Source organism: Orbicella franksi, chromosome 9 (genome assembly GCF_964199315.1).
Source record: "Orbicella franksi chromosome 9, jaOrbFran1.1, whole genome shotgun sequence".
NCBI classification, from domain to species: domain Eukaryota; kingdom Metazoa; phylum Cnidaria; class Anthozoa; order Scleractinia; family Merulinidae; genus Orbicella; species Orbicella franksi.
This window is the reverse complement of record NC_138153.1, coordinates 5284476-5356564: the sequence shown is the minus strand read 5'-3', so window position 1 is coordinate 5356564 and position 72089 is coordinate 5284476. Positions and strand designations below refer to the sequence as shown.

General features: G+C 37.7%; 5 protein-coding genes and 3 pseudogenes across 10 annotated transcripts in view; 3 read left to right on the top strand and 5 right to left on the bottom strand.

The window, feature by feature from the left end:
* LOC145497656 (serine/threonine-protein kinase DCLK1-like) overlaps positions 1-22825 on the bottom strand; it is a 36296-nt gene extending 13471 nt beyond the window's left edge. For 3 of the 6 annotated variants that reach the window (XM_081477482.1, XM_081477481.1, XM_081477477.1), the window contains exons 1-12: positions 22624-22825; positions 21789-22483; positions 17658-17757; positions 11822-11929; positions 11174-11221; positions 10589-10641; positions 10223-10244; positions 9871-9911; positions 9715-9752; positions 8910-8950; positions 1295-1406; positions 944-1001 (exon numbers count right to left, since the gene is read on the bottom strand). In XM_081477482.1, the coding sequence (XP_081333608.1) occupies positions 944-1001; positions 1295-1406; positions 8910-8950; positions 9715-9752; positions 9871-9911; positions 10223-10244; positions 10589-10641; positions 11174-11221; positions 11822-11929; positions 17658-17757; positions 21789-22463 (1296 nt within the window). In that variant the 5' untranslated portion in view covers positions 22464-22483; positions 22624-22825. The remainder of the gene's footprint in view (positions 1-943; positions 1002-1294; positions 1407-8909; positions 8951-9714; positions 9753-9870; positions 9912-10222; positions 10245-10588; positions 10642-11173; positions 11222-11821; positions 11930-17657; positions 17758-21788; positions 22484-22623) is intronic. The other 3 variants (XM_081477478.1, XM_081477479.1, XM_081477480.1) reach the window with 3 other exon arrangements.
* Positions 22826-28649: 5824 nt separating this feature from the next.
* LOC145497644 (beta-galactosidase pseudogene) lies at positions 28650-34190 on the top strand (annotated as a pseudogene).
* A 1754-nt stretch (positions 34191-35944) lies between these two features.
* LOC145497619 (beta-2 adrenergic receptor-like) lies at positions 35945-37699 on the top strand. Its single transcript, XM_081477439.1, has one exon. The coding sequence runs from the start codon at positions 36261-36263 to the stop codon at positions 37200-37202; it is 942 nt and encodes a 313-aa protein (XP_081333565.1). The 5' UTR covers positions 35945-36260; the 3' UTR covers positions 37203-37699.
* A 225-nt stretch (positions 37700-37924) lies between these two features.
* Positions 37925-41853, top strand: LOC145496968 (beta-2 adrenergic receptor-like; annotated as a pseudogene).
* Positions 41854-45357: 3504 nt separating this feature from the next.
* On the bottom strand, positions 45358-47614 carry LOC145497643 (trace amine-associated receptor 9-like). Its single transcript, XM_081477466.1, has one exon. The coding sequence runs from the start codon at positions 46396-46398 to the stop codon at positions 45358-45360; it is 1041 nt and encodes a 346-aa protein (XP_081333592.1). The 5' UTR covers positions 46399-47614.
* Positions 47615-48767: 1153 nt separating this feature from the next.
* On the bottom strand, positions 48768-50003 carry LOC145498096 (beta-2 adrenergic receptor-like; annotated as a pseudogene).
* A 1747-nt stretch (positions 50004-51750) lies between these two features.
* On the bottom strand, positions 51751-53496 carry LOC145497847 (beta-2 adrenergic receptor-like). Its single transcript, XM_081477706.1, has one exon. The coding sequence runs from the start codon at positions 52995-52997 to the stop codon at positions 52032-52034; it is 966 nt and encodes a 321-aa protein (XP_081333832.1). The 5' UTR covers positions 52998-53496; the 3' UTR covers positions 51751-52031.
* Positions 53497-55591: 2095 nt separating this feature from the next.
* Positions 55592-56752, bottom strand: LOC145498262 (beta-1 adrenergic receptor-like). The gene has a single exon (XM_081478161.1). The coding sequence runs from the start codon at positions 56750-56752 to the stop codon at positions 55802-55804; it is 951 nt and encodes a 316-aa protein (XP_081334287.1). The 3' UTR covers positions 55592-55801.
* Between the last annotated feature and the right edge of the window lie 15337 nt (positions 56753-72089).

Sequence of the window (72089 nt, the reverse complement as noted above, 5' to 3'; positions counted from 1 at the left end):
TATACAGAATATGAGTCTAACTTTAACTAAATTAACAATCAGATTGCAAGAGAAGATGAAACAACAGAAGTATCTTGCTCTTATTTCTTTTTGTCGAGTCTGAATATGATTTTCATCAGATTCAATAAGAGTTTACACTCATTTGACAACCAAAGAAAGTCAGCCAGCCCTAACATCTGGTCTTCACACATCATATCACAAGCAAGTATGAACAAAGGACAAATTAAACATGTTCATAGCCATCAGTTCTACATTGTACATGTGTATAATCCTGTGGAACGTGGGAGGCACAGTAGAAAATATAAGAGACCTTCCTGCATTATCTGTGTTTAGGCAGTGTATTAGAAAGTTTGATTTAAATTCCTTACTGGCTGATGCTCATTGTTCTGATTGTATTTTATGTCATACATGATAGACACTAGTATTTTATTAAGTCTATATGTATTTGTAAATAGTTCTAAGCCACACTCAACAATCATGCACATGTAAATAATCTCATTAATTTCATACTCGTTTTATCAATTGTAAATAGTTTGATTAATTTTAATTTATTTATAGTGTCCCCATTTAGTGGTTATTTACTGCTATTTTAGTTTGACACTTAAATAAAGGTATTCATTCATTCATTCATTCATTCAAGGTTAGTGTCCTCAACTTCAGTTGACGCAGTCTGGGTTTTTGAAACCCTAGCCAGGGACAATGCGTTGTGTTCTTGGGTAAGACTCTTTACTCTAACAGTGCCTCTCTCCACCCAGGTGTATCAATAGGTACTGGCAAATTTACTGCCGAGGGGGTTACCATGCAATGGACCAGCATCCCATCCAGAGGGGAATAGAAATAGTCCTAGTCGCTTCATGTTACAGAAATTGGAGGTAAGTGCTGGCCTGATGGGCCACTTGGCTCGTATACAGAATTTACCTATGTAACATACGTTTGATCTCACCTTTCCCTTCACTTTAGCTTTGCTAATAATCTTTAGGGCATACTCTCTATTAGTTTTCCTACAAAAAAAAAACATGCAAAAATGAGGCCAAAGTAAATAAACTAAAACTAATATTATTACTTTTTAAACAACTAATTTAACTGGGGGTGGAGGGGGGTGGGGGGTGGGGCAATGTTAGCACTTAGAGCAAGAGACATTGTATTGACAAGTCACTGCATATTAATCTACTTGCTTAGACAGATAAATGTCAAGCCAGGATGTTTGGGAAAATTTATTCCATTAGCATATTGAAATAATGCTGTACATATATAATCATCTCTATTCACATTTTCTATGAAGAGGAAGACATACCTATTTTTACACTCCCTAACAACAGCAAAGTTTCCATCTCCTATAACTTTTCCTATTCTATAAAATCCATGAACTGATATTCTTTCTCTCTTGATCTTCTTTGGATCTTTAGCTGTGGATAAATAAAAAAAAATGCACATCTCAAAATACAGCAGGTGTAAAATTATAATTATTTACTTGTGATAGCACAATAAATAAAGCCAAAGCAACACAGCATAGATTATAGGGATACCTTAAGAAAGCATATTAGATTTATGCTCTATGATCAGACAAGATGCCAATTTCTCCGACAAACGTGGTAATTACAGAAAATCAAAACACAACTGCACCACAGAGTTTTTATTATTGTAACGTTGCACATCCTTTGAAAAGGATATCGACAGGGATGTTATTTCAAGCTACAAGCCATTTAAGCCATAAACCTTATTAAATTATGAATCAACAAAGCAGAAGTCAAAATTTTTAACTGTAGAAAACAGTTATAATATTATCACAAACAACAGTTTTACTGCTTATGAAAATTAACTTCAAATATACCATCAGAAAAAATAAGAGGCTTAAAAATGTACACTGCATTAACTACAAAATCAACAGATAAGCTTTACATTTTTGAATAAAGCAATCAGAAAAAAAATTTAACTGGAGGTTACAAAAAAAATGACTGTCAAAATCTGATATAAAGCCTATTTCATTTTACATTGTAACTGCATAAAACAATATCAACATTTTTATATTGACTGGGACAGAATTCAATGGATTTATCTCCTCTCTTCTTAGCTTTACTTTATCTCTGGCTTACAACAATCATTGATAATTTTATAGCTCAGATTGGAATATCATGGAATACATGGAGAAAAAAATTCAAAAGACAGAACAAATTCAAGAGAACAATAACTTTTACAAGCTTGACAAATTTTATGCAAAAGACGGTTGTTTCTATTTTTGTTCTCTAAGTAAAAGACAAAATTATGTTAAAGACACAGGAAGCCATTAAAAATCAAAGGAGGAAGCATGCCACAGCCAATGAGAAGGCAAGGAGGGAGGTGGTTTTGAAAACACCTGCTGACAGAGGAAGCTGGCAAAGCTTCTTCACATTAACATATACACTTCCATTCACACATCTATGCTCTTAACACTTACTAAATGATTTTACATTGTCAGGAAACCTGTCAAAAATGTAAAGTGTTGGTGAAGCCTATATTCATTTCCTAACCTTAATTAAATGAAAGCCATTTGGAAGATGACATTTAGCAACATCATGTTACATGCGATAGGGTTAGCCTCCTTATGATGCATTTAAATTTTTTATTTGAATTTCAATTTAAGCACACAAAAGCCATCTGTCTTACTTTACTTCAATTAAATATTTGATTTCAGCAGTTGATATACTGTCGTGTCAGATATAACTCATCCAATAAGAGTTTAGTTTCATAATTTAAGTTCTTTTAACAGATGCATAAATTCGACGATTAAGTTAAAAGTTCTTGGAGAGAAACAATAATAGCAGATGTGTTAAATGAGTTACAGCAACAGGGAAGAAAGAACAAAAAGATAAATAATTCATGAACTCATATCAGTAAAAAACAAGCAACAGAAAAGACTGGTAACCAACTACTTTTTTTGTGTGAGGAGGTGTTTTGTTTCTATTCCACCCAAACATCTACAGGTCACTTCTTGCATTTGTCTTGAGCTACTATGAAATAACATATTTATAAAACAGGAGTAAAATCAAATAACATATCTAACCCTTCAAGTTTTGTATTTATTTTTCAAGAAAAATTCCAAATGAAATAGTCTCGGTGAAACTTAATGAGGGGAAATGACTGTGAAAGACAGAATTTTTTGCTATTACTATTGTTTTATTTTTGGCTTGTAGCATGTTTAAATCACCCTAGATTTTCTTTATTTTATTGCAACGAAGGACTAAAATTGTTAATGATTATTTCCTGTTTTTGACAGGAAGAAAAGCACTGTGAGTATGTTCAAAATAATTTAACCCGAGTCTAAAAAATTAGCTCTTCACCAGTTTATGTTCACCGCACCCAACACCACAATAAGGCACTCTCAGATTTATTTGATATTATTTTTTTCTCCACTACTAGTAGTAAAAATTAATAGCTCAAAAGGTTTAGATGAGAGTTAGGTTAACCTGAGCAAGGCAAAGAGAAGAGACAGATGGCGGAGTCATGATCTCCATTTATTTGACTACTGGCTAAAAAGCACTGACAATACAGTATTATAATGCAGGGTCAAAAGTTTGAAATAAAAGACAATGGGTAAATATTATTACTATGCTAATAAGTGATTAAAGCTTTAAAGCACAATCAATTTTTAACTCATTGAAGCTGGCAAATAATTTCTAACTGACTACAACCAATCTTTGCCTGGTGTTTAAATGGATGTTTACAATGAATTATCATTTATTTAGCTTTAATAAGTCAAAATGTGGCTACAGTATTTCAATCTACCAGGTGTTAAAAAAGGTCAAAACAAATAGAGACCAATGAAATTTGTAAAATTTACACTGCTATAAATTACAAGTTAAACTTGGCAAATAAATGCTTCACCAAAATCAAGAAACCATGAAAAGCATCTTGACAATTATTGGCCACAATAAATAAATCTTGCTTGCTTGAAATAAAATTGACAATGATAGTCAAAGAAAGACCTGCAGCCTTTCAAATTCATTTACGTATTACTTTAATTTATTAAGATTAAGTCTTGAAACCCTCTTTTCTCTTTGTTCCTTTGGTTATTGGTCTGTATACTGAGTTCTACAATAATCTATGGCTGTTGTGGCATCTGATCAAGTCATTTATTCAGTCACTCATTCCAACTAATTTGCACAAACAAACCGACAGGTTTTGCTTGCTTTCAACTTTCAACCTAACTCTACAATTTTCAGTGACCTCTGAACTCTTTATTTTAAATGCTTGCTTTTGTTTATGCAATGCAATTTAATTCTTATACCTAACTTAAAAACAGTTTATACTGGTTCATATTCAACTGGACACACATTTCAATAACAGTATCGGCATGCGACAAAGCAATACATTGCAAGGGAGTTTTCCCCAAGTTGTTTCAATAATTAACGTTTAACATCGTTTATTTTAAAGTTTTGTGAATTTAACATTTAGTTCAAGCTCCTGATTCCATGAGAGTTAAGGAATAAGCAAGGAGCTCCATTGTATCTACTCAAATGATGTATCCACGCCGGACTCAATTCTCTCTGCAGAGGAAGCATATGACATCAATGTTTAGTTCTCCAGTTTTGAAGATTCCAATTTTGACTCAGTAAGAGTGTTCCGGTGTTTTGAAGACAAAAACACATTGTTTTCTTTCACAATAGTGGAATTATTGGACCAGTTTCACCTTAAATATGTGACATACATTATTAAAAATTACCAAACAGGTCAATGAAAGTTGACACAGGGAAAAGGAAAACTGCTTTGTACACTTTTATAGCTTCGAGTTTCATTCTGGTTTTGAATTTCAATGTGTTTTTGTCTTCATGATATGTAAGACAGTAAGATTTGTGTTATACAGTTACTAATGTCCAATAATCGATAAAAAGAAACATTCATAACCAGGGAACCACCAACAAGCTTTGTGACTGGCTGCAGGTACCTGCATGACACCTGGTCCAGAAAGGAAACACCCCTGAAGCCTTTCATGCATGGTATTCACAAGTTAACCAAAAATTCATATTCTGCCAAAACCCCAGGGCCTCCCACATCCCATGCGCATAACTTGTTTTGTGATTTTCTCTAGCCTTGAACCCCTCCCAGTAACTAAAAGATCAATTTTCAGTGCAATAAAGTTTAACAATTTTTTTGTTCTCTTCAGATCAGTTCATTAGACAACTGATCAAATAAACAGTGTTCCATGAACCCCTTATACATTAAACAAAGAAAGAGATATAAAACTGGCCCAATAATAATTCACTATTGTTTCATTCATCTTTGAGGGGAGGGGAGCTCCTTGCAAATTTGGATAAGAAGTCATTTAACAGGTGACTGCACATATTGAAAATTTCACCTCAAAGTGAAACCAAAGCTGATACTTGTTTCATAATCATTGAAAGAAGGTAAAGATGGTGACATTTAAGGATGAAATACAGAACAAACAGTTTGAAGTCTATTTTGAGGAAGAGGTTTGAGAGCAGAGAGGAGTTTGAAGATGAGACAACACCCCACAAAAGAAGAATACTGCTTTTTGTTAAAGCAACATGTGCTATCCAGAGAGCCATGTGGTCAAAAAATAAATTTCACCTTCAAAGAACTTTGTCATGCAACCAGCCTCATGTTTTTACTGTGTGACAGCCACAAAATTTGTTTGATTTATCATTATTTTCAGATGTGAGCAAGCATGGAATTCCAGACAGATTTATGACCAAGTTGAACATAATGTGCATTGGAAAATTGATTCTAACACAGCTGTACCACAACAACATTGCAGAGAATAACTCAATTAAACATATGTGATTTACTAATTACATCAAAACATAATCAGTTCTTCATTTAAGTTTAGGAATTTCGAAAGGTCAGATAAGAATGTTTAAAATAACTGAAATTAAGTGTGCTAATTTGTTATTAAAATACAAGTTCTTATAATTATCATGATTAAAACTATTTAACAGAATCTTAAAGTACTCTGTTGCATTACCATTCAAAAGATTAAGGTGGCCTGTCACACAGAAAAAACATTTGACTTAGAAATTATTGCACAAATTATGGAAGCTGCTTCAGGGTGAAAAACTCCCCCAAAAATGAAATAAAATGAAATAAAACTAATAAACAAAATCAACAGCTTGGGATATATTTTATTGGTAAAATAAAACTGATATTTACAGCTTGAATATACAGGAAGGTGGGAATTTTACAATGTAAGGAAGTCTTAATTTTCAGTTATGGTTTTAGTTTATTTTAGGGAGGTTTATAGTTTACAGTTTAGTGTGATTTTGAGTCTCTCTTAAAGCTTATCTTACAAATTGAGACGTTACTTCATATTTAAAGTTGAGACTCTCCATGTGTATTGTTTAAAAGTGTAACCAAAATCATTGCTTATCTCGATCAGAAATTTATTTGAAGCGTTTTGTCCTAGGTATTTGTGGTATTCATTTCTTTTCAGTTGGAGGAACGTGAAATTCACTTAAATACTCATAGAGGGCCTCGAATAGGATAATACAATACAATTTTAGTAAGATTTTCACTTACAAAACAATACTTCTGTAGACATATATATATTCTCTCTCAAGGCTAAGCCTTACATTGACTGATCTTTTAATTGATAGGCTTACAAATCAATTTAAAATTTATTTTTTGGAATTAAATGTTGATGAATTTATTGATAGCTTTAAATTTTTGTTTAATGAATTAAAACTAGTATCATTGGTTTAATAGTTTTTATCACATTAATGACAAATTTTGACAATAATGCCAGAGAAAAATGCTGACTGATCCTGTTGTTTAACTAAAAATATTTTTCCACTCGTCAAAGTCATCACAAGACATCATCCAAAATCATGCCAATCATTAATTTCAAAAATATATAATATTTATATTAAGCTTTAAAATCAAATTTGTGCAAAGTATTGATTCTCCTCTCTGAAATTGATCATTAAATCCTTACTTTCGCATTTAACCCCACTGGGCTTTCTTTAAATTTATTCCAAGATTAAATCTCAAGTTTAAATTGAAATATCATAAGAAATTAACTCAGGGAGTTCAAAACTGAGACATGTAGATGTTTCATCTGACAATCTTACTGTCGTCAAGAAGGAAAACAAACAGATTAAGCTGTTTAATGGATTTGAGTGCCAGAAAGGAATTCCTTGAATAGCTTCCATTCACTTTGATCTCCATGCTTGTTGTCAAACAATACACAGCAATGTGGAATTGATGGGTGCTCAGGAGATAACAGTTTCATAATTCGTTCAGCTGTGAGGTATTGTAGTAAAAGTAGTCAGTTGTTTGCCTAATAAACTTGTTTATAGAAAATGTGACGTGATTCACATTTGCAAAAGGTTTGGTAAAATTTTTGTAAGTTTGGAATCTCTTTTCAAAATGCTGGCACTGCCAATAATACCTCTATATTATCTACATTTTTCTTGCATAAGATAAAAATACTTTTCTACACAAAAATATAAATTCTGGTTAGAGGTTACAAACAGTAAAATGGTTCTCCTCTTTTTCACTAGCTAACACAGCAGGTGTTGCTATCTTTTTGTTTATTTTTTCTCCTGGCAAGTAAGTCAACATCGCTTTTGGACCTTTTTCTAAGTGTTTGTGGTAAGCTGTTAGACTGTGAAAAATCATGATGATAATCTCGAGAATCTGAATGCCTTTCATTCCTAAGTGGATGCATCACGGAATAAGAGGGAACCTCCTCTAAGCTGTCATTTTCAACAACCTGTAAACAATTTACTCTCTCCTCTAGTTTTTCTAAAGCCACTTGCAATTCAACAGTTAGTTTTTTCAGTTCCCTATTTTCTTGTTCCAATTGCAGTGCTGTAAATCGGTCTTGCAGATCCTGTGCACGGAGCTGATTTAGCTCAGCATCTGGTAAACTTAATGTTCTATGGAGTTTTTTGCGAGGTCCAATCATCTCCTCGTATGATTTATCAATTTCTGAATGTAAGCCTGAATCTTCATCTTCAAACTTTGAAAACAGTGAAGGGGTAGTTGGTCGACTACTAAATGAAGATGAAGCCTGACTGCCAAATGGTGAAGTGGGTCGACTACTATAGGGTGTGGTTGCCTGGCTACTATAAGGAATGGTTCCTCTACTTCCCGTTAATTCTAATTTTTTATCTGGTTCACGTTCAGACTCATAATCACTAAGCCACACAGTTGCGTAAAACTTGTTGCTTGATGAAGGGCTAGCCTTTGGTTTATGTTTCCTAATGACTCTCTTCGGAGCTCCCTTCCTCCAAGCTGTGTAATGTATGAAAATTTGTCTAAGTATAACTCTGGCACATCTCTTCATGACATGATCAGTTCCAAGTTTGTAGTCCGACATTTTCAATTCTTGCTGTGTTTATATTATTGACTTATTTAGTATCACCACAGCATTTTTTTTTTTTTTTTTTGATCTCTTAATCGTTTTCAAAACATTTGTATTTCTATGGTGTATTTGTATTTCTTCCTATGGTGAAGCAAAACAATCTTGAAACATTGATTTAATTTTTTATTTAAAATTACCGGTCAGCGGCTTCATTGGATTAATTCTGTAACTGATTATTAGCACTTGCTATTGGACGCGTTAAGTTTGTGTGACAGGTCAACCTTATTCTTTTAAATGGATTGATTCTGAGAGTTTTTAATGTTGTTTATCACATTGAGTATCTATCTTTTTATCTTTAGATTTAACAGTTTCATCTAAAAGATATACAGACACAGAGAAAGAATATGAGGCAAATTATATTATTTTTAGCACACACGTTATTGTACAAAAACTGCTCTTGCTGTCAGCATTTGCATGAACACTAACCAGTTTAAAATACCAGAAACCGAAAGACAAGCCCTTCAAAATTTCAATCCTCTCTTTGCGTCTGTATTTCACATAAACCAGGCATGATCTTGGATAAATTTCAATGAGTCACGAAAAGTCTCACCTGAATCTGGAGATTCCTTCTCAAAGACATTGGCTGGGTACCTGTTATAAATAAATTCAATGTTTATTATCACAGGGCTGCACAAATGTTATATGCCTGTAGTCAATAGTCAGTACTAATGGTCAATATACACAGTCGCTGGAATTATTGCTATTTGTGAGAATTTTCTTTATTTTAATTTAAACCCATCATCTCAAAATCCTCTTTCAGTGTACTACTCAGTCATGTTGAGCACTTTTTTAGTACCAAGTGCAAAAGAAGTCATCTTGTAATAAATATTCTTAGATTCATCCCACAGTCAAGTTAGCCTCCTTAACGCAGATATTCTTACAGCTTGTTGTGCACTCCACCACAATGAACACAGAAGATTCTGTGACAAATCATAGGAATGCATTTGAATAAGAGACTACATGCTAGTCAGAGTGTGACTCATAACGATTAGCATCTTCATGTGTACAGAACTGGTTTTCCCTTCATCTCTTTTAATACTATTTTTACACCATCCTGATACATCCTGACAAACACTTTCAGCGTCTGTCAAAATCAGATGCCATCCGAATTTCCAACATTTCACTGTGAATATAGCAACTACTCATTGTTTCTTGATCAGAAGTACACAATTTATACCATCCCCTTATAAACTAGGAAGTCTAGGAATTCTTATAATGATGTCTACTACTATAAACTGATAACCAATATCCTAAAAACAGTAATGAACACAATTATTTTTTTGTCCACAAAGAAGCCCATGTGTTGCCATCCAATATCAATATTGCAATGTGTTGAGATCTTCTAATGAACTTACAACTCTTCATTTGGGTGTACATGACCAGTGTTTGGAGTCTGTAAAACAAAGTAGAGCAACATTGTTATGCTGTTGGCTTCACTTCACATGTACAATGTACCAGGTAAATGAACAGAAAAAAGTTGCTCCTTGTAATTATTACAACTTGCAACTAACCCTTCTTCCAGAGGATCCACTTGGTGACTTGGCACCAGCTGCTGTTCAAAAAAAATCTGCGTCAGTGAAAAGTATGCAATAATACATGAATGTGTGCACAAATCTAGGACAAATTATATCATGACAAACAGATTGTCCCCTACTTATCTCAAAACATCAATTCCCCTCAGAGATAAGAACACATTTCTTTTGACGTTAGGTACGAGAATTTGGTGTTTGACCAAGAAAATATCCTCAGTGGATGATCTACTGTTTTCTCACTTCCTGTCTGCTTTACAATGCATTGATAATGTGAGGAGAAATACTAAAGTGATTACTTTTGGGAGTCATAAAGTTAAACATCCACACTTACATCTTGGGCTGTGTCCATTCACCTAAAAAAATTGAAATAAGAACATTAGCATATAATTAAGGAGGCAAGTTCACGAAAAGACAATCCAGGTTTGCATGGAGTTCATTACAAATTTAATATTGAAATCTAGTTTTACTTTTTTTTTGTAACATGTGTCTCATTAAGGGCCAGGCACCAAACAAACTGACCAGAAGTGCGGATGATTTTGCCCGGCTGGTTTGACAGTCTAGAGGAAAATTTTTCATTCAAAACATTTTGTCCACACGTGAAAACCAGTTGTCATCCTGCTGAAACTGTTAATGAAAACCCTCTTGTATTTCTTGCTTTACTGATAACAACAGAAAAATTTCAAGAGGCATGCCATACCCTGTTAGCTGGAGGACCAGGGCTCATTCCTCGATCCTTGCCAGTGCTCCTAACTAAAAAGACAATGTGCACACAATACAATTTTAATTAAAACAACAAACACCAGCCTGGGACAATTTATAATGTCCACAGGTGATTTAATTTGATTTTGCAAAAGAGATTTAAAAAAAGCATCATTTAACAATGATAACAAAGCAGGATTAATTTAAGAATTCACGGCTTATTGTAGAGAGGAAAAACTAATAAATAATTTATGTGGGACTTCTCAAACTATGAGGCACTCTGGAATTGAAATTTAAACCTAAACAAGATGAAATATGATTGCACTGTACTTGGTAGTTTTAAGCTCAAATAACCTAGGTCTTGCTTTTGTAAATTTGGTTTTATCCCTGAAAATCTTTAAAATTTATGGCATCCTTAGATCTTTTGAGAAACATTTTCTAAATCATGTTAACGCTTGATTTAAAAAGATAATACAATCACAAATTATATTTTATCTCTAATAATAAATAATATTCATCAGATTCTGAAAATTTGAGATACTTAAATAGTTTTATTATTTATCTTCACAAGTATCCATATTACCTGAGGCAGATCGTCGCACTTGGCGATCACGAGATGGTGTGTGGCCTCCTGAAATTAATTGATGTTTACATACAATTCTCATCACTTATCTCTGTACATTTATGTTTAGCACCAGAGAGAAAAATTGTTAAAATATTTATCATATTTTCTCTACAGCAATCATTTCAAAAAAAAGGTTTAAAGGCCACAAAAGTGTTTCCATTGTTATCATCAACATTATCAATTTAAAATTATTGACTTTAGGATCATACATGTACCTATAATGTCATATAATTTTATCTCAAACCTGATTAAGAGGTCTTTTCAAGAAATTTAGAATTGCCCAAATTTTAAAGATTTATGTTTATGCCACACAAATAGTTTTAAGTAACAGATCTTTCACTAACTATCAGGAAATTTATAATTATCTGAAATTGGAATTTTTAGATGAAGGATTTGTTGTAGACCCAATAATGAATTATGTCTTGTACAACATTTTAGTTAGCCAGAAAGGGATTTTTAAATCAAGGGTTTAGGTTTAAACAGGTTTCCAAAAGAAGCTGAGCTCCTTTATGATGTCCTCAAGGAAGCAAAGAGGCAATATTTTCAAAGAACAGTTTTACAAAACCACATAACATAGTGCAACTGCTGGCTTATAACACTACATACCAGTGTCATTAGAACCACTGTCTCGTCGACCCCGTGGGGTTCTTAATGACGATGATCTTTTCAAGCCCGCTGGCCTCTTCAGATCTCTATATGGAGTTATCTTATAGCCTAAAAATTAAATGGAACATACAAATCAACCTTTGTGAATACAAAAATTATGCGTCAGCAAAAAGACCAAACAGCAGATCAGCCAGATCCAGCCTCCATAAAAGAATAACAAAATTGTGACAATGACAATTAACTAATGGTGAAAGGAATGACAGAAATGCTGGGCTATAGTCTTCTGATTGAAAGAGGTAATTAACGAAAGCCAAGAATAAAACTTACAAGTAAATGAAACATTTATTTTATTAGCAAATATTTCTTGTACAATGTAACAATGCAGCATTTTACAATGTACTTTTTATGATCCTTCTTTGGTCAAATTCTTAAACTTTCATTTTCTTCTCATCTGTTACAAACATCCTTTACCAATTCTTTCATGCCTTTCTGGCTCCAAAAATAACTCTGAATTCAATTAATTTAATATAAAAACTTCCTCTATCCTGTAAAACTTTCCTAACCTTTCTGCTAAAAATACAGTAACTTCACTACATTATTTGCAATTCAAGCAAATTCCGTACTCCCATTTACAGCTTTTCTTGATACTTCCACACTATTCCTTTATTTATTACCAAATTCAATTTTATATTCAATGCACAATAATTATTAATGGCAAGTAACGTACTTGAAGTTCTTAAAAGCCTCTTAATACTACTATGTCCTTTAATTTATAAATACCCTTAACTGGAATGTCTAATTTTAAAATATAACAACCCAACTTCTACAATTTACCCTTAAAATACCACATTGGTATAGAAATGAATGTGCCCACCACCATCTTATATTTTCCTTAACCCTGGTTGCTGAATAAGATACATGTATATATTTACGTAGACTCCCCTTACTTTAGCTTAATATATATGATGCATTATGTTACTCGAGATTGCATTGCCATTAATGATAACTTTAATAATATTTAAGCACACAGCTATATTCAGTAGCCATTTATATTTCTTTTAAGTATGTTACAAGCGTTGACCACCTACAGCTTGTAATAAAAGATAGATCAAACAGTAATTCGGATTAGCACAAGTTCATTTGTACTGCATAATCCCCATTAAACGCACTCAGTTCCAGAAAGTTAGTTCTTCACATTTTTTATTACAAATCGTAGTTAATGTCTTCACTGGTGAAATAGTCCGCTCCATAAGGTTTGGTTCTCTTATCCAGAGCTCCAAAACTGAGTTTGTTTCACCAGGATTGCACAGAAATAAAATCTGCTTGTAATGGAGGATATGTATGATCATAACAAAAATACTACTATCAAAAATACCAATTTATCACAGACCATGAGATAATTTGAATCAGAATCAATTTCTACAAGAAAATAAGTATTTTAATCTCAATAGATATGCTTTGATGATTAAATATGGCCAAAAATAGAACCGTGTTGTCTTGACTGACTGAAATAAATTTTTCTTTTTGTCATGAATGAGCGACAGAATTTTCAAAATATAAATTTAATCCTATAGGATACCTTTTGCAATAATTGCATAGGCATGCAATATACTTGCATTAAAATGCAAACAACACATAATATGGTGTCGAATGGCTCTTTCAGATGCCACACATCTCTTCAGAGCCTGTAATTTCATCCATTCTCTGTTTCCCACACCTCTATTGTTTTCAGGGCTAGACTCATTGTTTCTGTTGTTTGTTCTATTGTTATCTCAGCCGATCCTGTTAAGCCCTCAGAGAGGTGTATGGCGCCTCAGCTCTTTGATAAAAATACATCAACAAGTTAACATATGAACAAAAAGTGATATACATATATGCTTGTTGGAATCAAAGTAAAAAAGCTGCCCATTTTCTGATAATGATGAAAATTGCATCAAAAAGTAATGATTGTCTTGAAGGCTTCAACTTGGAACAAGCAGTTCTACGCAGGCAACAACTGTGCACTGTACATGTATTTGTCAACCCTTACAACTAACTCAAAAACATACACTGTGCTCTCATCCAAAAAAGGAAAAGTTTATCTTTTAGTTCACAAAAGAACCAAAACTAATCAATCAAAGTGTTGTACAACATTTCTCTACTTGCATGTAGCCAGTAAAACTTCCTTGCTTATTTCAATTCTTGTTGGTTTGTTCATATGTTTCTAAAATGTTGAGTTGTACTCAACTTTCAAGCAGAAATAAATATATGTTGCTCTGTATATATTTGCGTTTTTAAATCTTTAGCACAAAGCTGATGTAGAGCGAAGAGTAAAAGTTTATAAAAATCTGTTAAAATGCACACAAGTAAATAAAACTAACCGAAACTGAATAAAATAAATAGTGTCACTAATAACGCTAATATGGATTTGATAAAATTAATAACTGGCTTTGTGGTCTATATAAAAAGGAACATCTACTATGCAATACATATATCAGTTAATTTTATAACAGATATATGTATATAGGTCTATATATATGCTGGTTAGTATAATAGATATAAAATTAATTTGTATAACTATATGATTATTAATAACATATTTAATATTGATTAGTGTTTATTTGGTGAGTAAAATAGATTGAACATTAACACATTTATGGATTTTACATTATTGTTATTAAATATTATAGTTAATATTCATAATGTCTAGCCATTTCTATATCTTGCAAACGCAAACGTTTTTCTTGCTATATAACTATAAAAACCTAACAACAAAATTGTTAAGCAGTAACATAAAGCTACATGTACTTAAAATCTTGTCATATTAATCTCTATTACATAGGAAATATTTTAGGTAGTGATCCAATTGCATAACTAATGCACACTCTGTAACTACACCTCAACTTTCAAGTACAGTTAAATTTTACACTGTCATCAGTTATCCTAACGGACAAACTGCAGGTCTGTGGATGTTCATGGTGAATTCTGACCCATTTTGTTTGGGTTTTTTTCCAGAGTCCATTGATTGTCGTGGTCATTATGACAGATGCTCAGTGTAAAGCACAATTTAGTTGGGTTTGAACTTGAAACAGAGAAAGCGTTATTTAAACACACAATAACAACGTGAACTTGGACAATAACTACCTGTTGTGCCACTTAATATCTGTATTCTCACTGCCGCATTGTAAGTCCACTGACATGACTACTAAACAAATACAATCAAACCTTGACAAAACAGACATTGGCATGAAGAATACAGAGTCTATAAAAATATGAGTTTACCAGCGGGTTAAAACCTGTGAAATATATCCAAGTTTTGGAACTGTTGTCTGATAGTCCATTTATGTATTTCAGGCTTAGCTTTTCAGAATTCCACAGTGGTTAGTTCTACAGGTTGTTCAGGTAGTGGATAAACAAAAGATGTGAATGTATAGGAGCCTCAGTTGGCAACCAAAAATGAAGGTCTAGATGATATATAAGTCTGAATAATCCAGGTTTGACTGTATCCCTTAGTTATGCAGTAGTGCAAATCCAACTTCCTGTCAATAACAGGAAAAACTTACAGTGGCAAGAGAAAGTCAATGATCTAATACTAAGATCTAATACTTCCTGGAAGAGGATTGCATTTTAGGTAATCTGGCAGTCCCGTCAGGCTTCAACTGTTTCAAGAGAGTCAGCTGGAGAAAGGTTCAGCATCATTGGTTTCAGATCCAATTTAGCAGTGGGATCTGTGAAATCATTACTGTCCAAGTCTTTCTCTTCAGGAGAAAACATCATTGGACGAACAGACGCAGTAGGTTTGCCATCAATGAGTCCCTGGCTTTTGTTGAGATTTTCATTATATATGTAGACATAGTAACCGTGACGGCCCTCAATATCATCAGAATCTGAATTCTCTGGAGATGACGTTTGAAAAGTTATCATCTTCTGTTCTGCAGTTTTTGGCCCTCCTCTTATAGCCACAGGAGTGTCAGAACCTGCTTTTGGCCTGATTGGTCTGATTGGAACAGGCTTGTCTGAGCCAGCTCGCTTCTTTGTTGGCCTTAGAGATGCATTTGCTTGGGAAGGTATCAATGACTTACAGGCAAACTCTGATGGAAGCCCAATGGCAGATTTTGGTCTGCGGGCCTCAAAATTTCCAGACGATCTTGATGTTGACTTTGGTGATGGTGAAAAAGACTTTCTAGAGTAAGTAGGCCTGGGTGACACAGACCTTGTTCTTACAGGTGCTGGTCGTGGTGATGTTAGATTTGACATGGATGCTGCTAACATGCAGTGCAAGTGAACTGTAAACTGCTTTGCTGGTGGAGGGGGCTCAGGTCGCAGGCCAGGAATATAGGAATACATATCTGTGACAGGTGCATAACGCCAACGTGGGCGGACCTCTGGGACTAGAAAAAACCAAGGTGTTTTAATGAACTTGGCAATGAAAATAAACTGAGTAGCACGTGCACTGTTTGCCATCGTATAAGCGAGTAAAAATTAATGCAAGTTTTTTTTATGATTCCTGCATGACAGATATTGGGTTCCTATATCCTGGCCTGCATTGAGCATATTTTCTGACATGACCATCTCTAGGAGTAGTGATTGTGGTGGGTTTTCAGTTGTTGACGAGTACCAGTCATGAAGAGAGACCAAAAACATGTACCATCCATGCTTAGCATACAACAATTTGACTGTGGCTGATTGTTGCTTATTTTTGCCTCGCTTACACGAGAGCCAACAGAAGTAGCAGCTTATAAGTTATTTTTTACAGGGCCTTCATTGATTACAGTTTTAACTGAAGAAGTGCCCTGATAAAATAAAGGCTAACCTACTTACTAAAACCAGAATAAACCAACGCGTCAACCAGAGTTTTAGCCATATGGGCATGGAAGTGTCCAAATGACACACACCTTATAGATAATAATTTCCAGCAGATATTGATTATTTGAATCACAGGCTTGATCCTGTCCCACAGAAAACTTTGATGCCCATTTTTTAATACCAGCTAAAAGGCCAATTCTAACAAAGCTAGTTAAATAATGTTACCAAAATTGAACTTTTTTGAAATTTTTCACAGCAGTCTGATATTTATTTTCCCTCGACTCATATTCATTATCATAATAAGAGACTTGCAGAGGAAGAAATAAAAATCAAAAACTTGTCTGTGAAATTTCAAGCCAAAAACAAATTCAACCACATTATGTGTATCTCCTCATGTAGCCTTATAAGGTTGGAAGAATCCCACACCTGTACTGTTGAGTTTTTCAGAACTCATTCTCAAGTGTTTCATTAGCAGTTTTCAATTAACACAATTTCAAAACTGTGTTTATATAACCTGACCCAAGACATCTGGCTATCTAATGAGAGTGTAAATTATCAATAATTTGAAGTGCATAATTGAAATTGATTAAAGCCTAGCAATGTACAGAAATGTGTTGAGAAGCTGAAGCATTCAGATTTACTGACATATTGCTGCAAAACTGTGAGAGTGAACAAACACAAAATAAGACCACAAGCAGCCCCTCTTTCGTTAGTCTGTTGTGTGTGACAAGAATGGAAACTGCGACAAAAAAAGCCAAATGAAATCCAGGGTGCGAGAAGCCATTGCATGCCTCTCACTCCCAGAATTTCACACTACCATTTTTTCCTTGAGGCTTACTTACAGTCATGCTCGCCAGACTGAGTGAAAGACCAACTAATCGTAGTCTAACACAAAATTCTCATCAGGCCATCTGTTTATTTGTGTTTTTTTATTACAGATTTCTTCAAATATAACACTGACTGTACATTGCTAGTCAAGAAGATATAATTGGGAAACAAATTATAATGCGTTAAGTAGCTTTTGAGATATCCCAGATTATTTCCAACTTACTTTGAACATCCACATCAAATCCCTCGTCAGGAAACTTTTCATTACTTTGTAAGGCAACAAACATTGTGTCATCTCCAAACAGATTTCTCAACTCCCTAATCTGTGGAATGAAATGAGTGAAGAAATTCTTCAGCAAAATTTTGAAGTAAAGGTTAGTTCTTTGTTTATACTCATCCAAGAAGAGTTGTCATGGGATCATTTTGGTAGACAATTTGAACTGCTGAGAGCAGAAAAGAATTTGGGAAACTCCAATACATTTAAAAAAACATCACCTTCTTAGTTCTCCTTCAACACAATGAAGATAGGAAAAGAGTACATCAATGGAGTCTTAAGGATGTGATGTCTTCTAGTTCTTTTGTTTGCATTTGGGAGGGGTGTGGACTGAATGATTTTTCTCCAACGATTACAACAGTTCAAAGCAACTTGTAAGCATACTGCAATTGGATGTTTTGTAGTCTTTTGCACAATATTCAAGATGCCACAACAAAAAACAACCAATAAGTAATTACATTCTCTATGGGAGAATCAATCGAGTCTATAATATCATTCAAAATGATATCCTATAGAATTCAGTTTACTTAAGGTAACAAAACCACTCTTGAACACTAACTTCAGTTAGTAAACTTAATTCTTCAGGGTAGCAGTAAAGCAGCAGAAATATCCTTGATTCTAAGGTCTGTAGTACAATTTCAAAGAGTTTTACCTATCAGCGGTAAATTAATTTTATTGGAAATACACAACAGATGGAAGCAACTGTTCATAGTAAAGTAAGTTAATTCATTCTCCCTAGCTTAAAGCTAGCATGTTAGGAGTAACCCATAACAGGCGACACCCAAAGTCATATTTTACAAACACCAAAATAAGGGAGAAACATCAACATCCAACACAACTCACAGTCAAAATGAAAGTCTTTTATTTTGACAAAGACAAATTACTAGGCTAAACTTATTCCAAGCAGGGTGCTTCCATTCTCTTTGAAACTGACAAATCATGATTATACAGAATGATCTTTTTCAGTAGAAGCCAGAATCAATAACTTAAAATGCCTCCTTTTTGCTTTAATAAAGTATGTTTCTAGAGTATAATTATGTTTACACCAACTTTGCGGGAAAAGACAAGATTTATCTCTGCAGGTTTTTTCTACCTTTAAATTGTACACTGTCTTCTCATTATTGTCAGTCTCAACATAAAACAATGAATTCTGCTTACACCCACTATTCCCATTATTAAACCAAGTCCTGTTCCCTGCTGGAAAAGTACACGGTACTCTTTGAACCAGCAGGAAACAAGAGCAGAAAAATTCCAAATTTAGAACATTGTCAAACACACAAAAGCTTAAAAATACACACTTATTACTATTCACAGTGATGAAAAAATACCGCGTTTAACCTTTTGATGCCCAATAATTCTAATTTCAATTAATAAACAGCACCACATGAAAGTGCCATTCAATAGCTTCAATTAGAATGGACACACACCAGGGTGTCATCTTCAAATCACAGAGTAAAACCTAATGAACAACACTCCATGAAGTACTGCTCAACAGCTTTCATTTGAATGGTCACATACAAGACTTTTGATATCATATAAGCTAGAACCACATTAAACTGAATCGTGGTCTAAGAGTTGCTTGATAAATTCTTTTTGTTTCCAATCAATTCTTACAGCAAATTATAGTAAGAAGATTTTGATTATTTTCCAGGCCGATTTCCAATGTGATCTACTCATAAATTTACTTGACCTACTCACAAGACTTTGCATGAACGTTTTAAGGTAAATCGCATTACAATCACTGTCATAGTTGAAGGAGTTTTGTCTTAATCTTTGTTTAGAGTATACAACTTGGCTCCACTCTGATTAACAGAGAGGGCAGAGGATGACAATTTCTTTCTGAAACAGGCATTAATCCTATTAACCCAAGATCTAAATTGGGGATTACAAGGGTCAATGGCAGAGAAACTCTAGACATTGCATGTGGGACAGAAACAACTCTGAAGCACGGAGCTGGGTGCCAATAACAGAAAATTATAATTTTTTACAGAACCATTTCATTTACAGAAATTACACCAAGAACCTGAATAATAATGCATTGACAGAAACATTTTATCTGATCTGTAGACACCACCAGCTAGCAATCAATATATCTTCCAGTTTAATCCAAAAGTGACATATATCAGCTGTAAATTCTTCCTAAAATTTCTTTGCACTGTCTTGCGGGCAGGTGAAGAGAGGAACAAAATATATTTTATTACATGTAATAACCGAAGGGTGTTGTCTTCATGAATCACCAAATTCTCCCAAGTAACTTAGCATTCAGTAGGGAGAATTAAAACAGAGGACGATAACTTGTTTTCTTAATTCAAACATCTCATAATAATTTAATAATTTTGAAGTCAGTCAAACAATCTCTAAAATCTTCTTTTAAGCAAAATATGATATTTGTAAACTTCTTAAAGGCATAGTATACTTGCCAAACTAAATTCCAAAGATATCTAAATAACTATTGATAAAATTCAGCACATTCACTCAACCCCTTTATCCAGTCTTGTTATTACACAACATAGTAACTTTCATAAGAACCCAGTGATCAAATAATAACACAAAGAAACCACTTGTCAATTCTAATGAGGCATATCCAAATCAATTCTTTACTTTTCTAAATGAACATTTCTTAAATTTTTAACACAAGAAATGCATGATTTAATGAGGGTTACAAGGAAGACAAATTGCAGATTCAAAGCTATGCTTTTTCTGATTCCAGTACGATGACCAAAACACTCACAACACTTGTAAATAGAAAACCACTGTTTACAATAACACCTCTTGATATGGGAATGCAAAACAGAATTCCCAATTCATTACCTCAGGCTATAATGTAAAACTACGGTTAAAAAAATGACATTTTTTCATGTGATAAAAGATCATATTGGTCGGCAAAGGGGGGCAAACGACACGATGTTAGCCATGCATTTGAAAAACAGGAAGGAAGTGACTGAATTATATAATTTTTCTACCACCGGAGAACATGACATTTTTTTAATATCTCGAGACCAACGCGTGAAAAACCAATACAATCAATCCAAATAAAATACTCGAGAAGAACAGAAGACAGTTCAAATGGAAAATGCTGACATCGGTTTCGTGTAACAAATGTAACTCTATAACGCCCTTAAAAGAGAACAGGTCACAAAATGTTAAATTCTCGGGTCAATTAGAATATTCTTCAGACATACAGTAAGCAAACAATGAAAGCTTTTGACTGCTTTCGGAAGCGTGAATATTTTGATTTTGGACAGCAGTGTAATATTCCTGAAGAACACAAACAAGTTAGTATAGAGGTGCAGAACTTCAACATAAGCCACACAAGATAGTTACATGTAGAATTTGTGAGGGATAAATGACCCAAAACAATCGAAAAACACGGTGTTCATAAATGAAGGTATGAAAATTGCTTGAGACCGAGGGTATAAATAATGAAAAGAACGATACACGTGGCGAAAAGGCGACTCAAATTGTAAGCGCTTTGAATCTAATCAAACAAACTGTGCCCACGGGAATTATCAAGGGAAATTGAAGGAAAACATCGCGATCTAATAGCAAACTTTGGCTTCCTCAACCACAACTCGGCGATCTAGATGAACAAACAGTAGAACTCCTCGCCAAACGCGCAAAATTCGACGGGGTGTAATCAACAACGTCGTTCATTTCAATTCATCGCATACGGCTAGAGTTTATGCCCCGATTAATAGACTAGATTTCGCTTGGTAGAGAAACGAAAGTTTCCGTGACGATTTATAAATATAATTCTGTTTAAAATGCCATAAAGTCTGTGATCTAAACATCTAGCTATGACTCAATGCATTTAACAGCCGCGCTTCATCGTTTATCGTTTTCGACACGAGCGCAAGGTTTTCTTCACAATAGGTGCGCGCGTAATGAATTTTCACGGACGCTCGCTCTGTCAGTTCGGTTCGGGCATACGAAAGGATTGCAATAATTTTCCGCGAAGTAATACAACGAACAAAGACAACGAGCCCAAGACTGGCGATCAATTATTAATTACAGCGGTAAAACGAATGCCTCTTCAATGCATTTCTGAAACAAGAGAAATGGCTGACAAAAACCCCTTACCTGTTTTCCGTCAACAGTGTGTAATTTGTCCACTTTCCCAAGCGTTCCCTTGGAAGACAGATGATCCAAAACTTGCTCCAAGTTCACTGCTGTTTTAGCATTGAGTAGCATGGTAACTTTCTTCTGTGGTGGCTTTCCATTCTTGATCACTGTCACCAATTTCGGTTTGATGAAATCGCGACTGCCGTCGATCTGTGTGTGCGAGGGTGACGATGAAACCGTCTGAGCATTTTCTTTCTTGTAATTAGCAAGCGACCAAGACTTTTTTATGTTTCCATAACCAGCATCGACTTCTTTGAAGCAATTACTCGAAGAACAAACATAACTAGCGCCGTATTGTAGTTCGTTCACATCTGTGATCATTTTGCCAGTTTCAGCGTTGAAAATAAACCTCACCGCCCCGGTTGAAAGATCCAGCTTGTTTGATAGCTCGGCCAGCAAAGCATCAAACTCTTTGTACCGCTCGGGCGACACGGCCAGTTTAAGCCCTGAAAAAAATCGATCTCCATTCCTGTAAAAGCGAATTTGTTTGGCACTAAGGCTTTGGTTTCTTCTCAGAAGCGATGTGCGGTTGATTTCTTTTGAACAGGCATTGCGCGAGTTTGAGCGACTCAGGCCGGGCGATGGAGAGCGCGATCGATCGTGGTGATCTCCGTTCATCGTTCCATTCTCCATTATTGAACGTCTCGAGACAACTGGAAAAAGAGAAGGAGAAACGTTTAATTATTCACATCGTGTATGACTAAGTTTCCTCGACGTGACCGTATAAATAAGCGGTTTTCAATCTCAGTAAAGCGACGAAAAAACGCCACCGCAGAAAAAGGGAGTTACTTACACTCGGCCGGCGCCCGATTGTTCCTTTCCGCTTGGCTCCCAGTGGCTCTTTATCAGTTTGCTAATGCGTTTAGGCCTAAAACTCTGTCCAAGGAAACACAAATAATAGCCTCATATTCTATTCTGAACTGGTGAGGGCCGAAATGCACCTGCACTGCAAAAAATTACGGCCATCCACTGCAAGCTTGACAACCGCGAATAATATTTTGACTTGTTCCGACCATGAAGTGCCGCCTTCTGATTGGCTTGTTGAACAATAGAACAATCAAAGAAAAAAAGGACCAATCAAAGTACGTTATTGATCCAAACAAGCACGCGTGTTTCCTGTCAATTTTTCTGCCACAAAAAATCGTAAAAACAGCTCTTTTTTTCTTCAGTTTTATTGCAAATGTAGCTTTATTACTTTTCGTTAATTTGGTGGGAAAATTTCTGTCATACGGTTGATACTTTTGATTTAAACTGATCCTACAGGGCAACCATTGTTTAAAACGATTCTGTATGAATTATTGAAGAGTATAATGTGGACTTATTCATCGGATATCGCTTTTCCTGAGATGGGGCATCTCCTTTGTCTCGATCGACGCGATAAAATTATTGTTTCGCATTCTGGATTCATTAGCTCCCGAGAATATTTTAAAAGAACCGACAAGCTAACTGGTTTATCTTCCTATCTTTTCGAAATTATGTCACGTCTTATTCATTTGGCCCCAGACCTGAAATACCTGCTTTTCTCAAACAAACCACTAGAAATTTGCAGGTAAAGCACTATTTCTTTTCGTTTATTTTAACCGAGGAAAATCTAGCAAGATTTACGGACCCAACGCGACGTTACGTCTCTTTTAGCAAGGAAAAACACCATTGTTTTGACTTTGAGTCTCTAGGGTTTTCTAGTTCAATCAGTTTTAACCTCCGTGCACCTGTCGCCGCTCAATTTTGACGCCGCACGATAAATTTTTTCCCTTACTGTTCATATTGAGCACAGAAAATCTCCATAAAAGGAATTCTCGCGCGCTCTAATGAAGAAGAAGCGTGTTTGAAGTCGAAAGGCACGTTCGTATGCAGAAAATATTATGTTTGCCGCGGCTTTGAATGAGAAAATTAATTGGTAGTAAAATAAAATTCTAGCGCATCTTGCGTTTTCGTGTTTATGGAAAAATATTTTGAAAGAGAGATTGCGACATCCCGGCAAAAAGTGAAAAATTAGTTGATACCTGTAACGATGGAAATAAAGGAAAGAAGATCTAAGTCTTAGGCGACCCAGTGTTAAAGTTACTGAACTAAATTATGTTTATTATTTTCTGCAAAGCTTTAAAGAATTTCATACAATACCGAAGCAGTTGTACCCTTGATTTTGTGTTTGTTTTCAATTTTATTTCCAGCAAGAGCTATTGGCGTAAAAGAAAACATTAGATAGGATTAAATAAACATAAATTTCCGTTTTTCTAAAATATTTCATAAAAAAGTCCTAGGGAGACTGGAAAGTTCCCACTGAAGCGAATAAATTTTTGCCACCTCGCTATTAGTTCGGTTTATTAATTTCAACGAAGAATTATCTCGATTCTTCCTGATGAGAGCAAACTGTTATGATGGATTCAAGCGCGTAAGGCGTATTAATGTACTAAAACTGTCTCGTAAACTTCCGTGGTTGATTAAAATATGGTAAATCCATGCGATTATAGGGTGCGGCACTCGGAACACATAGCACTTTTGATAGACCTCGACAGGAGGGAGGACTAAATGCTGGGTTAGTTTTCATGCGTTACCGCAAGGGGCTGGAAAGCTGCATAATCTAGTTCGGGAAATTACGGAAATACACCGGCGCTAGATAAAAACTTTTATGCTTAATGTTACGCTGGACAATGGTCTGTGTGTCAACAACAACAACATATAATTAGGCAGCAAAAATGAATTTGAATCGCTTGTATGCATGTTGCTTTAACTGATAAAGATATCAAGTGATATCGGTCAAGATATTTCGTGATATCTGTCCCATCAAAAATTTATGGCCCATATTGACGAGTCAGATGACATGCCTCGAACATAGATACGAGAAACTATCAATTTACCGCTTCCCACCGCACGATACTTCAGGATTTTTCGGCGTGAGTCCAGCAATCAATCTTGTCATTTAAAATGAGTTGACCTGTGCCATTTAAAGCGGAACTAGCGAGAAAAATACACATAACCAGCCTTCAGGAATGCCAAATAAAAACTTTTTTGGGAAAAAAATAATTATAATGACTAAGTAATTACAAAATAGAATTCTTAAAACACGTGTTTACAAGTACTAACTATTTAGATATCTTGAAATCTCCCTGGGTCGAACGAAGTAAGCAAAGTATTATCTCTAAGCGCTCAAGTATTGCTATTGAGTAACTGAACAAATAATATAAAGAGCTTCGTAAACATGCTGCGAGAGTTTATTAAAACTGCCAACTGAACATTGTTCACAGCCCTGCAGCAACTAAAGCTGGAATTTAATCCCCCGTTTCCAATTTGTTTAACTGGGAGTGAAATTTAAAAGCTCCAGAACGGAAACTATTACGGCGGGGGGAAGCCAAGCCAGGTGTCTTGCAATCTTTTGCGCCTTTTGAATGTGTGTTTTCTATACTTCTTTGCCATAATGAACCCCAAATTTTGGTTTGGCAACGCTAAGATTTTCTTTTATTCATTTTACAAAGACTTTTAATGGAAATAGACTTATTTTTATGAAAATATTGACACCATAATTATCGTGCTATAAATATTCAAATATTTCAATTTTATTCAGACTCAGACTTCAATGCCTCAGGAATTATTTTAAGTAAACAGGTCTTTGAACCCTCAACACTCTGTTTCTCTCGCGCGCACATACGTGAGGAAGAAAGAGCGGCTTTACAAGAGTAGCGCGCGGAATTAGCGCGCGATCGGTTTTAAAATTGTCAAGAAGTTGAACTCAGTTTTCGCCGGTTGAGGTATTTATCATGATTATCCAATCTTCATTCTCTTTTCTAAAACACTTTTTTTTGGGTAAATGCCTAAAGAAGCAAATTGAAAATTTATTTTCCGTGTAAGTTACACACATCCCTTGAAAAGCACCGAAGAACCTCCTGTACTAATGTTATCGAGGTTGGTTTTGTTACGAGCTTTTGATGATATTCATGAAGGACGCAAACTCTTTAAACTGTATTACCTTAGTGACGCCCTTTGGTCTAGCATTTACCCTAAGGGCCCAATCAAATGCAAGAGTTATATTAAAACTACTTTCCACACCAGACACGCTTTTTTTTCTTTTACCGAAAGCTCTTTCATGATTAAAAGGCTTGCTTTTCCGAGCAGGTGTTAAACAATGCCAACCAATTCACAGGACTTTTTAATTGCAAAAACTGTTCAGAGAGATCTCGTGTTCCTACTTTCCAAATTCGATTTTTTTATGTTCTCTGTGTGACGTATCACAAAAATAACAAAGGATTTTTCTGAATTTGATATAAGCTTAATATAAATATATTTACATGCAGCTTTAAAGCAGGTTTTGTGTAAAAAATTGAGTTATGGCCAAGAATTTCCCTTTAGAATTTATTGTAAGCTGGAAAGCCAAAGTTGGTTGAGGTTTTTCCATTATGGGCTCGCCCTTTGCTGAGTTTCGGTTGCCTTTCATTTCCTGGTAGGCTTCGTAGGATTTCCGCACGAACGGTGGCCTCGTTTCCAGACCTTTTCTCTTGAAAAAGGCTGGGGACGAGGTTGTCGCACATGCGTTCGAGGCACCCACGATGTTGCCTCTCAGCCACGCGCAAACTATTTTTTCGTCTCAACGCCTGCTCTTCTGAATGGACTGCCCTTATGGCAGGGTTCGTCGATCAGTGTGTTACACATAGTGCGCTATCTTGGGCTCAAAAGTGAGATAATCAAAGCCAATTGTCAAAACATGAGAAGCTATCCCGACGTGGAAGAGGTAGATAACGCGCGCGTTCAGCCCATTCAATGTTGCCGCGCGCGCGCAGCACACAATGTGGTATTGCATTATTTCGAAATTTCAAAACGGGATAGACAGCAAGCAAACACACAGAGAGAAAATATTATATCAGTCCAATGTTTATGAAAAGCGTTCCCCCTGTCAGCGGAGGTAAGGTAAATCAGAAGTAGACGTGAACCGCATGTTCCCAGGTCAGAGTTTTCTGCAGATTGCGTGCCACTTACACATACAGTTGGACCCCGCTAAATTCGAACTCGGTTATTTCGAATCCTCCTTTTATCTCGAGCTCAAGAACAATTCCCTTGGATTTGCCTTTCAGCCATTTACCAACAGCTTTTTCGAACCCCCCGCTATTTTGAACTATTTTTCGTTTCCCCTGAGAGTTCGAAATAGCGGGGTTCAATTATAATTGGACTGATCAGTCTGAAAATGAATAGTTATTCTTTTTTTCCACTGAACTAATGAATTTTTGGAGCCAAACGTTTACTTAATCATATTTAGATAGACTTTCTCTTGACTTCAGAGTATACAAAAGTCAGTTTAATCTCAAGATTTAAAAAGATGAGGCGCTCCTATGTCTAGTATTTGTTAATCAATTGCAGCTTACAATCCTAAGGACCCAATCGGATTATGTTCTCTTGATTAAACCTACTTTCCACTCAGATAAAATTTTTCTTATTAATAAAAGCTTTTCATAATCAAATTAAAACTTAGTAAGACAAGCTGCGAAAACTTACTTTGGTTAAGAGCCTTTCCTTGTCTTTTCTGGACCTTAGCCAGACTGAAACTCTTATCGAGGCATTAACAGGAAAAAAGCCACTTTTTTATGTGCTTACTTATTCTTTTTCTTTTTAAAGCATATAGCCTCTTACAGAAACCTGAAATACATAAATATATTTAAAATTTTTAACGAGAAGTGCTTCGCGCGTACCGATTTGCCTGTAAGCAGCTGCGGCTCTGCTTTTAGCATATTAAAGAAAACTTTGTATTTTGGGGGCGATTTTGTGGTCATACTTCCATGCGATGTAAAAATAAAAAACACCCATGCAATATGAGACATCGATGAGTGTTAAGTAAGTAGAGTAAGTTACATTTTTTTTTTCGCTATTGTATGTTACTAGTGTAGATAATATTTGTATTGTAATTAACGTTATTGTTGCATCAAAATAAACGTGATCAACAAAGCCACTTGTTGATGCTTAGAGCAGAAAGGGAAGTTAAAACCCGGTGTTCCTTTCCAGGTATTTTTATTATGCAAATGAACGTAATGGGTATCTCTCGATGGAAATTTCCTGTTTTGAGTGACAAACCAGGCTGCACTTGTCACCTGGTAAAACAGAACACCTAACAGCAGCCGCTCTTAGTATCGCACTCTTGGATAAGTCGATGCACCTGTGAAAAAGGCGCGGGTTTGTCTGTCACCCAAGTAGCAATAGGTCCGGATAAAGTCCAGGTCGTTTAAATTTCATTAAAAGCCCTGGTGGGTTATAACATCTTTACGCACAAGAGTGAAGACGGAGTGTCCGGTTCTTCATGGTTTTCAGTAAATCTAACTCTGGGATAATTCCACAAGTAAATTCATTTAAAAGGACTTCTGTGAATATAGTAGTATCATTACTATATGCATTGTAGCAATTTTAACCACCAAGACCCGGGAAATAAATAAGCAACACGATATACTGAATGGAAAACGAACTGATACACAGTAAAACCAATCGCTGGGTACATCTTTTGGCTTTAACCGCGAGAAAGTGTTCGTCCGTTCTCGCGCTGCCCATTAACCTCTTTCCCTGTTGCTAACGCTTTGACCCTTCGGGCAGAATTACGAAACGAAAGTCTCCTGAAAGCATAAATACTAGTTCACACACTCTCTTTCGTTCAGTGATTAGCGTACCATTTCAAGAGAATTTTAGTTTGACTACTTTCGATAATCTGAGAGTGATAGGCTTCTAGCGCTATCATGGATTTTGTCACCTGCAGCTTTTTATAAGCTTAGTCCAGTTAAACAATTTATTAATAATATATCCTGTTAGTATATAAAAGAAAAAGAATTAAAAAAAGAAACGGTTTCTAAATCTTAATCTCGGATTAGTCGCGACAGTTCCCGCGCGACCAGAGCCGTTACATTGTAACCCGGGGTATCCAACCGATGGAATCGATAATCGATGACAATCGATATTAATCGATACCAATCAATATCAATTAATCGATTGATATTGATAATCGATGACCAATCGATGGCGAAGATTCGTGTGGCTATCGATTGGTATCGATTACCAATACCAATCGCCAGATAAATTGGTATCGATTGGTATCGATTGGTTGCAGATTGACGGAACCGGAATCGACGCATAAAAAACACAACTTTGTATGCAGTAATTGTAAACACATTTCATTTTAATGTTGACAGAAGAACAACACAGAAATATCTGCATGTAGTGGCCAAAGAGGATCCACAAGCTCGGACTCTAGGTGGCCGAGCTGTCCACGATGGTTCACAACTTTAGGGGTGGCGAATGGTAACTGCGAGACTTTGCGAGACGACAAGATTAGCGTTTTTCTTTGCGAGCCCGATACATGTTGATTTCTTCAATTGCGAGACCGACACTTTAAAGTGTTTTAAATGCGAACTCAAGACGTTCAGGTTCTAAGATGTTGTGATGTCATTTAACTTTACTCAAAAAAATAAATAAACAAATCGGTACTTCGTGACTTTCTTAGCCTTAAAAAAATCGAGATTGCGAGACAGCTTTGTGAGAAAAATCGAGACTGCGAGACGCACATAGCCGCTAAAAAACGAGACTGCGAGACCCGTGAAATTCGGCGAAAATGTTGCGAGACCCATGGTTTTGAGGGACCATTCGCCACCCCTAACTTTAAACGCGTTTCCCCTTTCTCGATCCCCTCTTCTTGTTTGCAGTTAACACTTCACCGACATTCACCTCAAAACAGCAAAGATGATAGCCTTTGACGATGCACCTTACATTCAGTAAAGTCTCTACTCGGACGTCTTGCGTAGACATTATGACACGGAAAGGCAATGATGGGCAAGTGGGTAATTTGAGTACAAGTGCAATGGGGTATATTCTTTGCGTTGAGAAGACTGGGTCGGAATTTGTTTGATCAATTTCGTCCCCAGGGCTTCCTAAAAATGGCGGATGATCGGACAGGTAGTGTGCGTGACGTCTGTTCGAAGTTGCTGAGCCAATCGATAGCAATCGATGAACGGTTTTTGTGTGGTTATCGATTGGTCATCGATTGGCCGATACCAATCGATACCAATTAACTAATTTTATCGATTGAATTTCCGATCATTGGTTTCCATCGATTGGATACCCCGGGATTGTAAACAAATCCTCAATTGAGAATGGCACTTAAAAGTCAGTAACAAATAAATAGAGTATTACTCCTTTCTCGAATCGTGGTTTACTGGTCTCTTGGAAGTTACACCCCTTCTCCACCTCACCCACTCCTTGTAACATTTTCTGTAAGGTCGCATTAAACTGATTACGGCAATTCCCGCAGTAACCCGTACCTCAGGACTCTAACTCTAACCTACTCGGCCTCCCACCCAGGTGTGAATAGAGGGCTCCCGATAAAAAACGTGACGAAGTCACTTTTTATACGTATACAATTCGGATGAACATCCCCTCCACTTCCACACGGAAGGTCTTCCCTCGACGGACGAAGGGACAGGACTATCCCATTGGGCGATGCAGCTCAGTTTAACTCAATTTTATTTGCTTAGCTAATATCACTTCCAGTGTGTTTTCACATTGTTACTTGACAATAGTGGCATGTCTTTGAGCTGGTTGCTATTGTAGGCGGATCGACCTTATCGAGGAGACTTCCATTTATTACTATTATAATTTTACTTGACGACTACAGTTAAACAGTATGACATTACTAGAGTGAACCTATTAAATAGAATGGCTTGACAAAGAGATTTTTCGGCATTGCGCAAGAAATCTTAAATTTCTACTCTTGAATTGAGTCATAAGTGTATCATGCTAGAGTGATATCTGATACAAAGATCACGCATCGAACGATAAAGTCACGCTACAGGAAAATGGGTCTAGGAGGCTTTCTTCTTTTATTCTTGGTAGTTCAGTTTGGTTTACAGAATTGTGACTCAAAGTCTTTCACAATCGACTACGAAAACGACTGTTTCCTAAAAGATGGCGAACCATTTCGTTACATTTCCGGGAGCCTTCATTATTTTCGAGTTCCTCGTTTTTATTGGAAAGACAGGCTCATGAAGATGAAAGCCGGAGGTTTGAACGCTGTGCAGACTTACATCGCTTGGAATATCCACGAACCAGTTCAAGGACAATACAACTTTGAGGGAGATGCAGATTTTGTGAGTTTTATCGAGCTCGCCAACAGCCTTGGGCTCCTGGTGATCGTCAGAGCAGGTCCTTACATTTGTGCCGAGTGGGATTTTGGCGGATTTCCAGCTTGGCTGTTGAATGATACATCTATTTCACTAAGGTCGTCCAAGGACAAGCGATACCTTGATGCTGTAGACTCGTGGATGTCCGTAGTACTTCCAAAGGTGAGACCACTGCTGTACGCCAATGGGGGACCCGTCATATCAGTCCAAGTCGAGAATGAGTACGGCAGCTTCTTTGTTTGTGACCACGATTACATGACGCATCTGGAGCAGGTATTCCGGAAATATTTGGGAGATGATGTGATTCTCTTCACAGTGGACAGTGACTGGCAGTTCTTATTTTCATGCGGCACAATACCTTCTCTCTATGCGACTGTTGATTTTGGACCGGACAAAGACCCCGAGAGTGCGTTTGCAGTCATGCGCAAGTTTTCTCCTAAGGGACCTCTGGTTAATTCTGAGCTCTACACTGGCTGGATTGATCACTGGGGCAAAAAACACCAGACGAAAGCCGCAGCATTGGTCGCAAAATCCCTTGAAAAGATCCTGTCCATGAATGCATCCGTCAACATTTACATGTATGAAGGTGGAACGAACTTTGGCTTTATGAATGGTGCCAATGATAATTTGCTTATGTACAAACCCATACCTACAAGTTATGACTACGATGCGCCCTTAACGGAGGCTGGGGACACCGGAACGAAATTTCACATTCTGCTGGAGACGATTGCCAAACATGAGAAGATACCTGTAGTTCCCATTCCTGCTAACACAACAAAGTTTGCCTATGGTAAAGTTCAGATGACCCGAATGTCGACCTTCCTTGATGCTGTGCCAAAGCTTGCCGCTCCCCATGGCCCTGTGAATGTATCGTTTCCTTTAACCATGGAGCAGATTGGACAAAATTACGGATTTGTTCTTTACAGAACACAAATCCCAAAAGCGTTTTCACAGTCGAGTGTTCCCTTGAACATCGCAAGCTTAGTGCGTGACAGGGCCATTGTCTATGTAGGAAAAGTTCGCCAGGCAACAATGTTTCGCACGTGGAGCCAGTCGAGTGTAATGCTTCACATTGAACACTTCTTACAACTGGACATTCTGGTTGAAAATACAGGAAGAGTTAACGCTGGCCCCGGAATGGTTGATCCCAAAGGAATTGTTGGAAATGTGACAATCGGTGGGACGCTGCTGATGAATTGGCAGATGTATCCCATAAGCCTGCGAAATGTTGTGTCAGAACCTTCAAGTCTTACATCTTCTTCCCATCTTCAAGATGAGAGCAACAACGTTCTCACTGCATCAGATGACACCTTTGCTCCTTCTTTTTATCATGGCGAAATTCCGCTAAGTCCCTATGGCAACTCCGTATTTGACACTTTTCTACAACTGCCAGGATGGCATAAAGGTCAGGCATTTGTCAATGGCTTCAACTTGGGCCGTTATTGGCCTGCAGCTGGTCCACAGTACACACTGTTTGTGCCTGCAAACGTGCTGTCACTGAAGCCGAGTGCTATCACTGTAGTGCTGCTTGAGCTGGATGGTGCGCCATGTTTGAATCCAACCTCCTGTTTTGTGGAATTTGTTGCAACCCCTTCCATAAATGGGCCTGTACACCCCATAGGCGCTAGGTAATAACAGGGTTATAATTTAGGGTGCGTTCCTATGGAGTGATCTGAATCAGGATCAGTGATCCAAGATCACTCAGATCATTGTACATCAAAGGAACCGATAAATCCACTCTGGTCACGGATTCATCGGTTCGTTCGATGCACCGTGATCCGAGTGATCTTAGATCACTGATACTGCTCAAGATCAACCTAAAAGAAGGTACCCTAAGAGCCAGAAAAACGTTTCATCTAAGCTTAATTATTTGAGTTATTGACTTTTGCCCGTTGATTTTTCGAGCGATCTACGAGCACAATTTGTCTCAGGGTTACGGTGGATCAAGGGGAGGGCGAACAATCTCGCGAGTCACATATGCTTTCCAGTGTCTCTCTGCCTCACTCATTGACTGCGATCGAATTTCTTGCTATTATGTTCCAGTTATGTCCAAAACCAAGTGATATGGAAATCAGACTAAATAATTTTAAACATTGCTTAAATTCAAATAAACAAAACAGATAAAAGCAGTTACAGACTTCCGTTGAAAAAACGAAAGTAGATCTGAAAATTAAGCGTGCAAAATGAGAATAGGAGAATAAAATTACATTGAAATGGTCGTACTGCTAGGTCTGATCTTGTTTAAGTAGATGTCTAACCTCTTTTACCCCTGCCTTAAGCCAAGATGTATAGAAGAAAGGTCGGTTATCTATTCTAATCAGTGAGTTGTGCCATATACCCGTAGAGTTAAAATCAAGGTTTTTCTCTCTGTAATTGAAACTAGTCCAGTGTTCTATAATTTCTGTCAAGAAAGGATCTCTTAGATTAAGCTGAGGAACATCCTGCGGTTCAAGGTTACTTAAAAATACTACTTTTCCTCCGTACTTCTAGAGGTGGAAGTCTACGAAAAGCTTCCATTTACCACGATCCTTTAAGGTGGCCGAACACAGTTTTGGCGCGCGCTTTTGCTGATGTAATTCAGCGCGCGCACAAGTATTGCAAAAAACAAACATGCCGTCAATAGGGCGATCATTCAATTTACTCAATACTCGCCTTATTTGTGCTATTTTTCTCTATAACTGAACGCAGTGTATTGATGGCTTTAGTCTTTTGTTACAAAGGTATGTTAGAAAAGGTAGCAATGCAAAGAACCCAGCAATTCTCAGCTTTTTCTTTGTTACGAAAAGAACCCAGTTAGATGCAGCGCATGCGTAGTAAGTCAAAAAATTGCGGTGGAATGAAAAATTGCACTCTCGGAAATACGCCTATTTCTCGAGAACCGCTCATTAGGATTTCACGAAATTTTGCACGAAAATACTTTAGGAAATAAGTAACTGGAGTATTGAAAATAATTGAACTTTAACAAAGGAAATTTGAGAGATTCCAGTGAACCTTCAACAAGGGATAATTAAAGATCTCTCTGTTAAATTATTAGCAAAATGGTGTCAACTTGTGAGAATCGTTACAAGCTTGTTACATGCAAATTATAAAGAAAATCTAATGACTAGTTTTTCTACAAATAAACAAAACCGATTTTAAAGGCCTGTTTATATTTATTCATGTTGCCATGGCAACGGCACATACGTCAGCTTAACCATCAAAAAACCAAAGTTTGTGTTGTTAACTTGCTTTCTGCTAGTTTTGGCGACCGAGGGATAAAAGGTTTTGGAGAAAAAGGTGAATGAAACACAGGTATCAAAACTGTGTGCAGCCACCTTAAGTGCACCCTGGTGCATTAATTGAGCGAGAGGATAGAACATGCACAATTTGAGACACTGCCAAAGATTTTACGATCGTGATTTTACCTAGAGGAGCTAATCTTCTAGCAGACTAGCTCTTTAGGATGTTTTTTTATTCTCTCGATTTTTTCGAAAAAGTTAACGTAAAAAGCGTTTCACTTCTAAAGTCGAAAACCAGACTCCTAAGGCGTAGACCTTTCCTTTAGCCCATGTTATATGTTTATTAGAAAATAATATAGTGTTAGAGTTTTTGAATGAGCCGATCCAGAGGGCTTCTGTTTTATCGTTATTAACTTTCAAGCCGGACATAGAGCCAAATGCGTCAAACAAGTATAGAGTTCTTGAAAATGAGGATTGTGAGCCATTTAAGCGTATTGCGAAAATTTGCATTCGGTTCCCAAGATCGTGATTCCATGAACCTCTTTATCATTTCTTACTGTGCTACCTAAAATTCCTGCGCATAGAATGAACAAATATGGAGAAATGGGACAGCCCTGTCTTACACCGCGACGTAATGTGAAGAACTCCGAGGCCCAGCCGTTGTTTTGGATACAGCTGCTAATATCAGTGTAGAATAATTTCATCCACGCAATCAAAGATGGAGCGAAATTGTAATATTTTAGGGTAAGACGATCTTACAAGGAGCAAAACAAATACCTCACTTATAAAATACAAACTTGGATTTCTTTATCTTGTTATAGACTCCCTTAGAAACAAGACGGGGACGATGTCCTAAGAGCATTGTCTCAATATTTATTCCACTCTACTAGCTCATGGTATACCCTGTAAATGGCCAGTTTACACCAACATTCGTACCACAAGAAAGAACTAAAAGTGGCGAACTTGGTTACACGAGTGTAATTTAATTCTGCGAATTGTCTTCGTTACCATGCACGCATGCGCATATCTCTTTTTTGTCTTGCGGTCCATTTGCCCGTTAGTTGTCCTGCCCTTCTCCACTTGCTCCGCCTGTTCGATCGTCACCACTGACCGAGAGAGCCTGGAACAGGCTGGCATTTCTTTACTACCGATGTGTTAAATTATAAAGAACACCAATACTAACATTCGGTCTGTTTGCGTAGTCTAAAATCTTCTATTCGATGTTTCATGAGATAGCCGTATTGAAAGTATAGCCCAATCTTTAAGTCACGTGTCAAATGATTACCGCGTTGGCTGCTAGGGCTTTTAATAATATGCTGGCTAGATTTCGCCGCAACATGACGTTTCCAAAATGGACCTAGCTTAAAGGACGGATGAGAAGAATATTGAACAGTTATGCACAGTTTTAATGTATGCTAAATTGCTGTCAATCTGAAATACACCGCCGGGTAATTCATATGTAGTTTTGATGGGGGTTCAGTAGGCCCCTCACCAATTTTGGGTTAGTCAAAGAAGGGTGGCAGTAGCCCCACTGCGCTGCTGCTTGGCCAGACTACTACCATGCTTGTTCCGCAAGGGTACAGACTCAAAATGAAGGCTTGGGCCAACGCTAGACTGAAATTCGAGCTAATTAAGTTGGTCAGGCAGGAGGCTATTTAATTATCCTAAAACAAAGAAATATACCATTTGGGAAAGCTGAATGAACAGAAGATGTCATTAACATAAAAGGATCAGGGGACAACTTCAAACAAGAAGATCGTGTCCATTTTGAAAGTCTCTTATATCAGTCATCTTTGCTAACGGCGGTCTGAATCTAAATGGCAAGCACACTTAGGAGGTCGTCTATAAAAACACATTCCTAATAAGGAAAGCCTAATAAAGTATTGGGCTTCATGGCAGGCAATTATTTCGAGTTCTATAGTGACAGCGATTTCGTACACAACTGTTTTAGTTTTATGCAAAATGGTTGCATAACTAACGAACGTTTTTTTATTGACACTGGTGTGACAACCTTAATTTCTCAAAGCAGTTTTTGTCTACCTTGTGCAGATGAAATAAAGGGCTAATCAAGCAACATGAATATTAGCTGCTTCGACGAAAGTTTGAGCTTTGCGGCATCCATCGTTCTCTCAGTGTGGTTGGCTTCCTCCGGTTTAGCAGCTGTCATTGGAAATGCAGTAGTGCTATGGTTGTTCTACAAAAACGAGTCTTTACGAACAATTTCAAACCGATTTTTAGCCTCGTTGTGCGCAGCAGACTTTTTAATAGGGCTTGTCATAAGCCCTGTATGGATGGTTATCAGATGTTGGATTCAGCCGCCAGGAACAGCTACAGTCTTAATCAAGGTTTTGGAAATGCTGTGGATTCACTCAACTGCTGCTACAATGTTTAACCTATGTTGTGTTTCCGTTGACCGATTTATTGTCATTCGCTTTCCTTTTCGTTATCAGGACATTATAACCAAGAAAAGATGTTACGCAGTGATCATAATAGTCTGGTTAGCCTCACTGATTCTTCCAGCTTTTCCGGTTATATTTGAAGATGTCGAAAACTTGTGTCCGTTTTTAATAGTTCTAATGGTTTATATTCCAATAGCACTTGTCACTTTGTGCTATGTTTGGATTTATAAAGCGGCTAGAAGACAAGCTACAGCAATAAGACGGGTCACTCAGACAGGGGTCGAATCAACCCTTGCTGTAGAGAATTATAAAGCTATCAAAACCGTTGGTTTTGTATTGGGTGTTTTTCTGGCATCTTGGATGCCCTCTTCTGTTGTTTCTGTTGTGCATTATTTGGCAGAAAGTGACTCCTGTGCGGATCACAAACTGTACACTGTTGTGTGGCCCTGGGTTGAGGCAATCGCCCTCACATCATCAGCGATCAACCCTTGGGTGTACTGCATTCGTAATAGCGAGTTTCGTCAAGCTTTACGCCGCAGTTTTCTTTGGTTTTTCTCAGTGGAAGTTACACCAGAACGCGAACGTAGCCCTGTTCCATATGGGAACCAGGGACTGTGAAATGGCATGGTAGTTGTTGGTTATATCACTGAAAGAGTCAGAGCTCCGAGAACGACTCATACCAATCTACTAGATCGACCACAATTTTGATGTGATTTTGAAGTGCGGTCTTGTTCAGTTTGGCATTAATAAAAATAAATCATCAAGAAAATCATGTCAAGCTAGTTGTTCTCTCCATTAAGTTTATCCTACTGTCAGTATTTTGCTGTGAGAACGCGCCCAAATTGTGCTACTTAAGATGCTCATACCCCTACCCGCAGGCACCCGCGCACACATGCGGGCGTATTATGAGCGCGCGATTGCATATTTTCAAATTAGGCTGCCATCTTAAATTTGGTAACTCGAGGGGAATTTGCGTAAGGTGTAGTCGTGAGGTGGAAACACTGCCCTAACCCTCTACCAGCCAAACATCCAATTATACTATATCCATGGCGACATTCGAATACCTGGTCTATCGAGCGCTCCGTACAAAGTAACAGCAACAAAAACATCTAGCTTAAAACCAATGATAGCTTTGTAATTTTGCATAGTACGAACTGGAACGTTCTTTTCGTTGGAGTTTTGATGATCAGTTTCCCTTTTTATTCTGCTGGCTTGTTTTCCGGCTCTTTAAAAATGGAAAAAAAATAATAAAGCTAGTGACAAACGTTATCTGAAGAATGAAAATTATTCTCCGTATGAACTCATTTTGAAATCGTTAAATCAACCCCTAGGCAGGGAGCAACTCGATCATTAGACTACGAGTAGTCCCTCTTTCGCTTAGTCCGTAGTGCGTGACGCGAAAGAAAACCGCGAGAAAAAAATGGCCGCGCGAAATCCTGGAGGCGAGGAGCACTTTACTGTGGGGCTTGTTATAGACCCTACCTGGATGGCCATCAGATGTTGGATTCAGCCACCAAGGACCAACAGTTTTTAGATCTTTTGAGGCAAGTAATAAACTTGCTGTGGATTCACACAACTGCTGCTACAGTGTTTAACGTATGTTGTGTTTCCGTTGACCGATTGAATATCATTCGCTTTCCTTTCCGTTATCAGGACATCTTAACAAAGAAAAAATATTACGCGGTGATTGTAAAGGTGTGGTTAATCTCACTGTTTTACTCCAGGATTTTGGTAGATGATCTCAGGAACGTTGAGAACTTGTGGTTTTCTTTATCATTTATATTTTTTCTACTTCCAATGACTGTTGTCACTTTGTGCTTTTTTTTCATTTTTGGATTTTCAAAGTCGTCAGAAGAAAAGCTAGAAGAACAAAAAAAGGAAATCTACAAACCTCTCAGAAAAACAGTTCTCCAGTTAAAGCAAATTTTCTCTTGGTTGAAGCTATACAAAATCGTAAAGCTATCAAAACCATTGGTTTTGTGTTGGGTGTTTTTATTGTTTCATGGATGCCTTCTATAATGGTTTCAATCGACCGTAGGAAAAAAAAAATGGCGGCTGTACATTTTACCACAATACCTTGCGAACCTAACATAGCCTAAAGACACAAAGAAAGCCAAATTTTTACAGTATTTGTCCTTGTACTAAGGATATTGTGTAGCCTAGGTTTGAAGATTTTATAGCTCTACTGCACGTTTTTATGAACGTTGTTAAGGTTTTCGTGCCCTAAGAACCATGGGTAAATGTACCAGTCGCCATCTTTTTTCCTACGGAGGATTGTGGATCGTTTGTTACAGCAAGTGACAAGTGCGTTGATCATAGACTGGCCTATGTTGTGTGGCCCTGGATCGAGGCAATCGCGTTTACATCATCAGCGATCAACGCGTGGATTTACTGTTTCCGAAATGGAGAGTTTCTCGAAGCTTTATGCCTCAATTTACATTATTGTCCACGTCTTCACTCAATAACTACGACAGAACTTACAGCGGAGTCAGATTGTAATCACAGGGTGCAAAATTCCAATGCATTGGCAAATATGTGACCTCTCACGCGAAAACGCTCCTTACGGTATCCGTTCGAGCGGCTGAACGCACGGTGATTGAACTAGTTTGCTAACAGGCTCCCAGCGAGGGCAGAAAAAAAATCCGGCGGGGGCGGAAAAAAAAATCCGGCGAACGAAGCGAGCCGTTAAGCGCGGAAAAAAGAATTCCGCGAATTGCGCTCCCCTTCCTCACCATTCCGCTCTCGGCTCTCCTCGCTCGCCCGGCCCTAGACCACACTTGGCTAGTTCGCACTAAACCCATTAACTCAAACGGGAGCCTGTTCCCAGGCTACAAGGGGACGGATAATTTGAATAGCGATAGTCAATTTAATTGTTCCAATATATCTTAAGACCACTTGGTTCTACATGAGTTGATAACCACTGAATATGATGGGTAATGACTCTAGTAACGATTTAGTAAAATGCAAACTATGAAGGTAAATGTTAGAGATTCATGAGATGTAGGTTGTGTGAACCTGTATATGTTGGGAATTAATACTATGAATGCTGTGTAGGTATATGTGGGAGATAAATGAGATGTAGGTTGTGTAGGTATATGTTGGGAATTAATACGATGAAAGCTGTCTAGGTATATGTGGGGGATAAATGAGATGTAGGCCGTATAGTTATATGTGGGGGATTAATGAGATGTAGGCTTTGTAGGTATATGTGGGGGATTAATGAGATGTAGGATGTATAGGTGTATGTGGGGGATTAATGAGATGTAGGATGTGTAGGTGTATGTGAGGGATTAATGAGATGTAGGATGTGTAGGTATATGTACTCAACTAGGGGATTAATGAGAAGCGGGCTGTGTAGGTATATGTCGGGGATTAATGAAATGCAGGCTGTGAGGGGATATTGGGGGGATATTTATGGCGTTATATCCAGGAGGTATTGTTTTAAGAGAGATTAAGAGAGATATGTACATTGCGCTGGAGTTAACTGACCGCCCAACCATCCGGGTGGTGTCGCACTGATAAAGCGAAAGAACAAAAGGCTTGGCTGTTAGCCAATGAGAAAGCTATAATATGTTAATTTGCCCAACATTCTTTATATGCACGCTTATGTTCTGTAACGGCTTTGTAATTTATGCTTTACATACAGTTTTATATTAAAATACACGTTCACCTCGTGTATCTTACGGTTACAGCCATCGTCTAAGAATGCCTACGAGCGAAAACAGCTTCCGGTGCCTCGCCGCCTAAAGCATCACAATTTTCAATGTTATTCCACCAGATGTCATTGTCTCCGCAACAGTTAGACTTGAAGTCAATATAAGTAGCGAGGTCCCCGAGAACTGGAAGCTATGGAAAGTGAAATACTGTAATAATTACTTGGTTTGGAAAGATATCAGTCAACTCGCGATGTTCAAGGACGTTATTGATGACGATGGCCTTTAAGTGTTCAAAGCCTTAAGCTAAACTGAAGAAGAAGATGCAAACCATTGCCGTGTAGTAATGGCCGGGAGAAGATGGCATCGGCGAAGTAACGTAAACAAGATTGTTTCAGCAGGAGGGAAAAACTTTCTACCGAAACGCTCGACAACTTAAATAATCGCTGAATCAAAAAGCACCTTGGCAAAGAGCTGAAATGTATGTGATTTTTTACGGTTTTTACACGATGCTCTCATCTCATCTGTGTTCGACTGGTGTTGGGATAAAACATGAGCAAAGCAAGCAGCCACTTAGGATGACAGACCCCAGTCGTTAAACAAGTGTATCGACCTTCCAGCATCCCAGATGCAAATACCGGGATCTTGACAAAGACGACGGCGACGGCGAGGACAACGCCTTGTAAAACTGAATTTGTCCAGGATTTGTCCAGGATGCCTATAGCTCTAAAACCTCGTTCAGGCTAAATACGTAATGACAGCGTTCAATTCTAAATGGAAACACGAAAAATTAGCAGTGCGTTGTTGTTTTGCAGAGGACGGCTATGAAATGTACAAAGGTTTGCTGAACACACTTATACAGCCGCTTTGTTTTGCTCATTAAACCTTTTGTTTGGTGGTGCCCATTGACGTCGTGGTTTGCTCCAGACTCCGTCCACACTACGCCGGAGGGATTTAAAAACGCATAATAGCTTTCTGTCTACGGTCAGACCTATGAAAACGCAGCTTTTCGAAAACGTTCTTCAGACTGGAGGAATTTGAAAACGCCGGCTTTGAGTTTTCGTGTGGACGAAAAACATCTTAAAACGGACCTTTTCGAACACGATAGGATCAGGAGAACCACGTAATTTCCCTGACCGAGATTTCCTCAAACAAAAATATAAAACGACCGGTGATTGATGTGTTTTTAAATTCCTCCGGTGTAGTGTGGACGACCGGGCCTAAGCTTCCTAGGCTCCTAGTGAATAAATAAAGTTTTAATTTATTTACTTTTACTGTCCGATTTATCACAAGGAACCTGGAACGTTATTTATTATTAAAAGACTATCTGTGTGGGATTCACATACCCAAAAGGAAATTCATGACATCCAGATCTTGGGTATACAATTTATTATCGAATACCAGGGTATGTGATTCGCATACCTTAAAGGAAATTCATGAAATCCAGATCTAAGGTGTACAACGACAAGCCGCTCGTTTTGTTAAACATTTTTATTATTCCCCTATAACACAATCGGGAGCTTGTTCACAGGCTAAGTTGGCAGAGATCTTGTATACGAATTGAGAAGACGTCTACGCTATCTTTGCCATGCTCTAACATACAGGCAATATTTGTGTCAAAGCTTTACACTTGCAAATCCTTTTCTAGATCTGTGCAGCAACGTTCAAGTTATCTCTCAGTGTAAAGGCTATAACGTGGCTTTTGAATTTAGTTAGGTCTTTATGACGAACTTCATTAAGTGGCACACAAACGTTTCCTTTGTGTAGTCTCTCGTTGCTTACACAACTGTCTTCCAGAACGGCATAAAATGACACAAACTCTAACGTGTGTTATCGTTTCAGCCTTTTTGGTCGAAATTCGTTCAGACCTTTTATACGATAGCCGGATTCGTATATGGTGTGTTACATATACTCTTGGTCTGATGCACTGCAAAAAATGATTGGTCGACAAAATGAACAAAACTAACACTGAAGCTCATAGTCCTTGTGCAAAGTTTAACTATTTTCAATGACCCTTCAGTTGACCTATTCCTATAACTTGTATCACAATTGTTTGGACCTATAGTACCATGAGATCCACGAAGATCAAAGACATCAGAGGTCAACAAAAGAATGAAAAAGACCAGAAAATGGTGTCACGTCTGCCACGATTTGATGATTTTTTTAAGACTCTATTTACTATTTACTTTGAATGAATACTATCCTTCTAGTTGAAAGAACGTTCACTTATCACGGAAATATAATTGGTAAATCACGCATCACCTACTTGTAAAATAGCAAATGACGCATCACGTTATGATGTCCTGTTCCGTGTCACGCGGCTAATTTGGTCTCAATCACGCATCACGCTGCTAATTTTGGGGCGATCACGCGTAACGCAAAAACCCTTTGCCACCCTCTAGTTATTCTCTTCGTTAGACCAGAGCAATTTATAACAAGAAGTAAAGAGCGGGATTAGTTGGTCCAAGACATTTACTTGTTATTTATTTGATATGTAGGTTTGAGCAAAGGCAGCGAAAGGGCCGATGTGAACCTACCATATCAAATGAATACCTATCTAAAACTACAAATATAAACACCAGGAAATTAGATAGCCAGATTATATTCGAGTGCATCTCTCATTTATCGATTACCTCAAAAGATTAATTTCATTTGAAATCGTGTCAATCTATTTTAGCTTCTAATTTAATGTTTTAAGCTGTATCACATGTACAGAAGCTTTCGGGATAAGGTGTTCGCGCAAGTTTGCTCAATAAAGATTTTAACAATTAATTTTATATACAGTGACTTCTGCATTCCCTCAAGTATAAAGATTTACTAAAACATAATAACACTGAATACATCAACGTGAAGGCCAATGTGGACTCTAGCATGTCAAACAAAATTAAAATGTGGACCAGATTGTGCTGAGCACAATTCAATTGAAACCGATACGATACACACTGAAAAATTCTCGAAATAAAAGAACCAAAATAAACTAAACCAGTATAAGGAGCAATATCTTCAGCACACATAGGGCAGGAGAGCTACGGACTTAGTGGTAGGATTACAAGATGGTTCTGAAAGGGGTTTATTGGGTTCCTGATCGATTAAGACAGCAGAAGGTTGTGGTATAGGACTTTGGAAGCGAGTGCTGCTCGCGTCATGCAAACGTCGAGCAAACAACTTTCATCAGAAACTTGGTCAGTTGAGAAAACGACCCTCGTTGCTTCCTAAAACAAGTCTAAAATCCTGGGATATTTTATTTGCCATACAACACAATCGTCAGCAAATCTTAGAGACTCAGACGGTCCGAAGTCGCGCACGAAGAGGGAGTAGGGAGTTTAAGTGACCAAGACGTCGACGCCGCGGACAACGTCGATAAACTGGGGATGAATTTATATTTTACACGATTTTACCTTCGAAACTCTCGATATTGCTTAAGTTGTTTTGTTTGTTTCTCACTGTCAAAACTATCACGAAATTGAATCTGAAACACAGCGGTAAATTTGGAATAGAAACTTAAAAAATATCCGTCGTCGTTCACGTTCTCCACACAACGCAGAATTTGGTCAGTTCACTTTGCTGTTTTGCTGAGGCCTGCAAAGAAATGTACCAAGAATTATAATGCACAGCCATTGTCTTGTTTATTAAACCTTTTGTTTAGCGACGTGTCCGTTGCCGTTACTCTCGAAGTTTTCTTAAACTCCCTGGTAAGAGTGGGTAAGCGATCTCGAACCGTTAGGCAACCGGGCTAGCAAGCCGATTGCAGCAGAATTTTACTGCAAGACAGAAATTCGTGCCATAAACTTACGGTAAGTTTGTCACACGCTGTAAAGTTGTAATCGTCTCAAACGACCAGTGAACCAGACTTGGAATAAGAAACAGTTTTTCTCGTCACCTCTTGATAAAAATTGAAACACCAGACTCTCTAAGCTCGTGTAAATAAATGTGAGCCGCATAACATATTATCTGATCTATTGTCTACATTGTAGTTTTCTTTCACCTTCCATGTAAATATATGTGACAATATGTATGTTTCTTCTTTCATTAACTAGAGCTAAGATAACAAATAAATTAAAGTCAAGTTAAGTAATCTGACACTGATACAAAATTACATCCATTTTCTGTTCTTAAATTTTTCGACAAGAGGTTTAACCTTTCTCTTTTATTTACATTTATATTATATTACTTTAAAATATTGAACTTGATATACAGGATATGGAAGTCAAGGGCGTATCCTGAGAGTAAAGAGTTAATTTTATATGTTTGGGTTTAGCTCTGTAAAGAGGAACATTCTGATTTATTTGTTGAAGCTCATTGTATTGAAACACCTTATCTTGTTGTTCTGAAATATCTTACTATGACGACCAGCTTAAAAAAACTTGCGCCACTTTTTCATCTAATCAGAAGTAAAACCAAAACCAACGGTGACTCGTTCGCGCACATTTTCCCGCGCTTTGCGTCAGCTACATGTAATTAGTTTGAGCTTTGATTGGTTCACTGTATTGTCTGTGTCCTTTGTGATTGGATAGAGCAATTACTTTGGTTTTGATGTTAAGACAAACGCTCTATACGACTGTGTGTACATCGCATGTCATCGAGAGAATAGGTAACTTGACAAGGATTTGAAACGAAATGAATCTTTCAATTAATCTGCACATAACAAACACAATGTGGAATAACTCAGATTTCTATTTTAATTTAGGGCAATTCCTGGCGGTCAAAACTCAAAATTGCAGTGCAAAGCTTATTAAAACTCGCTATTATGGAAATGATTTTCGCCTAATTACGTTTCAAAAACATTGTAGAAAAGAAAACAATTTGCTGTTAGGATGAAAACTGTTTCCTCGCGTTTGTCTTGATAATAATTGCGAGCGATGTCTTTGCATAAATTGGTCAGAGAAACATAATCTTTGTGCGAGCATCTTGTACCCACCTAACTCAGCTAGAACTTCGTTGTTATTTCAACCGACATCAACGTACAACATATGTCATTAAAACATGCTAGTTTTAGAGGAAGAGAATTGAAATGAATCATTTATTTAATTTACATACAAGACGTACAAAATCGTTTGAATCCTGTGCCGGAAATTAAGAGACAGGAATTTTTTTTTTCTAACTAAGACGAATCTTCCCATTTAACCTATAGACACCAAATACATTAAAGTATCAGAACTTTGTCTCGCATATAATTCCTGGCTAGCATGGACCCTAGCGCAAGAAATTTTACTCGTATCTGATTTCAGACTGAGATCTGCTGGATCTCTTGAGTGAAGACATGAACAGCGATGACAATTGAGGCGTAAAGAATTTCGAAACTCTCCATTTCGGAAACAGTAAATCCACGGGTTGATCGTCGATGATGTAAACGCGATTGCCTCAATCCAGGGCCACACAACATACGCCAGTTTATGATCAACGCACTTGTCACTTGCTGTAACATAATCCACAATTGAAACCACTATAGAAGGCATCCATGAAACAATAAAAACACCCAACACTATACCAATGGTTTTAATAGCTTTGTAATTTTGCATAGCACAAGCAGGAGCGTTCTTTTCGTTGGAGTTTTGATGATTTCCCCCGCTTTTTATTGTGCTAGCTTGTTTTCTGGCGGCTTTAAAAATGGAAAAATAGCACAAAGTGACAACAGTTATTGGAAGTACGAAAGTAATAAATGTTAAAGAAAACCACAGGCTTTCAACCTTGGTCCGATTACCTACCAAAGTCCTGGAGAAAGGAAGAAACAGTGAGATCAACCACACCATTATAATCACTGCGTAACATCTTTGCTTGGTTATGATGTTCTGATAACGAAAAGGAAAGCGAATGGCAATAAATCGGTCAACCGAAACACAACATAAGTTAAATACTGTGACGGCAGTTGAGTGAATCCACAGCAAGTTTATAACTTGCTTTAAAATGTGAGCTCTTTGAGGCTGAGTGGCAAATCGTATGGCTATCCAGACAGGGTCTATAACAAGTCCCACTAGAAAGCCTGCTAAACACAACGAGGCTAAAAATCGGTTTGAGGTTGTTCTTAAAGACTTGTTTTTGTAAAATAACCACAGCACCACTGCATTTCCAATGACAGCTGCCAAACCAGACAAGAAGAACCATAGTGAGAGAATGCTGGATGCCGCAATGCTCAGTCCCTCGTTAAGACAGCTGATGTTCATGTTGAGTTAGTCCGCGACAAAGAAAAGCCAGAAGTAGTCGAAGTTTGTCAATGGTACGAACGCCACTCCTACAGAAAGATTTAAATGTAAGATAGAAATATTCGTTTTCCATAAGGTGAACAAACAATTATAACACTGACACGACTTGTTGTTCTATAGAAAGCAGTTTCTTTAAAGCCATTGGCCTGTCTAGGAAAAGCATCCCCGTCCATTGTTCTGAATTAACGATATAATTGGTCGACTTCACTGATTTGAAGTGACTCGACTCAAATAGTCGCATTTTGATTTATATCTGCGGCTGTTTCATGATGCTGGCTGAATAAAAACTCGAAACACCTGGCATTTGGCTACAACTGTGAAATAACTTGTCGGCGGCTTAAGTGAAACAGTTTTTTACAATTCACAGGTTAATATAATCAGCTATTCTGAGATTTGATCAGGTTTTAAGGTATTTCATAATATCTACGGAACTGACCATCACTTTATGATGGTTGACAGGATCGGCCAAAGAGCATCAAATATAATATAAGTAAAATTTGGGGAGACATTCTGTGAGGTACGAATTAAGCTAGTACAAGCTGATACCATAAAATTTAACATGAAAAAGTCGCAAAATTTTGACTGGATGCATTTTTGTCTAAAAAGTGAGGTCTGGAAGAGACCCAAAAGTTTTATTTTGTATGTAGGCGCCGCGTTCAAACCGAAAACGTTATTTTTATTACCCACACGGTACGAAACAATGGTCTTACAGCTAAAGCTCACCGGTTGAGTATTTTTAGGGGAATCAGACATACTGATTTTTTGCAGTCGTAGGCGAAGTGCGAAAACCTCTCTCTTTGTGATCGAGGTTCTGACGAATTCTCACGTGATCAGGGGACTGGTGATGCACGTCAGCGTAGTCCATAGCCTGCGAACAGACTCCCGGTGAGCCCTGTCCCCGCCCCGATCGCTTTGCTCTCCGAATTCATCTGTTTCGCGCTCTCTGAAATTTTTTTCCGTCCTCGCCGGGAGCCTGTTCGCAGGCTATGTAGTCCAAAGAATGGACTTTTGCTCTTGTGACAGCACACGAAGAACCAGTTGAAGGTTGTGTTCTTTTAGGATCAACCGTTTCTGGTTAGTTGGGTTGGTTGGCTTTTTTCGCGTTCTATTTGGGGCAAAGCCGTTTTTGGTGGCCGGGTTTGGTTGAACAACTTTTGCAACCGGCCTCAAACCACTGTTGAAACTGTCGAAAAAGCATTTGCGTGATTATGTCGCGTGATTGTAGCTTGCGTAGCGAGTATTCCCAGGAGTTACCGCGTTTGAACCGAAAACGGTTGGAAAAATATTCTATCGAGAAACGTTGACCGTATCCCAAACCGGTTGCGGTTGAAACGGTTGATCCCAATAGAACACGACCGAAGTCTGGGAATGGGTGACGTCATTTAATTCTGGACTTGCTAAAGTTGGTTCGGAAAGGCAAGATCTGGCTGCTAGGTTGTTCCACTGGAAATAAGTGAAAACGAAGCCAAAACTTTAAATCAAAATGAGACGAAAAATGAACGGTTTTGTGTGAATATGAATCTTACTGACGGGGCTGGTTAAAACAAGGTGTTTTATAGAAATTCCAGCCTTCTGGTTTTATTCAAGAAGTGAGTCAGTTAATTAAATCACGTATTTAACCTAAAAATTATTTCTTTAACCGACAACGTTTGGTATTATTTCTAAAAGAAATCATTTAACTTCTCATTCGCGGAACTATTACCCATTTCGATGAATGGAAAATGAGGCCCGTTCTTTAGTCAATTGGATGGCAAGGCTAAAAATTTGACTGGTCGGCTTATCACAGAAAATGTAAATGCATGGCAAATTAATTATCTGGAAAAAATTCAGGGATAAACGTTTTGGCCCCCTGAGTGATCTGAATTGTGGAATATGGACAGTTCATGAATGTTTTTTTTCGTGTTTGTCGTTCTAATAATTGCGAGAGGTGCTTTTTAATTAATTAAAAAAAAAAGACATGATAAAATCTTCTTGCAAGTTTCTTGTACCCCACGTAAATCAAACAAAAGTTCCTTCTTATTTCAAGAACATTAGCATACAACACAAGTCATTAAAATATAGCTGGATTTTGAAATGAATCATTTATTTAATTTACATACGAGAAGTGTTATATCGTTTGAATCCTGTGCCAGAGATTGAGAGACAGGCGTTTTAACTGAGGCGAATTTTCCCTGACTCTAAATACAAGTACCCGGAACTTATACCGGAACCTGTAACTCATACCGGTTATAGGACCATTTATCTGTAAACTAAAAAATGCATCCGGTTATAAGGCCCCCCGGATACAAGCCCTCTTCTAGCATCTAGCCTTCCTTGTTTTCAATTCGTATCATTATGACGTTTTAAAGCATAATTACCAGTAAATGAAACTGATCTATTTCGATCAACATGTGCAGCAATAGCTCGTTTCGAAATGTTTTTTTTAATATCCCTGTTATAAGTCTCCTTGGATATAACCCCTCCGTTTAGAAGCCCATCTAAAAACTTTTACTAAGTTGTATAAACCCAGGGCTTATAAGCGGCAGTTTGAGGTACACAATGTCTGGCTAGGATGAACCCCAGAGCTAGAATGTTTATTCGTATTTAATTCAGTTCCAGACCACGATCTGCTGGATCTTTTGAGTTAAGACATGAACACAGATGACAATTGAGGCGTAATGTATCTCGAAACTCTCCATTTCGGAAACAGTAAATCTACGGGTTGATCGCTGATGATGTCAACGCGATTGCCTCAATCCAGGGCCACACAACATAGGCCAGTTTATGATCAACGCACTTGTCGCCCGCTGTCACATAATCCACAACTGAAATCACTAAAGAAGGCATCCATGAAACAATAAAACCACCCAACACAAAACCAATGGTTTTGATAGCTTTGTAATTTTGGGTGTTTTGTGGGGTATTGTTTTCGTCGAAGTTGTGATGACTTTCCCTTCTTCTAGATTGTTTTTTAGCGGCTTTAAAAATCCAGAAATAGCACAAAGTGACAACAGTTAATGGAAGAACGAAAACTATAAATGTTAAGGAAAACCACAGTTTTTCCGCAACATTGGTCTGATTATCTACCAAAATCCTGGAGCAAGGAAGAAACAGTGAGATCAACCACACCATTATAATCACTGCGTAACATCTTTTCTTGGTTATGATGTCTTGATAACGAAAAGGAAAGCGAATGGCAATAAATCGGTCAACAGAAACACAACATAAGTTGAAGACTGTAGCAGCAGTTTTGTGAATCCACAGCAAGTTTATAACTTGTTTCAAAATGTGAGCTCTTTGAGGCTGAGTGGCAAATCATATGGCTATCCAGACAGGGTCTATAACAAGCCCTACTAGAAAGTCTGCTACGCACAACGAGGCTAAAAACCGGTTTGAAATTGTTCGTAAAGACTCGTTTTGCAGAACAACCACAGCACCACTGCATTTCCTATGACAGCTGCTAAACCAGAGGAGGTGAACCACAGTGACAGAACGATGGATGCCGCACTACTCAGTCGCTCGTTGAAACAGCCGCTAACATTCATGTTACTGTTAAGTTTGCTAACGACGACAAGACAAGTGTAACTTAAATGGAAGGTGTTCGGAGTTCAAGTGCTAGACCTTTCTGTACGAATGATCTTAAGCCAGTAGAATGCAGCTAATCGTATGCATTTATTTCGTATAAAAATGAAATGTATACTTTGCACGCAGATGGCTTATTTTAGACAGGAACTTCTAATGATTCTAGGTTAAGAAATTCTTTTAGGGCTTCCAAAAATGTTATTAATAGCTCCCTATAACAAACATACGGCTAAATAAGCAGCTATCTATAGCATACAATTAATAAATGAAGATTACTATTTCAAATGGTAGTCCTGTCTACACGAATGATCTTAAGCCAGTAGAATGCAGCTAATTGGATGTTTTTATTTTGCATAAAAAAATCTTTTCGAGTCGTTGCTAAGGAAAATTTAGTCTCATATAACCTCGTCATTTTTAGTTAGTTCAGAGTTATTTCATGTGTTTCAACTTTTTCATGATCAGTAACACTAGTGATGACGTCATCAGGCCACGTCCATGGTCATGTGACTAATAAAGAAAAAATGCAAAGGCTCCCAGGCAAATTACTTTCTCGGAATTTTTTTCATTCATTTAATATTCTAATTTAAATCCTCATTACGCTATGCATCGATTTTGTTTCATTTCTAAAAAGTCAGATTTTGAGAGCATTTCAAAATATTGAAAAATTCGTAATTTTCGGAAAAAAGCATGATTCCGAAAAAGGAATGCATAGCTATGTTGCCAACGTTGGCTTTAATCGGAATTCGTCGAAAAAGGCTGGATTTTATGAAAACCCGTATTTCCTTTAGCATTTAAAAAAACCGGAAGTGCGCCCGATATCTATTGGAAGTTACCCTATCAGCGCGCGCGCAATTTACACTACCAGCGCACTTCGGTAAGATCAAACAAAGCCACACGGAGTTAGTTTTTCTCTTTCTATTGCTCTTGTTATACGGTCTTTCTCTTAATTTGTCTTTGCTTGTACTTTTTTTACTTTGCATTTTGCGAAACACAAAGAAAAACATCTAAAATGTATGCGACTTTGCAACTTTTTGAGTTGTTTTTATTTTCCGTGCTCAGGCTGACGTAAGTGACCGGAAGTGAAATTTCACCTCCTTAGCAACGCGCGCGAGCGCGCGCATGAATCGGTTAATGGGCCCTTAATCTGAATAGTAACAATTCATCAAGAACTAGAGTTTAAAAGAAGATGGGTACAGATGAAGTTGGGAATCAATTAACTCAGCCTTTCTTTGATTGGATGCAGGCTAAGTAATACCTTCCATGATGCCTTACAGACAGTGAAAGAGTCTGTATTCAATTTTTAGGATGAGTGAAAAACTGTTCATGTCAGTTGTCCATTGTCAGTTGTCATTTTAGTTGTCAGTTGTCAGTTGTCCAGCCTTTTAAAAAAACACAACGTCAACAAAAACTAAAAAACAAAGTAAAATAAATGCTATCGTTCCGGATTTCAAGGACAGAATGTTTATAAACATATGGCGTTTTATTGAAGGAGTGATCAACGATGTAAGATTGCATTTATAACTTTCAAACCTTTAAACCTTGGCATAGGAATACCTGTGTGTCGTGCAATCAGTACTGCATTTGTATCAAGACAAATCTAGCGACAACTGGTACTGCTCCTGGGCTACCCTTTAGCCCCTTAGAAATGCTACACAGTTTAATGGTTTTGTCTTGCTTATAGGGATGATGCTAGTATTTGGAGTAATTTTTGTAGTCTTGCTTTATACTTGTATTTTCATGAAAAAGGAAAGAAAACTCAGCAGATAACGAACATTGCTCTAGTATGAAATTCTTGGGTATCAAAACTAACCAAGCATTCTGCTGTTAGCTTGAAAGGTCCAAGTTCATTACTACAACTCCGAATCAGTTCAGAAAACTTTAACTGTACACTAGATCACCTGTACGAGCTATTTAATGTAAAAGGACCGGAGCTTTATGTAGGAGATTCAATTATGTAAAGTTATCGGTTTGGTGTGGCACGACGCGAGCTAGCTCATGTGAGATGGCGACACCGCTTTCTAAAAAGCCTCAAATCACTGCAGAAACCACAGCATTCGTATATTTGATTCCAGACCGCGATCTGCTGGATCCCTTGAGTTAAGACATGAACACAGATGACAATTGAGGCGTAATGTATCTCGAAACTCTCCATTTCGGAAACAGTAAATCCACGGGTTGATCGCTGATGATGTAAGCGCGATTGCCTCGATCCAGGGCCACACAACATAGGCCAGTTTATGATCAACGCACTTGTCGCCTGCTGTCACATAATCCACAACTGAAACCACTAAAGAAGGCATCCATGAAACGATAAAAATACCCAATACAAAACCAGTAGTTTTGATGGCTTTGTAATTTTGTGTGTTTTGTGGAATATTGTTTTCGTTGGAGTTTTGATGACTTTCCCTTCGTATTCTTCTAGATTGTTTTTTAGCGGCTTCAAAAATCCAGAAATAGCACAAAGTGACAACAGTTAATGGAAGAACGAAAACTATAAATGTTAAGGAAAACCACAGTTTTTCAACGTTGGTCTGATTATCTACCAAAATCCTGGAGCAAGGAAGAAACAATGAGATCAACCACACCATCATAATCACTGCGTAACATCTTTTCTTGGTTATAATGTTCTGATAACGAAAAGGAAAGCGAATGGCAATAAATCGGTCAACAGAAACACAACATAAGTTAAATACTGTGGCGGCAGTTGTGTGAATCCATAGCAAGTTTATAACTTGTTTCAAAATGTGAGTTCTTGGAGGTTGAGTGGAAAATCGTATGGCTATCCAGACAGGGTCTATAACAAGCCCTACTAGAAAGTCTGCTACGCACAACGAGGCTAAAAATCGGTTTGAAATTGTTCGTAAAGACTCGTTTTTGTAGAACAACCACAGCACCACTGCATTTCCAATGACAGCTGCTAAACCAGAGGAGGCGAACCACAATGAGAGAACGATGGATGAAGCATTGCTCAGTCGCTCGTTGAGGCAGCTCACATTCATGTTTGATAAGTTAACTAAAATAATAACATTCAGAGAATAATTCTAAAGAATCTGACTAAGTTTGCCATTTTTTTCTACATCGCTGTTACTGAGAAAAAAAAAAATATTCAATGTGCTTTTTTTTTAAACTTAGTAAACCCCCCAAAAAGCTTGCTGATTATTTTTAGAAAGCAATTTCTGGAGCTATCGCATGGAACCTGTAGAATCATTGGTCTGTTAACGAAAATAATCACCATCCATTGTTTTCAACTTTCTCCCGATTGGCTCAGTTTAAGAAGTCGTGCCGTAGTTTATTTTCTGAATCATTGTCTTGATCACATCACCATTTAGTGGGTTATAATTGCTAGATAAAATTTCCCAACACCTGGCATTTGATTATATATCATGCGCTATTGACCCGTAGCCCTTGCGAACGAAGGGTCTAGTTGTTAATTATCATTCGACGCATTTTCTCTTCCTTTTCACTGGCTGAGAGCCCACTACGCGACCTGCAAATGACTGCCTACAAATAATGGTCCGCTATTGCTTAATACCGTCCATGTTGCAAATAATATTCTGCTCATGCGTAATTGTAACCAGGTTCTTGCGTTCAGAATGGCAGATCACTGAGCTGTCAGAGAGTGATTTAAATACGAAAACAAACTTCGTGATCGAATGATAAAATATATTTACGAACTCGGCTCTCGCAAAATATCGTGATTTGGCAGTAGGCGTCAAATCACGATATTTTGCCCAACCTCGTCCAGTAACTGTTAATAATATGATGGACTAAGTTACTTCGGAGGGCCAATAACTAAAATATAAACCAATCAGATCGTTTTATTGACTGTCAAATATTCGACCAGACACTGTCCCGAATGATCCTGTGTGGTTTTCTTGTAGTTTTATAATTTACTCTTTTAAACAAACAACCTTTGTTTGCATTACATTCTTAATCAAGCTACGATGGCCTAAGAACACGGAAGTGTTTATATTATACGAAACAACACACTTTATTACCAAAATAAAAAGAAAACTCTTGGTTACAAAAAAAAAAAAGAAAATTAAAACAGAAAATTAGGCAAATTCAGCCAGAATAACTTAAAAGCTAATTGAACGGAGTGAAATGAAATAGTATTTACATAAAGAAGTTGGTTGGCAGTAAGGCTTAAGGGTGTAGATACAATAAGGAGACAAAATTAGAGAAAAATGAAAACGATAAATAAGTGAGTGAAATAAATTAGCGAATTTAAAACGTCAAAAAAAAAAAAAAAAACCAACAACAACAACAACAACAACAACAAACAAACAAATAAACGCCAGCTCTAATCAGAATTGCGCCGTTGAACTTAAGGTATCATTTCTGTCCGTGTTATAGGATTTTTTTCTCCATTTTATTTTCAGTACTGTAAGAAATCTTTTATTAATGAAGCTCAATACCATTGGTCTTTTGTTATAGCTGCTTCCCTCGGTCCTTATAAGCAACCTCGTTCCCAGGGGAAAACACCCTGGAAACGAGGATGCCTCATTAGGAACCTTTAGCAATGATGACGGCGACGTCGAGGACGACGCCTTGTATAGTAAATGATGGATTGAAATCTGTTCAGTAGACCTATTGGTCTAAACACCGGCTCTGGTTAAATAAGTAACAGCAGCTTTCGATTCCAAAAGAAGATGCGAAAAATTAGCCGCCCTGGCTCAGCTATTCAAAATACACAGAAGTAAGTCATTCCACGTTGTCGATTCGCAGATGGAAAGCTAAGAAATGTACCAAGATACAAAACGCACGCGCATAGCATAGCCATTTACATATTGTTCTGCTCATTTAATCTTCTGTTCGGTGACGTTCTCGTTGATGTTTAATTTTCCTTGTGGTTTGCTTAAGCTACCTTTGAATTCTCTCAGGACGATCCTCGCTCTTCACTATCGCATTGGATTGTTTTGTTCCCATTCCCTGATGATCAATATAATTCATGATAATTTATGCAGTGTCTCATTCATCTTTTGAAAACGCGGGGCCTTGGCGATAAAGAAGAGGCTCGACCAAGGCTCTTTAGTGCGTTTTAGACCGTGAAGAAAACTAAAAGAAACAGGAGATTGAGCTCAAGCGTTAGCAGCCGGAGGCAGCCGCTTAGGAGTTCTTGGGGCTTGTCAACATTGATAGAGTAGCTAAGAACTGACTGACTGGGTTGTCATAGATCGAGCTACAGAGAGAGAAAAGAAAGAATCACAGGTCACGCTACTGAGAGAAAGGCTACTTCCTCGGACGTCAGCCTTGTAAAATAACCCGTCAAGGTGCTTCATTAAGTTACCTTTATACTTGATGTGTTTCGTTTGGCGCTTACGCAACCCAGTTCTTCACAAACTAATACTGTAATTGTTACACTGAACCAAACTTTAATGAGTCTTAAGCTGAGCTTTTTACACAAGAAAGAGCTTGATATTTTTGATTTTTTTATGCTACATAATGACCATTTTTGTGAGTTAGAAAACATTTATTTATGTACATAGTTAGATGAAACCGTCCGGCCAGTGAGTCTTGGATCACTCCAGAGGTCAGGTCAGTCCTTCACATAAGCCTGTTAGTTTCCGTGGGCTTTCTTGCCTCTTTGATTTGATATTTGTAAAGTTATTTTAACTTATTGTGCAGCAAAATAATAACAAACTGAAAAAGATAAAATGATTTTAAATGTCCTTAAAAGTTTCAAAATCATCCTGTTATAGAGATGGAAAGTTAGCGAGTGTATACATCCTGACCCGGCGATGATGACTACAGTTTGATTTGTGTCTTCAAAGATATTCAGAGCAATGCTGCCCCTCTGACCTCACATTCTCTGATTCCGGTTTCGTTCTAACGGAAATTCTGGTGTAACGTTCAAAGGAAACCAATGGAAGCAGCGGCGCAAGGCTTCGCGAAACTCTTCATTGCGGAAGTAGTATATCCACGGGTTGATCGCTGATGATGTCAAACCCACTGCCTCAATCCAGGGCCACACAACGTAAAGCAGTTTATCTTTAAAACATTTGTCATTTGCTGTAACATAATCAACAACTGAAACCACTAAAGAAGGCATCCATGAAACAATAAAAACACCCAACACAAAACCAATGGTTTTGATAGCTTTGTAATTTTTTATAACACGAACAGGAGTGTTCATTTCGTTCGAGTTTTGAAGATTTTCCCTTTTTATTCTGCTAGCTTGTTTCCTGGCGACTGTGAAAATCCAAATATAGCACAAAGTGACAACAGTTATTGGAAGTTTAAAAAATATAAATGATAAAGAAAACCAGAATTCTTCTACGGTGGTCGCATTTAGCAAAATCCAGGAGAAAGGAAGAAACAGTGAGATTAACCACACTATTATAATCGCTGCGCAACATCTTTGCTTGGTTATAATGTCCTGATAACGAAAAGGAAAGCGAATGGCAATAAATCGGTCAACAGAAACACAAGATAAGTTAAATACTGTGGCGGCAGTTGAGTGAATCCACACCATGTGAATAACGTCTAGCAAGATGTTACCTCTTTGTGGCTGAGCGAAAACTCTGGTAGTTATAAACATAGGGTGCACCACAAGCCCTGCTAAGAAGTCTGCCACACACAAAGAGACTAAAAATCGGTTTGAAATTGTTCGTAAAGACTGGTTTTTGTAGAATAACCACAGTACCACTGCATTTCCAATGACAGCTGCTAAACCAGAGGAGGCGAACCACAATGAGAGAACGATGGATGCCGTACTGTTCAGTCGTTCGTTGAAGCCGCAACTAATATTCATGTCAAGTTTTGCCAACGACGATACGAGAGGTATAAGTTACGGAAATGAAAATTGTTCTAATAGAAACAACAAATATACCAAAAAGGAGATGAAGAACACATTAACTTTGAAGCTTACAAATATGGTATTAATAGCTCCCTATAACAACCATACGGCTAAAAAACTAAGCAGCTATCTTATAGCATAAAATTAATAAAGGACGATTACGATTTCAAATGGCAGTCCTGTCTACGCGAATGATCTTAAGCCAGTAGAATGCAGCTTATAATGTTTTTATTTGGCATAAAAATGAAGTGTATACTTTGCACGCAGATGGTTTATTTTAGACAGGAACTTCTAATGATTCTAGGTTGGGAAATTCTCTTAGGGCTCCCAAAAAAATCAGACACAAAACACGTTCTAAAACCAAAGGTGATATTCTAAAATAGTGGAAATCTGCCAAATATTGCCGTTTTTAATTTATTTTTGACCAAATTCCTATTTTTGTGTTTCTGCATTGCGATTTTTGCCCTATTTGTGTTTAATTTTACCACACTTTGACATATGTCGGTGTAATCTGTTAACTTAATCCAAATTTTGACATTCTTTCCCATAGGTATTGTCAAAAAAACCTTAAAAGACCATACTTTTACCAGAAGTAAAGCGTTTGAGTAAAAACTGTTCCTTTTTTGTAAATTCATAACCCGAAATATTTGACTAAAAACCTCGTTAATTGTAATGGGATTTACCGACAGAAGCAACATGTCGATGGAAATTTCCATCGACATTTTGCAAATAGATGTAAAATATCGTTGAAATTTTCCACCGACGTTTTGCTGACAAAAGCAAAATATCATCGATATCTTCAATAGATAAAAAATGTCCATGGAAATTTCCATCGACATTTTGCAAACAGATGTAAAATATCAATGAAAAGTTTCACCGACGTTTTGATAGCAAAAGCAAATATCATCGATATCTTCAAATAGATAAAAAATATGTCGATGGAAATTTCCATCGACATTTTGCAAACAAATGTAAAATATCAATGGAAAGTTCCACCGACGTTTTGCTGGAAAAAGCATGATATCATCGATATTTATAAAAAGATAAAATGTCGCTGGATATTTCCACCTATATTTTGCAAATAAATTTAAAATATCGGTGAAAAGTTCCACTGACCTTTGCTGACAAAAGCAAAACTCATCGATAAAAAAATTTCGCCGAAAATTTCCATCGACACTTACTGCGTCGCCGGGTGGATTTTTCCTTCGATATTTAAACGACCAAGGCTAAATGCCGGGAGCTATTTACAACGAAATTTTTCTGCACTAAAAAACTACTGTGTATGATAAGAAAAGAAAGGACAAAGCATTAAGTTTGGCAATTTTATTAACGGTATCTTCTCAGTATATTACAATTGAGCCGTAATACGAGTTCAAATGTCTCACGCACCAAACATATAGCTGATCAGATTTTTAAAAGAAATTTCAAACCTTTTTTCTCATTTATCATTATTTCGATAAATAAATCATTTTAAAAATATTCGCTAACGAGCGAACATCACAATTAAAACTTTTAGCTGGAATATACAGCGATCCTAAACGTGATAATTTCTGAAAATATAATCACTGTTAAGTCTGAGTTCATATAGTGGATAATCAATCGGGTCCTCTATACTTTACTAAAATGGACGACAAAGGAATAAGTTACGACTGTCCGGGCTTGTTTTCTCCCTGCTTATTAACAAGACGTCTTCTTATTGCTCGTCTTTTTTCTTCTTCTTTTTCCACAACAATACAGTTGTACACTCCTAATTCCAAAGAAGCGACGGCAGCTGACCCTAGTAGAGTATTGAACAAAAATGTTTTTGGTATTTTAAACTACTTACCTTCATTTTGTTATTAATTGTATATTAATGGATTTTTAAATGATTAGTTGTTCGTTTAAGAATTCATCAGCGTTTGTACGGTATAGAATGAAAAGGTATAGACTTTGGTTTAATTTTTAATTTTAGTGAATTAAATTAAATTACCTAGGGTAGGAGGAAAGGGCCTGTTTTGCCTGGATAGAGAGTTGAGCACATGCTAATATATGTCTTGAAAATTTTCTTATGAAACGCAACAGACATTTAAAAAGCTAACATGCCCATCAGATGAACGTTCTAGTAAATACTCAAATCGGTGTAGTACCTGCGCCACTACAAAGATCCAAGATCCAGCAATCTTCGAATCCATATGTCCGCACCAGTGATTTGAACAAACCGACGGGCTTTTCCCTTCTGAATGAAATTTCACCGTCGTGACGTTTGGACGCTTTATTTTGCTGTGGGAAATGAAACGTGTTACTGACACTTGTGGGAAGCATATATTCCCCGCAGTGCCCCACGATAAATGGTAACATGTTTTCTGTCAGCTTATTAGAATCTGTGAAAAAAAAAGAAAGAAAGAAAGAAAAAATGACTTGGTAAATAATAATGACTGAAAGACACGACTCCTTCTTGCCTCTCGAAGTGATGCTTTTATCAAAGTCATTTATAAAATGGAATCTCTCATATTTGGGCATGACCAGAGTATGACCAGAGTCCACCACATGGAATGTACAGCTTTCGACCCCAACAAATCAGACTTACGAAAAGGAAAAGAGAGAGTGTTAGTACTAGTTTTTATTATTGATGAAATTACAAATACCTCGGCTCTTTGTATAATTTTTGTCCAAATGTGTGTACGCCATTTCCACTTTGAAGCCAGCATTTTCCAATACTTTTGGCACTAGTGCAAGAAATGCCAAAAGTCTCTCTGTTGATGGCGGGAAAACAATAATGTGGAAAGCTGCCACATCGTTTCTGGTGTTAACTGATTTTACATTACGAAGAAACTTTTCCAGCATTTCGCTATCCCAGTCCTAAAAGTGAAGAAAATTTGAGTTTTCACTAATTAGTAACAGATTGCCATCATGCTTTTATTTGGATTGAATTATGGTCTATATTTTACAAATCTCCTCAAGTACAATAGTACGTAGTATAAATTATTCCTACAAGATCATTTATCTACCTTCGGAAACTCCAAAAAGATTAACGGCGATCCACTGAAGAGAGGTGCCTCGCCTTGTAAATCAAGGTTGTTCATTTTGCGTACGTCTAAAGACGTCAACACGATTGCAGTCTTCTTCCCATTGGCGGCCGTTATTGCTATTTCATTGGCGGATTCTCTTTCTGACGAGGATTTGCTCTTCTCCTCTTCCCACTTCAAAGCTCTCGCAATGTAACTTGTCAGACCGGAGTTAGATTTCTTTGCCAACAATCGGAAGGCTTGAAGCTTTTCCTCTTCAATCCAATCGGGAAATCTGAAGATTTAATATTGGAAAAATAAAAACAAAACGACACTGTGTTATGTCTTATTTCAGCTCCAGCAAAGCTCTATGATCAGATTATCATTGAATTAATCCGGATAAAGATACAATAGAGCGAGAGAAAGCAAAAGCTGCTAAGTGTAATATAAATCTAAAAAAAGGTTATAGTGCGGTAGAAACTTTCTGCTCATCAAAAAAGTGCTTTGTTGAAAATTAGCTTTCAAGGCCGATAGGAGAAACGGTTGAACTGATGGTCTGCTGAGGTATAAAATACCTAAAGGTTAAAATGAGTTAAAAAGACGTGGAGTGGTTAAGAAAGTCGTCCTCGTCGTTGTTGTCGTTCACATCAGAGCAATACTATGATAAATAGTGAACACACCTCTTAATAACCTCCTCCCAATTTTTGCTACCCGTTCTGGTGACAAATTGTCGCTGTACTTCTTTAATCTCTTTTATACGGCTTGCCTCATTTTTTAGTTCTGTGAATGAGAGTTTGCGCTGTATCATATCCTTGAGGAGAGCACGAATCTCATCATTTGTTAAATCTCCTCGGAGGCATTTAAAATTGTACACCGGACAGTCAAGTGTCGTTTTTAGGCCAGCCTTTAAATCTTTGGTCTTAGCCTTCTGCCCTTTAATCTCCAACTTGCCGTACTTGTTGAACACTTCTAGTACTAACTGGTATAGATCGTCAGGAAGGGAGCTTAAGAAAAAAATCGTCTCCATTTTGGGGAGCTGAAAAACAATAAAAATATTTTTGAATTTAAACTGTTTGTTTCTTTTTTTAGACATTTACAGATAAGTTAAGGTTATCACGGATTGAAAAAATATAAACTGTGATGAAATTCAAACTTCAGAAAACTGAGATGGTACAATGTACATCAACGGGCATTTAACGTGTTGCGCGATACTCAGAGCCCCCAGGATAGGATCTCACGAATTTCAACTATGCGTGTTCGAGGAAAGGTGCGGTGCAGTTAATTTAAACCACACAGTTGACGAAACAGTAATTATTTTAAACTGCTTTTTACTCTCATGTTTATAGACAGTCATCGATAAGGTTTAATGAGAAGACTGCAAAGAAACGATTCCTTACCTCCTCCCCTGCTATGCTAGCACATGAATTCTTCCATTCGATGCATTTTTTACCACCGAACGAGGCCATTAGTTGTTGTTTGCACAGAACGATCTAAATTGCAGGAAATGCCATTGCTTGGTTAAGGTGTCTTTAAGGTCTTTGTATAGTACTGTCTATTGTCGTTCGGTTTATTGAGAAACATTTTGATTAAGAACGTATGCTTACCAATACACAACAAGACCTTCTGTGTTCGAAGAATGATATCTAAATATAAGCAGTGCCTTGATACCCCAGAATGAATAAAATCATGGAATGCAGCGTATTATTTATGTAATTATTATTATAGAAGGAATATTAAAATGACTTCTAAACGCTAGCAGAACATGTGTGCGTACAGAGGCCGGGGTTTGCCAACAACAGTTTACCGCGTGAATTATCTTGCTGTCTTTTTATCCGAGCTGTTTTTAAACGGCCTTGTACATGTAGACAAACTTAATAATAACATAAATAGCTATCAATGCAATTGGTTCACGCCTTAAGCCCTATACCTTTTCTTTGGTGTTAAATTCGTGATGAACTTTGTCTGTTTTATTGTGGATTTGCGCCAACCTCAATACGGTTTCAGTCTCCGGTATCTCTGATTAGAAAAAGAAAAACATAGATGTATTTACAAAAGGAGCTAAAAGGAAATCAAAGGTTTTCCCCGACAAAGCGGTTTTGATCCGCAAGCACGACCGGAAAACAAATCTACATTACGCGTGCAATACTATTGTACTGCTAAACACTACCACAAATGCATTAGATAAACTAGATATTTCAACTCAATTTTACTGGTGCGAAAAAAACCCTTTCGATTTTAAAGAACCTAAAAATACGAATTTCCTGAGGTTGGAAGACAACCGATGGCCAATTTTTCCAGTTGCGCTGTGCGCGCCGTGGCATAGCTACTTTTACATGTACGTGTCAGGTCCTATTCAGTAAGTCCACGTGCGCGGTCATAAGGTCGCATGAACCCTACCAAATTAAGATAGTATGACATATCCTTATCTTGATATCGACAGCCTGGCACGAATCGCCAGTTTATAAAGTCGTTCTGATTTTTTTGCGGTCCGCAAACTCAGATCATCTTATAAATCTCATTCATTGGGGCACGATAAAGAGATCAATTCGCTGGAAAATGAAACGAAACAGTCTCTCGCATCTGCGAACGTTAAATATCATACAAAAGTGTTGTGTCATCGGTGCGGTAGCCCTATACAAAACATGCATGTGGATGGGCGGAGCCCGCCCAATGGGACTTTATACACTGAGAACGTAACTAGCAGTGATCAAAGACTCAGTTGGGAGGCAGAGTACACAAGTTAAATTTGCATCGATTAAAACTCGTGTAATCTGCACGCATAAACATGTTGGCCCGAGAATGAAGACAATTCAGGTTTACACCGAGTTCTAAACTGACCAATTAATGCTGTTTATGTTTACGACCCAAGTAAGTCCACAAACGTGGAAAAGGTATACGTTGTTTTCATTTCGATTTCTGCTAGGAACAGGCATTATAGCCGGGTCGCATTACAGACCAATTTTCAGTTTGGCTGGTTTTGAAACGCCTGGAAAAATCAAATTGCAAGAGCGGAAATGAAATTGATAAATAAAATTTGCGGTCGCATTTTAGTTTACGTAAAATGCAAAAGTCAATCACACAGAGAAAATTTTAGCGGCAAAAATTGTCTCCAGTCACGAAACTTGCCATGCGGCCGAACGGGGTAATTTGCATTACGACTGTATTATTTTGTTGTTTCGATCGTGCATACGAAATGAAAACGTCTGAGTGAGGAAATTTCCCGCTCTTTTCCTTTTCAACCACAACCGTTGACAGCTTTGGCGGCGGGCTTCTTCTTCCTCTTTTTTTTTTTTTTTTTTTGCGAAATTTGCAAAAATCGGTCAGCCCCACCCAAGCACACCGGCATCTTCGATGTTTTTTTTTCCGATTTTGAAATTTCTGAAAAAGCACGAATTAGAAAAAAGGCGTGTAGAGTAAACAATTTTCGACAAAATTGGTCCTAATGCGACCCGGGCCTTAGCATCAAGCAGACAAATTCACGTTTGTGTACGTGTTTAAGTTTTCCGGCCATACAAAGCGCTTGATTGACATTCTATTTCCGGAATGTTCAAGAGTACTTAAATTCTTACTTATTGGGCACAATCTATGAACAACTCACCGGCATAAATTTGCACGTAGACGAACTTGTACAGTTCTTTAGTTTTAGCATCCGGGGAAGTTGCGATTATTCGGGATATCACCTCTCGTCGATGATTTCCTCCAATCACCTCTAACTCATAACTGTCAAGGTCTTTCGTGTCAAAATCTAAGGCATTCGATAGGCCCTTTGCTATGACAAGCATTGGTTTCCCACAGGAAGTTGGCCGAGATACAAGTTCCTCCTTCAGCAATGCAAGGTGGACTTCATCCAATCCCCGAAGTGTAAATTCAGGCCTGGGCGGTATCAAACATGTTGCCAAGACTTTGTGCAAGCCTGTGATAAGAATAAATCGTAACAATCAACGTAACTGTTGTCTGTTCTGTAGCATATTATTCTATTTTTATCATTTTATGACATCCGATGTTTTAGCCGTGCATTGGCCATATCTTTATACGAGGAGAAGCCCATATTTACTAATTTAGTCGAATTATAGCAGGCGGTTTCAAAATAGCTAATGCGAGCCGTTAATGCGATCAAGTGTATATAAAAAGTATTGAATTCAATTAAATTCAATTAAGTTTCAACTTTGTGCTGCTACTGGCCGTGATACCGGGCGTCACTGTATGGACGAAAAATGTAGCGAGATTCGTTTCTAAAAAGATTGTAAAGTTTTTCTAGAGACAGACCACGCCTTTTACTAAATGTACGTAAATTATTTCGCACAATGTTTAGTTGAATTTCGTGATCTGTTCTCAGTAAAAATAATAAAACTTACCAGGCACAGCGTGCTTCTTCACTTCCTGCAAAAATGTAACGTCAGGACAGCTGGACTCCTTATCAATTTTCTTTTCCGCCTTAGTCTTTTTTTCTGGAACAGGCGGGCTTACCTCTTCAGTTATTGGAACTTTCCGTTTTGTCGTGTTTTTTCTGGGGCCATCTTTTCCTGTGGTAATGACCTGGCAAACGGCGCTGCAGTCCTGATCATCCGAGAGGTCTTGCGAATTTGTTGCCGAGAGCTCTAGTTCTGTCGGATCTGGTGAAACGCTCTTTTTCCATACCAGTTCGGAAAAGCGGTTCACGAATTGTTTAGCTGAATAGCATGTGCTTTTGAACAAGTTTGAAAAGTCGTTTTTTGTGAAGTCGAACATGGTTGTCAGTAAACCAACATTATCGTTGGCGCATTCTACCTAGAAGAGCAAGAATTCAGATCATTTACAATTGAGATTGTAATGGAAAATCGTCTAAAGACCATGGCAATTTAACACTCTTCAGTTACTTTTAAAAACAGTTGGAGTGGCGTCTATTTTCTCTAAACACTTACACCAGGCATTTACATTTTCACTGGTCAAAAATTAAGACGAAAAAATCCCAATCTTTCCGTATCAATGCACAGATTTAACGCCTCACTTTACTTTAATTTAGACGCTTAGTTGGATTCGTTATTATAATTGCAAAGAACTGATACATAATAGCAGGCTTGTAGTAACAAGTCTTAATCCCAAAGCTGAAGACTAAAGAAACGATGTTTAAACAATCACCTTCAACTTTTCGTCACTGACATCTGTTCGAGAGGTGGAGATGTTAGAAACTTCTCCGAGATCCTGGCCTTCTCTATTCTTCAATTGTTTGTTGTTCTTGAAAATGAACACTTTCGCATCCTCTTGTTGTACAAGGTACCATTTTATTTCAGATGCACGTAAACTCCGCCGGGTTGCTGACATTATAGTAGAGTATATTGTTTTCAGTTGAATGAACGGACCTGAAGTTAACTCAATAATGTGCAAGACAACAGAATTCCCACTATATCATAGCGCAATAGAGTCCTATTGTATTGCGGAATACCCAACAAGGGGGCGAAGTAAAAACGTGACTTGCGGTCAAAGTTATCATATCGTCGTTGACATACCCGGATATTTGAAGACTGACTAAAGATATATTACCGGTACTGAAAAGTTATGTAGAACACGCGTGAAATGTCGGTTTTTCAATTCTATTATCTTACAAAATGCTCAGGTAAAAAGAACGTATGACATTCCCATTTCTTAGTGATCCAGAGCACAAGACCTATAGGATATATCTTTCGCTGAAAGTATGGAAACGAAGAGAAAGCCAAGTTGCAATGCTTTAACTGAGGGCAGCGAGAAAAGGCCACGTAGGCTATCTAATGCGGATCTGATATCTAGCAGCCCTACCACAAGCGACTTGTTCAAGGCTTCGGATGCTGAAGTGGGGGAGGAGGAACACAAAGAAGATGGAAAGAACTTTGGAAGCCCTTCGACAAGCGACTTATTTGAGCAAATCAGTGAGCGCGACGAAACCAGTCCTTTAAACACAAGCGAAATATTCGGGTCCGTGCAGCATTTCAGCGAAAATGAAGAAGAAAGACCGTTAGATACGGCTGGCCAAGACAGCGGCGAGGATACTGGTTGTTTTCCTTTAGAAAGTTCGGATGATGAAGGAGGATCTCCATTACGAGGTTAGTCAAGTTTATGTACGCTTGTTCATAGTTCAACTAAGTAAACGCTACTTACAGTATGGCTGTATAATTTCAGAGACCAGCAAAGGGGCCGGAATGATTGCTAACTAATAGTGAAACACTGTAGTTTTAGAAGCAACTCCAAAAACGCTTGCCTCCATTATGTACTGGCCCGCTATATTGCCGGCAAATGAATCCGGAATTTCCCCAATAGCGTCAGCTTAGAAGGCCAGGGTTATCAATGATATTTTAATTCTTCTTTGGAAGCAATTGTAGAAAATGATAACTCGTTGGAATATGGGTGTTGGCTACAAAGCCACTAAGTAGTTCTAGCCACATAGTATTTCTGAAAAGTTGCGCTGGCATTTGAAAACAATTACGCGATACTTTTGAAATTAGCTGCAAATGCTGTTAGACATATTGTCTCGTTAGTTTTGGTTTGTTTGGGTCGTTTTTTTTTTTTGTTGTTTTTTTTTTTCACTTTTTGCCTTTTGTCGTTATGTTTTTTAACATTCTTATGTTGTATTGTTCAAACCCCGTTAACAGGAGATCTTTTCGTGACCTTACGTGGTCTTGTACTGGAATTTTGGTTCTTTACTATCTAGCTTGCGGCTCGCAGATTTCAGCACGCAACCTCACTAGCTTGAAAAAGATATTTAATTACTTCGTTTCATTCGTTTGAGATAAAATAAGCTATCACTACTCTTTTTTGTCCTTTTGTAGTGTATCAAAATGCTCTATATACATTATTCTTATACCAATTAGCAGATTCGGCTATCAAAGAGACAAGCTTTGATTTCAGTCAGTTACAAGGAGCATTAGTGTTCGTACATTTGCCTGGCTTATCGCAAAGTAGTTTGAGGAAAATTACCAGTTCCCTTACTGAATGTGGAGCGGGTTTTAGTGAGTTTTTTCACCGGAAAATAACTCACTTGATCACCTCAAACAGATGCTTAGAGTTGGAAAGAGATAAAAGTACAACATCAAAGAAAATCTTAACAGATCCATCATCACGTGGTGCAATGATTCTTGCAAGAACAACTAAGAAACAAGACAGTGGTAGTGTTATTGAAAAAGCTAAGAACTTTGGCGTTAATATCATTTTTCTGGAAGAAATGAACCTTGAACTCTTAACAAGAACGCACTCAGCCCTTTGTATACGTAACAAACGCTCGCTCAACGATGTCCCATCAGTTAAAGTGCGAAAGTTACGACCACCATTTATCAAGGTTGTTGACCGTAGTGAGTGCTACAGGCCTTTAGTTTTGGAAATGAAAGAATGGCCAGACGCTTTCACCATGTTTTCCCGGGGACCACACGTGTTGGAGACAAGGCCTATTAACAGAGAAAGAAAAATAACATTTTGCGAACTTTGTGAGGTTCATTTTAATGACTATCAAAAACATCTGAGCAGTATTGAACACACAAAAAAAGCTACAGACGACAAACGATGGGAACGCGTAGACGCTCTCCGTTCCAAAATGCCATCAGTCGAACAATTAATAGAGAGTAAGCTTAAAGAACTGAAATCAATATGATCTCTCTTTCATGCTATGGCAACCGGAAATGGTCAATCCAAAGTTTGACATCTAGCACTCATGTTTCTTAAAATATGCTTTTGTACCAGCTGTTGAGGGTTACGCTTAGGGTTAGGGTTAGGGCTGCGATTTTTAACTACGTGTGCAGCTTAAACTGTAAAGCAACATTTTAATAACGTGACTGTCTTCTGCAAAGTATAGTAAAAACAATATTGTAAAGGGGTGCCATGAGTGCAGGTTAACATTTATTTGATAATCAAATGAATTACGTGGAGATCTGATGAACTTAAAACAATTCCACTTTGAGTATGTAGACAATCTTTATCTCGTCACACACTCCTTCGTAATATATATAACTACTTATATCAAGTTAATTGTGTACTAATTGTTAATAAATATTATTTTATGCTGCAGACATAGTTAATTCCATTATCAGAGGCCAACATTAGGTCATATTTCCCCCTTTTTTCAATAGCACCTCCTAGTGTAGTTCAAGTCCATGAATCAGGCAACCGTAAAGAAAGAAAAATCAGGCCCAAACTTGATCAGTCCAAGCTTTCGCCGTTAGAAGGTAACGTAAATGTTGTGTCTATACTTAATGCTCTCCACCGAATAAAACACAATCCGGTTGATAGGTGTTGACAAAACAAACTGGGCAATCTACTTGAAAGTGATTTATCTAGTGGATAGCGTTATATACCCTTCAAGTAACTGGTCCCAGCGCTTTTGCACCCCAAAAGCTCAATTACCCCTTCCTTCTTCCAGCCTCTCAAGCCCTTTTTTGTGGACGTCAAGACCGACCCCCTCCCCCCACCTCAGTGAAGACGTGACGAAAATTTGACCTGTACTAAAGAACACTGTTAGTATAGACATACATAATAAAGGATGCGCAGACAAGCCAGCGTAAATATTGCATGTCGAATAGAGAGTTTCTTCGAAACACTTGGTCTTCATAAAGCCGGTAAGTGGGTCAACCACTTACTGCACCCTATCTGAGAAATGTAAAAATTATGAATGTTTGTTTTGTCCCTTTTTAATATTTTTACCCATTTTTTTTTTTTCATTCGTTTTTGTTCGTTCGTTTCCTCAAGTGCACGCATACAAATGCTGCACACAGGAATGTTTGCGCAACATGGACTTTCCGGAGATACTCACATCTCGTCGAAAATATTTAATGATGTCTCACCGGAATCAAAGGCAGTGGATATTAGATTACCTATGGGATCATTCAAGGGAAAAGAGGTAGGTTTTCTATTAGCACACTTTCTCGATCCACATCGATGAACTGTACTGAGGGGGACATTGGAGTTTACGGTATTGCGGTATTGCGCCTTTTTTCATGCGGTATTTCCGTAACTTAATGTGCGGTATCGCGGTATCATCTAGCCCGGCGGTGTGCGGTTTTTCATCCTTTTGGCTGACGGTATTCGGTAAAAGAAGGTCCTTCACGGTATTGCGGTACCGTTCTTTTGCGCTCTCCTGTCTCATACAAGTCAATACACTATGCAAAACAAAACACAGTAAGCTATAAAGGTCAATAAGTAAGCTATAAAAGTAGAGATAGATAAACACGCTACATGTAAGCGTGACCGATTATAAAGGGATCTGAATGCGGTTTCGGTATTTCGTCGATTTTCGACACGGTATTCCGGTATTTGCCAATTTTGTCTTGCGGTATTGCCGTATTGGGTACCCCCCAATGTCCCACTCTGTACTAAGAGAACGGTGTTTCCCACAGTAGTAAAAATTCACTAATGACATTCAATTAATACAATTCTTTCTTTATAGGAGTCTTAATAATGTGAAGTATTTTGTGCGTGGTTACGGACAAACTTGTAAAACTGCGTGGCAGGCAGTCTATGGTATCAGTAGCAAGTGCTTAGAGGAAACCTTTAAGACCTATTTGGATGGCGTGGTAACCTTTGAACTTCAGCCACACACAGGGTCAAAGACACAAAACAAATGTGGCAAAAGCTTGGATGAGCCTATTTTTCGGTAGAATTGGAGACAAAATGCCTGACTCACTAGCCATCAACCTTCCCAGTTACCTAGACAACCGTATCATTTATGGTTATTTGAAGGATGATTTGGTGCAACGGAAGGAACAACCGATATGCTACTCTCAGTTTTGCCGCATTATGAATGAAGACTTTCCTGACGTTTTTATTCCAAAGGTAACCTTCTTTGTTATATAGGTTTAGTGTAATGTTGCGAAACAAATGTCATGTTCGATCATGTCGTTCAATTAGGTATATCGAGTTCAAAACTTTGCCAATCATTTGAGTTATTTGTCCGATGGAGTCAGACCCCGCGGGGGGAACGGAGTACTTCCGTAAATTTCGGATCGGGTGTGTGCCGCAAAAGGTGTTAAATCCTGACCCTATTTAAGGATAAAGGACACGAAAAACGACATCCTATTCAGGACCGAAACCCAAAAAATGACACCCTATTCAAGGGAAATAACTAGGAATAGCGTGGACGTTTCTGTAACATTGGGGGTAAATGAATTGCTTCTTTTATCACATCATTTGTTTTTCCTTTAGCTGGGCATTTACGCACTGCAATTTTAGCTGATACAACTAACGCGCTCTATCTAAGGATCACACCTTAAACACAATACCAACAGATGCAAAAATGAAACCCTATTTAAGGATCGAGAACGTCAGAAACTCAACCCTATCCCGCTGCACATGCCTTTATAGCGCCTATCTGGAAGTACCTCCCGGAGGTCACATTCAGAACGTCCTCGACTCCTGTAAGATATGACTGATACCCGGGAACTGATGTATACAATGTACAAAGAAGGGTAGCATCTTATAAGAAAATACTTGCAATACATCATATGCTTGCAACTCAACTATTTTCCCAATAGACATATGCAATTGATAATCCCCCAGTTTGCTAAAACGCTTTCTAATTTCCGCAATATTTGCCCACGGAGAATAAATAGTATATAATTGCTATGTTCTTAATCTTTTGGGCAGGTAAACAGGCTTACTAAATGTGACATCTGCACCTCTCTAAAGGAGGAGAAGAATAAGACGATGGATAAAACATTAAGGTCATATTATGACAACTTGTATCAGTATCACAACGATCTACAGAGGTAACTATACAACTTCACTGGAACCTTATGCATGCATTCCCTCTCATGTTAGGCGAATCTTAACTGCCAATCAAATGTTGAAGAAGCACTAGCCAGATACGACTATGCTATATAAAATGAGTGCTAGTCAATAAAACGGTTAACAGTATTTGTCGTTTGAAGTGAATGTCTAATCAGAGGTAAGTAAATGTGAGCGTGATACAGCTAGGGTGCACATTTTGATCGGGTGTACGTCGTCTTAGATTTAGAACTCGGGAGAGGCTTGGGAAATAATAATGAACAATAAACAATAAACAAACAAAGAGAGAGAAAACGGGATGAGTTGGAGCGAGGCATAACGAAGAGGAAATACCTCTCTGACTCTTTCACCATCCACGCCCACTTATTCTGATCCAACATGGTGATTCAGAGCCATCACCTATAACTCGCGCCCCTTTGGACTACTTTTCTGCAAATTCGTGTGTTAGTGTGGCTAGTGTAGGTGATAACCTTAGTAAAACAAAGATCTCTCAATTAATTGTGTACATATTATTGCAGGGAAGAGAGAGAAAAGTATTATTATCACAGAGGGAAAGCCAAAGATACAGTAACTAGCAAGAATTGTATGTGCATTATTATGGATGGGATGGACCAAAGCAAGCTCCTACTTCCCGCCCTACTTAATCAAGCCAAAACTTACGCCAGCGCTTGGAGACTGAAGACCCATTTGACAGGTTCTTCCTTGTTGGTTTATTTATTTTATAAATATTTTTTTTGGTATTCACTGTATAATATTATTGTAACCTACACGGAAATGAATGCATAAATTGAAATTAAACCTGTGTGAATAAAGGATGGAGTTACATTCTGGAACGTATCATTTTTCATGCAGATATTGAAAAGTTGCTCGTTCCGTTTTCTTTTTTTTTCTTTTGTTTTGTTTTAGGAGTCATCAATCACGGAAGGGAGGTCCTTGCCTTTATAGATGTGCAGCAGTGGGGGCATGACTCAAACTTTACAATAAATATTCTTCTGAGAACTTTGCGCCGCATGGACTACATTCCAGATGTACTCTGTTTACAAATGGATAACTGCTGGCGAGAAAACAAAAATCAGTTCGTCATCATTTTTCTGGCAGTCTTAGTAAAACACAAAGTGTTTAAAAAGGTACTGTTGTAGACTTGCAAGTATTGTTCCTAAGTATTGTAGCCTAGGTATATTTCTTTAACACTTCGCGTGTTCAGACTTTAAAACATGAAATTGAACGCATTCAATACATTCTGTTTCTAATCAAGGTGAAAATCAACTTCCTGATGGTCGGGCATACACATGAGGACATCGACCAACTCTTTAGCCGAATTGCAGGAAACATCGGAAAGAACAACATCAGAATCTTACTAGGTAACTAAAATTGATTTCCCCGGGATCGTTCTCACTTAAAATTTGTAACTCATTAAACCTGTTACTTTATAGAGCTGACGAAAGCAGTAAGTGAGGCATACACTCCTTCTCCGTTTGTGGAGTTTGTCGACGTGATTTACGACGTTCGCACGTGGCTAGCTTCAGCTGAAGCTGAACTGCATAACATTACCAACCCCCACTGTTTCGTTATCAAAGAAGCCACAAATG

Coding starts and splice junctions, on each gene's coding strand:
- LOC145497619 (XM_081477439.1), top strand. CDS start 36,261: ATGAATATTAGCTGCTTCGACGAAAGTTTGAGCTTTGCGGCATCCATC.
- LOC145497643 (XM_081477466.1), bottom strand. CDS start 46,398: ATGAACATCAGCTGTCTTAACGAGGGACTGAGCATTGCGGCATCCAGC.
- LOC145497847 (XM_081477706.1), bottom strand. CDS start 52,997: ATGAATGTGAGCTGCCTCAACGAGCGACTGAGCAATGCTTCATCCATC.
- LOC145498262 (XM_081478161.1), bottom strand. CDS start 56,752: ATGAATATTAGTTGCGGCTTCAACGAACGACTGAACAGTACGGCATCC.